This window comes from Mesocricetus auratus, unplaced genomic scaffold (assembly GCF_017639785.1).
Source record: "Mesocricetus auratus isolate SY011 unplaced genomic scaffold, BCM_Maur_2.0 Super-Scaffold_100011, whole genome shotgun sequence".
NCBI classification, from domain to species: Eukaryota; Metazoa; Chordata; class Mammalia; order Rodentia; family Cricetidae; genus Mesocricetus; species Mesocricetus auratus.
The window spans coordinates 52,259,258-52,331,346 of record NW_024429195.1 but is presented as its reverse complement, the minus strand read 5'-3'; the positions used below and the strand labels follow the sequence as shown (position 1 = coordinate 52,331,346).

At 43.2% G+C, this 72,089-nt stretch overlaps 1 long non-coding RNA gene across 1 annotated transcript; it reads right to left on the bottom strand.

Annotated features, from left to right (window-relative positions):
- Window positions 1-17,346: 17,346 nt before the first annotated feature.
- Window positions 17,347-67,689, bottom strand: LOC110342979. The gene is made up of 5 exons (XR_002385170.2): window positions 67,553-67,689; window positions 27,861-27,927; window positions 20,433-20,530; window positions 18,925-19,954; window positions 17,347-18,824 (listed from the first exon to the last, which is right to left on the bottom strand). It is a non-coding gene; the product is annotated as an uncharacterized LOC110342979 (long non-coding RNA).
- Window positions 67,690-72,089: the final 4,400 nt, after the last annotated feature.

Sequence of the window (72,089 nt, the reverse complement as noted above, 5' to 3'; positions counted from 1 at the left end):
TTTCACCCTGGGGGCTCCTCTGCTTCACTAAGGCAGACTCCTCAAACCTTTCTTACTTTTCAACTGGAAACTATGATGTTGAAAATAATTACATAACTTTTGGGAGTCTTCACTTAATATGCTCATTTTTGTTTCTATGGTGAATATAGGGGAGCTTCTGGGGGAGTAGCTACAGTTATGCATGAAAAGATGACCACAGCGTTAATTAGTAAATCAGTTAATTAGCAAACATACCACCAAATGCTTAATTTGGATGTTCTGTTGAATAAATAAGCAAAGAGAGTTTCCAAAGCTTTCATTTCTAAGAAGAATTATGCTTCAGAAAAATCCAAATAGTGTAATCAATTAAGGTCCAAAAAGTCAAGTATGTAAGAAAATACATCAGCATCATTAAGGCCTCACTGTATTTCTTATTGCCCATGAATTCATGTTTGGAAAAAGCAAAAGAAATGCCTTTAAGGAGCTAGGCAGAGCAGTGCAGACTTGCAACCCCAGTACTCTGGAGCTGTGGCAGGAGAATCAAGATTTCCTTGCTACATAGTGTGAGACACTCTGTACAAAAGCAAAACAAAAGGCCATCCACTTAAAAGTCATTGTGTGTGTATGTGTGTGTGTGTGTGTGTGTGTGTGTGTGTGAGTGTGTGTGTTCTCCTGTTGTTTTCTTGTTTAAGAAAGGCAGAAGTTTGCCTCGGTGATTCACTCAGCTTCAGGAAGACATAAAACATACACAAACAAAAAAGCACTGAAAAAAATTAACATTTTTTTGACAAATAGTTGATACATAAACTATCACCAGACAGTTTTAGCACCACTTAACTCCTGCTACAACCACAGAGATGGGGATGGAAAGTCTATAAATTCAGTTAGTGATTTGCATACTGGAGCCACATGCAAATACTGGAAGAGAGGCCCAGAGCTCAGGCTTTCGCATTTCCCACACTCGATTCTGAACTCTTTTCTCACTTGTAATCAATACCACATAGCTCACTGCATAGTCATGTGATACTGGTTTGAACACCAGGTAGACTGGAATATCATGTGCCATAGAGACAGATATTATATCCAGTATGTATCTCTCACAATTCCTTTTACTTCCTTGCATCCATCCGTCTATCCATTTGTCTAGCGAATATTAAAATCCAGGACCTATTCTATAACTATGTCAAGAGTATGACCTGAACAGGGTCTGTAGTTCTAGGAGGTTTGGGTGAACAAGAACAAGAGGGGGTGAACATGATGAAATAACTAAGGTAAGACAGAGAAAGGGACCCTGAATCTGAATTCCTCTCCAAGAAATAGATGCTTGCACAATGACCTGAACGAGCAAGAGCTTCCAAAACCAACTGAGTTGGACTGTGCAACTGACCTGCAGAAGCCCCGTGGAGACAGAAAACACCAAGAAAGGGGCATTTGAAACGAGCTGGAAAGGGGGCAAGAAAGTGCTCTCATTATTTCTGAAGGCCACCATTAGGCATGTAGATTGTATATGGAAGGCTGTTCAGGATTTTACCTGAGGAAAAAAATTAAATGTTCTGATTTAAACTTCTAAAAGATTTCACTGCCTAGTGTGTGCAGCTGGAAGTGACGAATGGAGAGAGAGATTGCGTTGTCTTAGTATCACAATATCAACATTATTACAAGAAGATCTGCTCACGGGACAGAAGCCCCAGATTACAAGTAAGCTAAAGGTAAGTACTGCTTTAGCAGAGGACCTGAATTCAGGTCCTAGCACCCACATTGGGCAGTTCACAACTGCTTCTAACTTCAGCTCCAGGGAACCAGTAACTTTTCTGGCTCACACAGGCAACTGCGCGCACGCACGCGCGCGCGCACACACACACACACACACACACACACACAGAGACAGAGAGAGAGAGAGAGAGAGAGACAGACAGACAGACAGACAGACAGACAGACAGAGACCAAAAATTGCCCATATGTTTGGCATAACAAATGGAACAAGTGAGGATGTCTTTCCCTGAGCTGGGAGGAGCTGGGAGGAGGGGTAGGAGTGCTGGAGGTGAGGTAGGGAAGGGGAAAAAAGTTCCTTTTAGGGATGTTGACATTAAGACTGAAAGTTCAACAGGCAGATAAATGCAGTATCCAAATGAGAAATCACCAGCCCACATATGCTACCTGAAACCATTGCACTGCAAAAAAACTACATTCAATGGTAACGTGGACAATTTAAAAGGGGAAGCTTCCTAAACAGCAAAGAATATTGGTTGCTAACAAATGAGCAAATGAAACAAAAAAGATGCAAAGTGAGTTTTCATTAGGTATCAGAAAGTGAGTATTCAATCCCTTTCTAACTTTTGATAGAAGAGGACATTTATTGGCATGTTGCTTTAATGCCTTCACAAAGTCATTGAAAATAAGAGCCCTTGATGAGAATCAGAGTAATGGGAGAATGGACACAGTCTACTCATTGGAATTCCATTTAAGTGAATATTTGTATACATTTCCCATAGTTCACACACTGGACTTATTCATAAGCAGAATATTGGAATGACATCTGCCTGGAATGATAGGCTCACTGGTAGTTTATTGTATCTACTTTGTGTAGGAAGAGATCTAGGCACCTGTGCCACTGACCATGCCTGTTTTGGTCATGGCTACAGGTACCTAGGTCTCTCCCTACATCTTTGAAAAACTTTTAGTTTAATAAGCATACATAAAACTGGGAGATGATGGAATGGAATAATGACATCTTTTCTTAGAGAAAAATGTATATTCTTCTTTCTTAAAAGCTTTTTATTGGAAGTATGTAAGTAATATGGCATTGTTTGAAAAATCAAATGTAAAACTCACACCAATTTTTGTCAGAACTTTCCAATCTTAGGCCTATGTCTAGATCAATAACATTGCCAGTTTTTTTAAATGAATATCTGGGGTCATTTGCTCTTTTGCATGTGAGCATGGGGGGACATGGGTATGTGTGCGTGTGTCATGTATGTGTGTGCATCTATGTGTGGAAGGGGTGTCACTGGGGACATGCAAAATAAATTGTTGCTGCTTCCTCCAGGTCCCCCTTTATGATGCAGCTAGAGGTGACAGATGATAGCAATCCTTTTCCCTGGGGAATTATTGGTCAAAGAGAGAAATGATTACCTCCTCTCCTGGGGATTGCATGCAAAGCATACTGGGTAGACAGTAAACAGACACAAAGATAGATACACAGAGGCCTCAGGGACTCCCTCTGATGCAATGTGAGCCTTAGAATATTGCTGAATGGTTAAGTGAGCAAGCCTCCATCTGGTCTACCTTCCTGAATCCTACACTGCTTCTCTCCTCCCACTTCTTGTGAAAGCATGTTCCAAGAACGGCTCAGACAGAATCACAATTTTAACTTCTCTGGAACACAGTTAAAATGACTTCTATATAACCAAGACATGAGCGTTGCACAGATACTACAAGTATGTGTGTGTGTGTGTGTGTGTGTGTGTGTGTGTGTGTGTGACATAGCCCCTTTAGTGTTGCTTATATGAACATACATTTTGGGCTGCCCCTTTAGGATTGTATAACCTATCAGACTGATTCTACCTCTGTTAGAAGTCACTGATAGTTCTTCATTGAGTTATAGAGTCTTCTATAATCACCTCTCCCCACCATACAAGGTGGTATGTAGACTGAGGTTGTCATTACACTGGTCTTGCTGAGGCTATTCTATTGCTGAGATTTCATGGACACAGTTTCCCTGTCATATCTAGAAGACACTTTATAGCAGCAAGTACCCTGGTCCTATGGATTTTACACTGTTCCCATCCCCTCCAGTAGTTGTAGCAACTGGAGCTTGGCCACTCACAGTTGCTTATTCTCTGCATTTTGACCAGATGCATATCTCTAAAGTGGCCTCCATCTGCTGCTAAAAGAAACTTCTTTGTTGAGAGGTTAGAGTCACACATATATATGGGAATAAGAATAAGTACTTAGGATACAGTTCCAAATTAGGTTAGGAAAATGGCAGTGGTAGGTTCTTATACAGTGCTCCTCCAAAGGGCCATAAGACTATCTAACAAAAACCCCAGCACTGGCCATGAGAAGCCTCCCTTGATCAGAATGCTTCAAAAGAATCCCAAACCAACATAGGCTATGCCATTGCCCTGAGCTTCTTCCTAGAACACGAAGAAAAGATCCTATTGCTGATTATATCACACACTTCTGACAAAGGATGTGGAGGAATTGAGCTGAGCTGACCTGGAGGCCTGGTCTCCAAGGACAAACTCTCAGAAGGTGCTATGCAAGCTGCCGAGGAAGAAGAGCGAAACTCTTAGCCATGTGCACAGCCTGTGAACTACACCAACGCTTGCTATCCCCAGAGGCACAATGATGGCACTATCACTTCGTAGGTTACCAACAGCAGTCTCATTGAACTTCAGGTCCTCTTAATAGGAGGGGATTACTGTCTGGATACTGTAAACCCAGCCAACTACCCATACCTGGAAGTCATTTCCATGATTAAAATTAGCTTGCAAAACTTTGCCAAAATCCTCCTTGGAGCTTTTGTTGATATTGTAATGAACTCTTAATATAATTTGGGAAAATTTCTATCACTAAAAGACCGACTCTTCCTAATCTTCAACAGTGGGTTTATTTCCTAACATAGCAGATGTGCTGGCTAGTTTTATGTCAACCTGACACCAGCTAAAGTCATTCGAGAGGGGAACCTCAATTGAGAAAAAGCCTCCATGAAATCCAGGTGTAGGATGTTTTCTTAATGAGTGATTGATAGGGGAGGGCCAAGCCCATTGTGGGTGGTACCATCCCCTGGCTGCTGGTCCTGAGTTCTATAAGTCTTCTCCAACTTACTAAGTGATATTACTATATTCCCATGATCTCAGGACAAAATATGATAATTTTCTTTAGACTTCTGAAACTCCCCCAGGTGCTCTACAGTCAAGATTCATTTTTTTAATGTAGTAATGGCTTGCCCCCACTACTCCCAGCTGCCCTGACTTTTGTTTGTTTCTATTATAGCAGCTTCCTTGTTGTGGTTGAAACATCATTTCCCTTCACAGCAGGTTCTCAATGCAGTAGTCTGCATGAGAGGACCTCCTGCTGGTCAGAGAGTGTCCTGCCTGAGAGCCTTTGGTGGCTTTTCCTTTGGCTCTTATCTTCCTGGCATTGATAATACTAGCTATTAAACTGACTCTCCTAAATCGGTTCTCCAAACCAGACTTCTCTTTCTCCAACTCCATATTGGCCTACCCAACTCTCCGCAGCACCTGTCTTCCTAAAGTACCGCGAACTTAGCACTGTGAAATGGGATCTTGTGATTTCCATGCTCACCCTAAGCTTACTAGTCCAGCAGTCCTCTCTGGCTCAGCAAAGGACATCATTATTTTTACATTACCTTGGGTAGAATGTGATCATTCCCTTTAGACCTCAGCTTTAGTTCTTCACACTCTCCATCAGCTGCTGTAGGGTCAAGATGCGGAATAACTGTTTACCCCAGTGGCCTAAGCACTGTGGTCCTTTTTTTGTCCCTATTGCAACAGCTTTCTTGTTACTCTCTATGCATCTCTGTAGTGACTGTAGGGAAAAGGGCCCAGCCAAAGAAGAAACACACCCTGAGCAAAGCCAAAGAAACACACTTTGGCCCTGCAACCAGAACCAAAGAAATGTACCCTCATCCTGAAACGAGTGCCAAAGGAACACACTTTGTTCCTGGAATCAGAGTCAGTGAAACAAACACACCCTGGCCCTAAAATTGGAGCCAAAAGGTTAAAAAGGACCAGAGAAAGAAACACTGGCAGAGGGCAGCCATTCTCCTGGATTCTTCCCTTCCAATAAACCCCTTCAATGAGCTTTGGGTGAAGATCTTCTTTTACAGAGCAGAGGCCACCCTGGGCAGAGCAGAGCCAGCAGGGCTGTAACACTTTTGCCAGGGAAACCTTCCCTTGGCAGAGCAGAGTTGTTACACTCTGCTCTCTGCTCTCTGCGCTCTCCTGGGAGCAGAGCTGAACTATAGCAACTTAGCCCAAGAAACCTCCTGCCGAGCAAAACTGCTACACTGGGCGAACATCCCCAGCTGGAAGACCCTGTCCTGCAGGAGCAGAGCCTATACACTGGGGAAGCCTTTCCTTGAGGCAGGGCTGTAAGCTGCTAAACTTACTACAACCTGTGGTAGTCCTTGGCTCCGGAGTTCCAGGATACCTTTCCATCTGAGCTGTATAACACTCAGTATTCTGACTCCCGAGTGCCAGAATACCTGTCCGACCGGCTCCGTCCAAAATGCCTACAGTAACCAGAATGAGACTGCTGTCTGTGAGTGAGATAAATAACATCATGTATCTGCTTACAAGTGTCCCTGTGTTTTCACTTGGGGCTAAGTTAAGCCTCAAGTACTTTCAGTATCTCCAAGGCTCTTTCCCGGGGCCCCTCTGCCCCTCTGATGTCTCTTATGACTAATCTTTGTCCTGCACTCTAGCCTCCGTACATGAAGGCTGGTGACCCCTCAGGTATTTGTATATGCACTTGTTGCCCATATAATCACCAGGTTCATGCCTGCACTCTTTCTGGGTCTGGGTATATACTCTGATGCCTGAGCAAACTTTCCATGTCAGCCACATGTACTACACCTACTTCCCCCTAGACTGAGGGATGCTGGGAGAACCTGGTGGCCAGGTCTGCTTTGACGTGTTAAATAGGTACCACAACCCTTTGTCCCAGATGTGAGACCTAACAGGGATCACTCCCTAAGAAAGGAAGCACTTCAGAAGCTGCAAAGGACAAAGAAATACAATCACTTTGTAGCCTGCAGAGAAAGACAATGCTGCTGAATTTATGTTACCTTCCTGGGTTTACTCTAGGGAGAGCTGGGTCAGACTCCTAACCCATAGAACTGTAGGCTTGTTAGTTTATAGGGATTTAAAAACATGTATTATTTTTTGAGATTTCATATTTGAGTACTGTATTTGCATCATTTCCACCCTATACTCTCCCTACTCCGACTACCCCCATGTCCTTCCCAACTCCCCAGCCTCTTCCTCTCTATTTCTGTTATACACAGGAATGTATGTATAATACAACTCAATGGATCCATTAGTGTTGTTCTTATGTATATGTGTTTAGGGATGACCACTTGGGGGGCTAATTCCTGGGGAAACTGATTCTCTGGCATCTCCTCCTTAAACTCCCCCTTAGTCTGTTTTCTATGGCTGTGATAAAACACTCCAAAAGCCGCTTGGGAAGGGAAGGACTTACTCCACTTCCATATCTCAGGTCCCAGTCCACTGAGGGAAGCCAGGGCAGGAGCCCAGAAGCAGAAGCCATGAAGAAGTGCTGCTCACTAGCTGGCTCCTTGTGGCTTGCACAGCCTGCTGTCTTGTACACCCCAGGACCATCTGTCCAGGGATGGCTCTGCCCACAGTGGGTGGGTTCCTTTCACATTAATCATCGATCAAGAATATGCCCCATACACTTACCTACAGTCAATGTGTTGGAGGCGTTTTCTCAGTGAGGATTCCCTCTTCCCAGCTACGGCTATGTTGGTGTCAGGTTGGTGAAAACCCAACCAGCAGAAGCCCCGTTTTCACCCATGGCCTTGCTTGCTAGTTCATGGAGAAAGCCCCAGCCCTGAAGCTTCCTCTTGCAGCATCTCACCCTTATGCTCCTCTGCTGTACAGCACGTTGTGTTTTGAATGCTTGTCCCTCTTGCCTACTGGACGGTGTACTCCAGCAGCGATTGCTTCTTTATACTCCACCAGCATCACTTTCTAAATCGTGATTGTTTTCATCAACTTTGGCCACTCTGAAAAAGTTTCACCTCCAGTTCTCTTCTATCGCAGGCTCAATTTATTGGTTCACCTTGAAAGTTAAACCTAGAATAGTGGTTTGGTTTTGTAGTATCTTCTTTCTTCCCGTTCTGTGGTGAGCCTACTTTAACCAGTCCCTTCTACTGTCCTGTAGACATTAACCTTCCCAAACCCACCAACAATTGCTCCATTCCTAAACAGTCCCACCAGCCATTTATCCATCCGTATCCTATTTATCAGCGATATTTGTACCTCCTTAACAAGATAGCATTCTGACTTTCCTGTGATCCAGTGGTTCTAAACTCCCTTGTTGGATGTGTATTTCCTTAATTGTGAAGTCTCATGTTATTCTAGCCTCCCCAAAGGCCTTTGTCACTTTTAACTCCCAGATAGAAGGAACTCCGCTAATAAACCCACAAATCCTCCTCCTGGAGACCTTGCTCCAATCACAAGTAATCTGTGCAAACTGCACACCCCTTGGGAGATAGCATTCTAGGTCTACCGACCCTCTGTGAGTTTAGATGACTGCAGCTGTTCTCATACAAGAGGAAAGAAGGGCCGTCTCTTCTCTCATAATTCTGCAAGAATTAAGTGGCGGGTGCAATGGGGACTTGTGATTTATCCTCTGCAAGGCAGATGAGTGCTTGTCCCCTTCCCCCAGAGGCCTCCTCAGCAGAACTGGAAGACATCAGAGCCTCAGCCATGGCGGAGGTGGTGGTAACAAGATAGCAGCTGAAGATCCAGAGTTGCAGCATCGGGCAGCGCAGGCGGCAGCGCCTGTGCAGGATTGGAGAGGTCCATAAAGGGTGAGAGAAAGAATAGTCAAGAAGGCAAGGTGGGAGGCTGTGGGGGCCGGTGGAGGAGGGTGGGAGAAGGGTGGGAGGCAGTGCAGTGATAATCCAGGGGAGGGACCCAGCGGAGAAGACAGGTGAGAAGAGTCTTCAGAGTCCCTGCTTGGTTTTTCCTGGGCTTCTGCTGCAACTTGACCCTGCCTCACTTATTCAGTTTGTCCTTGATGCAGCCACCCAAGAAGCCCCTTCATTTGCTAACACCTGTTTGTATCTCTGACACTTGAAACAAACGTGTGTGCAAAGGGTACAGGAAGGTATCAGAGGGTGATGCGGAGCAAGAGGCTCTGATGCCGGAGGACGCCAATGACTGATGACTGGGTAGAAGCAGGTGTAAATAAACGCAATCTCTTTGTGTAGAAAAGTCCGCACTGTTAGCACACGAATGCAGTTAGAAGAGAATGGGAGAATATCTCCAGGTGGGAAGGTTTCTGAAGACTCCTGTTTTTCCTGTTTGTTTTTCTATATGTTTTGAACTTGCTGTAGTGAAAATATAAAGATAAGCATATGTTAATTAGGATTTACGGCAGTGGGGGTGCTTCTCATCATAAACACACATATTGGCATTCTGGTGTTTTCCATTGGCTCGTGTGATTTTAGTTGAGTGTGAGCAGGCCTCTTGATAGTGAAAGACAGAATCGGAACAACCTTCCCTTCTAATAGAATTTGTGTCATTTCCAAAATGAATTGTTTCATTTCCTGATGACTGTCACTGCTCTTGCTCTACTGGTCAGACTTTATATATTTATATTTTGCAATATTTATCATATGCAAAAGAGCATAGTAACAGTCCCATGAATACCAGTGATCCGTGTTCCTAGCTTTAACTATAGCCCCTTGCAGTATCGCATGCTTCCTTGGTCCTTCCTTCTCTGATGAGGTAACCCATATCCTGTATCATGCCTTTGCATCTTTCCACTGATCATCTGCAGGTAAGCACATATAATACCACATGCTTGTTCCAAACTTTGTTAAAATTGTTTGTAGACTTTTGAAAATTGCTTTTTCCTTATATTATTTTCTAACACTTATCATGATGCCTGTGTGGCTGCAGTATAGGTCAATCACTGTACATCACAAGTTCTTTTGTGACTACCTGCCTTTTTTTGTTTGTTTTCTGCTTTTAGAGACAGGGTTTCTCTCTGGAACTAGCTCTTGCAGACCAGGCTGGTCTCAGACTCATAGAGATCTGCCTGCCTCTGCCTCCTGAGTGCTGGGACAAAGGTGTGCTCCACTACCTCCTGGCAACCATCTGATTTTTATTGTTGACTTTACTGGAGAACATTCAAATGAGCGGAGTTTGCACACTTAGAAATTTTTGATATAAGCCTTTTTGTACTTCCTTCCTCAAGACCAGTGCCGGTGGGTTGTATGTAGTAGAGTGGGATGGTCTAGTCTTAGGGTGGGCAGATATTTATCTTATGAGGAACAAAGTTGTCTAAAGTTAATGGCACATCTTCTTGTGTCCATCATGACATATAATGTGCCTTCCTTGATCCTCTTGGGTAGAGAAATAGTGTAGCACAGTTGTAGTTTTGGAAAAGAACTCTGGTACTTATAGTCAAGATAGACTTGAAAGAATAGAGACTTAATAAGGAAGTTATGTTGTAGTAATATAATTTCAGTAGGAATTAGGATCCCATTCTACAAAGTAAACAATGGATAAGGCTGATTGATTATTTTAATTATTTATTAAATTGTCAAGAAAGCTATAACATTAGTAAAACTCTAGCATCTTTAGCTGGAGTCAATTTCTTCAAATACTTTTTCCATATATTTAAGAATATCAATTAATTTAACCAAATGTTTATTCAAAAATGTCCTGAGGGGGAAAATGTGTCTGCATAAAATTGTCCTTGCCTTTTCCTAATTAGCTCAGATTAAGGCATTAAAAGTAACCTAGAGAAAACCTAAACTTGACAGGAGGATCATATAGACATTTGGAAACACTATACTATTTTATATACAGAACTTAAGCGGTCTTAGACAACTGTAATAAAAATATCTTGAGAGCCATATATGAATCAAATCAAAAGATATGATAAGCAATGGTCATATAGAAACGAATCAAAGAGACCCCCTCTTCAAGCACCTCAAAGTTAAGGGAGAAAGGGTCAAGAGATAGAAGTTGCAATCCAGTGACACCGAGAAGGATAAAGAAGAATTCTAATTCAGTCTTGTGGAGCTGAGGAAGCAGGGGTGGTGTGTGGTGGGGTGAGTTGACACCCGTGAACTCAATTTTGGAGGCAGTAGTTAGTTACTCACATGGACTTTTGGAACCAACAATACAAACTGTGGAGAGATGAGGTTAAATGAAGGTTATGCTCTGTTATATTCTTCCTGGCTATGCCCACTTATGAGGGAACAGTTTACTGTGTTATCAAAGGACTGCTGGGGAATGGGATTAAGTAAAAACATTGTGGAGTGACACACATGTTTGAAGATTCCATGATGGAGCACATCACATTGTAGGCCAACATAAGAAATGATTTTGTAAAGATGATTCTGACGTAGACAGTTACTGAATTTTGCCTTGCTGTGATCTGAATTTGAAGGCAGCAACTACCTTCTCCGTCATAGTTATATCCCACTCAGCCTCGTTAAGTGTCACACCACCTTTTACTGTTGAAATACGGCTATTTAGCTTACACAGGCAGGCTCCATCTCATTGTATTATCTAGTTTCTAGCACTAAGGGAAACCTAGAAAAGGTTTCCTGGCTGAGGCACTAATGGCTTTATTTCTAAGGTCTTTGGATCTATAGTATACTGTATCTCCTCCTTGCTAACTGCTCTGTCTGATTTTCAGCTCAGCCCTAACTAGACCATCGTCCGTGTGCTCTTTGAGCCTGCTTGTATTACATCTAGAAGACTATAGAATTGCTCCATCCTGGACCTCTATTGAAGGGTAGTAGGTGATGCTGTTATAGTTATTCTGGGCAACAAGGATGAACAGGATTGATTATTCAGCTGGGATATATGGTCACCCTTAATTTGTGGGTGGTGAGTGTTTCACCTCATGTGCATTGGCTGTTTGCTTCCTGTAAATAACTTGCCAGGCTCGGATGACATGACTGTGCATTTCTTTTGTCTGAGAAATTTCCTTGCTAAGATTTTTGTTCTTTTGAGTTTGCCTTTTGATCTTCTTACTCTCGTGTCTTTCAAGCCTCCAAGATCATTGCACACTTCAGTCCCCTGAATCAGAGGCAGAAAGAGCAACCTAATTAGGGTGTTGAGTATGATGCCTAGGAAGGAAAAGGCTCTTACAGCGTGGGTGGCATTTTATACGTCACAGATCTACTTGTCATTCAGATATCCCCCCCTCAAAACACTATGAGGTTGGTGTTATGTACATTTAGAGGCATACAGACGCTATCTTAAATTTCCAGTGCTGATGAAGATTCCAACCCAAGATTACGGAGGATGAGCTTGGGCAGTGCCCAGAAAGCCAGGCTGCAATTCACAGTGCTGGGGTTACAACGGAAACCGATGGATGCATTTATTAAGGCCTCGGGCAATTAAACATAGATACTGCTGACAAGACATGACCTAATAGAGCGGTTTGCCACCAATTTCCTCTGGCTTCACCGGATTATGTTAGGAAAAGGAACTAAAGAGTAGACTATTCCAGTTGCTGTGGTTAATTGGCCTCATCCAAAGGAGGCTGAGCCTCGATGGAATCTAGTCTCTGCTGTGCTCCAGGGGAAAGTGTGCAGGGCCAGTTATCCGCATTGAAGCAGGACTTCATTATCTAGGGTTCGAAGTACTACTGTTCAAATTCTGAGTGCCACAAAATTGCTCATGAAATCCCTGTCATTGGGCAAGCTCCTTTCTCTAAACTGTGAGACCCAATCTGTGGGTGGGGCTGGAATCCAACATCCTGCTGTCATCTATCAAAGTTCTCAGTAGCATCTGGCTGAGATATAGGACGGTGGGAAAGTCATTTATTATCTAAGATTTTTCAGGTTTCCAGGAGCCAGGCAGGAGGCTCCCCAGCTAGGTCCTATGCTGAGTCACACCTGAGAAATTCTGTGGTGGCAGTGGCTCTGGAGCCTGCCCTGGGCTCAGCCCTACTGCTGGTGCTGGGCTTCTGGGCACCCTTCCCTCTGGAAACTTGGTCTACCTGCTGGCATTGCTAACAGACAGACTCTAGGTGACACATGCTCAGGGGCATCACTCTTGGGGTTTGTGATACCACCCAGTGTCTCGGATGCAAAGCACATTGGGAATCCTCCAAATGTAGGAAGTGTGTTCATTTGCTTATGTGAGGGCTAGAACAGTGGCAATGTGTTCCCTTGGCTACTGATGCCTTCAGATTCCCTTCCCCTATCTTTGCCATTCAGTGCAACCAGTCTCCTTCCTTCTCACTCACTCACAACCAAAGCCTTCCTGAGAATTGAATTCTCTGTGGCCTGTTACCACTGACTCACCACACTTGTCCAGGCCTGACTTTATCCAACAATGGAAACCCCTAGATTCAAACATGAACTCTATAAAGTATTACCATGGAAACCCCCAACCCTCCCCAAACCAGAGCCCATAAAACTATCCTTGTCCAGGAAGGAGATGCTCAGATCTCACAGAGAGAACTCACGGTTGGTTAAGAGAAGATACACCCTAGTCTTCACAACCATCAGTCTAGAGGGCCACAGTACTTCTTTTACTTATACCCTTCATCTTAGTCCTTGTTCTATGTGAAGAGACACCATGGCCAAGCAACTCTTGTAAAAGAGTATTAAATGGGGCCTGGTTTACAGTTTTAGGGGTTAGTCCATGATCATCACAGCAGGAAGCAGACATGCATGGTGCTGGAGCAGTAGCTACAGAGCTTTATATTTTGATCTGCAGGCAGCAGGGAAGGAGGGTGAGAGAAAGGGAGGGAGAGGGAGATGGGGAGATACAGAGAGAGTGAGAGCAAGAAGGAGCCAGAGCCAGAGCCAGAGCTAGAGAGAGAGAGAGACAGAGAGAGAGACAGAGACAGAGACAGAGACAGAGAGACAGAGAGACAGAGAGACAGAGAGACAGAGAGACAGAGAGACAGAGAGAGCGAGCCAGGCATGAGCTTTTAAAACCACAAAGTCCACCCTCCAACAAGGTCACACCTCCTAATTTTTCCTAAAACAGTTCACCACTTGGGGATTAAGCATATGTGAGCCAATGGAGGCCATTCTCATTCAGACACCACACCCTTTATTAAAAATTCGTCTTAACTATTGGATGGATCTAAGCACTGTTGAGGAAGTAGTAAACAATACTACAGTCCTGCCTGTCAAATGCTTACAGTGTGAGAGAAACGGGCAATGGAGAAGTAATCACACAAGTTCTCCATGTGATCTACACACAGCGGTAACCGAGTTTGAAGAACATGGAGGAATTTGAAGGGATAGAAAGTGTCTGCTGTGTGTTCATTCTACCTGGTGGTCTAGGAAAGAGATGTTTGAACACAGATCCGAATAAAGGGACCGCATGGACATGAAGAGATTTGTGATCAGGGACAGGTCTGGGGCAAAAGCACATACAGATGTTGGAACAAGAGGCAAGGCAGTGTTTGTGAGGTATAGAAAACCCTGAAGATGAAATGAGACTTTAACCAGGACCTAAATGTGGAGGGCATTTGGTTTGCATTTCAGGGCTTGGCGTTTATCCTCAGAGCATCAGATGAGAAGTAATAGGACTAGGTTCATATTTCTCAAAATTTCTGTAATTAATGCTGGGATGTACATAGTAGGTAATGTGGGCTCACTGCGGAAGTGGGGGAGCATAATCCATGTGGAGAGGCACGCTGGGTTGAACTAAGATGGGAATGAGACAGACAGAAAGACAGGAAATTAAAGGGATCCTCACATCCTGACTCTTAGTCTTAATTTCTTACTGTCTGAGGGAAAAGGATTTCAATCCATCTAACAACAAAAAAAATCACTGTTTTTTTTTGGTTGCCTACAGAGAGACGATGATCTCTTTTATAAGAAACATTTCAAGCAGAAGAATTGACAGCCACTGAAACCTGTTTCAGGCCAAAAACAAATGCTTCAGCTCCGGCGACCTTGCTTTTAGGTTATCAGCATTATTCTCTCCGTGGAACAGAACAATACCCCTCAAAAGCCACCTCATAATTTTATTCACAGAAGGAAAGTCGTTAGGATGAGAGTTACAAGGGCAGGAGAGATGGCTCAGTGGTCAAGAGCACTTGTTCTTCTTGGAGAGGACACCCATCATTTCCGGCATCCACATGGCAGGTCACACCCATGTGACTCCATTTCCAGGGAGTCTACCACCTCTCCTGGCCAGGCACACATAGTACACACTCATACACGTGGGAAACACTCATGCAAATAAAATAGTTTTAAAAGTTAAGCAAACCAAATATCTGACTGAATTTTAAAATATTACTTAATTTAATTTTTTAATGTTAGCCTTGAAGCCTAGTTGTAAATAAGATCCTTTAGACATCCTAACTTTGCAGTGATAAGGTGATTGCAGCTGAATTGTGGCAGTTGTATCTCCTGAAGGTCAGAATGGTTCTCTGTGGTTAAGCATCCTTGAAGCTTCAGTTGAGTTTTTCTGCTGTATCAGAAACCCAGGCTGGTGCTTTCCCAGGGGACTCCTCCATTGCTACACACACGCTTGCTTGCATGTATATACACAAGAATGCATGCATACAAGCATGCACGCACAAGCATGGTCTACATTCCCAAAAGACCCTGACTTCATTGTAATTCATTTGCATTGTGGTTTTGACCCCTGCCTGTGGGCTTTTAGAATCATCCTGGGGTTCTGAAAAGGAGATCCTGTCCAGCATGATTTAGAAGGGTGAATTAGTCACTTTACTCACCACATAAATATCCACAAAATATTCTTTGAAGATCTCAAATATAGAACCTGATGGTGTGCTGGTGCCCCTCAGCTGGGCTCAGTCCAGTCTATTGTCAGAGCCCATGAGTTTTTGCCTTGTTTTGCTAAGTAAACCCATGTTTAAACTGAAAAACAGACACAAGCAAGTATTCTAACCCTGAAAACCACAGAATCACATAATGTTGTGAAGCATTTCAGCACGACTTCCACTTCTGAGAAGTCAACACTCATCCCTTGGGCATGTGTTCACCATCCTTTTCTTCTGTAGACCAGGCTGGCATAGAATTCACAGAGATCCACCTGCCTCTGCCTCCTGAGTGCTGGGATTAAAGGTGTGTGCCACCAACACCTGCCTTTACCATTCTTTTCTTTTTCTTTCCTTTTTTAAAATTTAAATTAGAAACAAGCTTGTTTTACATGCCAATCCCAGTTCCCTCTCTCTCCCCTCCTCCCCTGCCCCCCACTAACCACCTATCCTATCCCTTTTCTGCTCCCCGGGGAGGGTGAGGCCTTCCATGGGGGATCTTGAAAGTCTGTCATATCATTTGGAGCAGGGCCGAGACCCACCCCATGTGTCTAGGCTAAGAGAGTATCCCCCTATGTGGAGTGGGCTCCCAAAGACCATTCGTGTACTAGGGATAAATACTGATCCACACCGGAGGCCTCATAGATTAACCAGACCTCCAAACTGACATCCTCATTCAGTTTGGAGTTTGGAACAGTCCTATGCTGGTTTCCCAGCTATCAGTCTGGGATCCATGAGCTCCCTCTTGTTCAGGTCAGCTGTTTCTGTGAGTTTCTCCAGCCTGGTCTTGACCCCTTTGCTCATCACTCCTCCCTCTCTGCAACTGGATTCCAGAGTTCAGCTCAGTGTTTAGCTGTGGGTGTCTGCTTATGCTTCCATCAGCTACTGGATGAAGGCTCTAGGATGGCATACAAGGTAGTCATCAATCTCATTAACAGAGAAGGGCTTTTAAGATAGCCTCTCAGACTATTGCTTAGATTATTAGTTGGAGTCAACCTTGTAGATCTCTGGGCATTTCCCTAGTGCCAGATTTCTCTTTAAACCTATAATGGCTCCCTCTATTATGGTATCTCTTTTCTTGCTCTCCTCTATTTTTCCCCTGACTCGATCTTCCGGCTCTCTCCTGTCATCCTCTCCCCCTTATCATCTCCCCTTCTCTTTTTTCTAACTCCCCCTCCCCTCCTCTCATAGTCCCAGGAGATCTTGTCCCTTTCTCCTTCTGGGGGGGGCATGTATATCTCTCTTAGGATCCTCCTTGTTTCCTAGCTTCTCTGGCAGTGTGGATTGTAGGTTGCTACTCCTTTGCTCTAGGTCTAAAATCCATGTATGAGTGAGTACATACCATGTTTGTTTTTGTGACTGGATTACCTCACTCAAGATGGTTTCTTCTAGTTCCATCTATTTGCCTGCAAATGTCAAGATTCCATTCCCCCCCCGCGCTTAGTAGTACTCCATTGTGTAAATGTACCACATTTTCTCCATTCATTCTTCAGTTGAGGGGCATCTAGGCTGCTTCCAGGTTCTGCATATTACAAATAATGCTGCTGTGAACATGGTTGAACAGATGTCCTTGTTGTATGAATGTGCCTCTTTTGGGTATATGCCTACGAATGGAATTGCTGGGTCTTATGATAGACTGAATTCCATTTTCCTGAGGAACTGCCATACTGATTTCCAAAGTGACTGCACAAGTTTGTACTCCCACCAGCAATGGAGGAGTGTTCCCCTTTCTCCACATCCTCTCCAGCATAGACTGTCATTGGTGCTTTTGATTTTAGCCATTCTGACAGGAAGAAGATAGTATCTCAGAGTTTTGCATTTCCCTGATGACTAGGGATGTTGAGCACTTTCTTATGTGTCTTTCAGCCATTTTATATTCCTCTATTGAGAATTCTCTATTTAGTTCTGTACCCCACTTTTTAATTGGATTATTTGGTGTTGCTTCACACTGACCATCCTGCAATCTCTCCTGCAGAGTTGGCCATGATCCCAGCTACAACTGAGGGGAGGTCCCTGAATGGTACCCAGGCTGCACCAGGCTGGCTGCGTCCCCAGTGGGTGCTATTGGGAACAATGGAGGCAGTGAGATTGGATGCATTATGTGAGAAAATCAAAGACAGGAGCTAGCAAGCATTTCTTGGAAATTACTCGATGCTTGATTGTCTTAAAAATAATGGGTAAAATATTTCTCATGCCATGTTTCCCACCCCCAGAATCCTTCCCCTAAACTCTCACATCAACAGGTCAGGAATGGGTCGCTAGTACATCTTTAATCCCAGCACTTGGGAAACAGAGGCAGGTGGATCTCTGTTAGTACTAGAGTGAGTTCCAGGACAGCTAGGACTACACCCAGAGGAACCCTGTCTCAAACCCCCCCCAAAAAAGTCAGAGATGGGTAACATATGTCTATATCCTGACACTTTGGAGGCCGAGGCAGAGAGCTGAAAAATTCAGGGCCAGCCTGGGCTGCATAGTGACACTCTGACTCAAAACAAAAAATAAGACCAAACCAAACAGAGAAAAGAAAAAAAAAACCACCAAGATGAAAACTGTAATAAAATGAACAAAACACAAAATAAGCGAGGCCTATATCCTGTGCCCCTCAAAATGGGCAGGCTTATGACAAATACGATGTCAGAGGCTGGGCCACAAAATGTGATGCGGTTTCTATCTGTCCTTATCTTGATATCCACTCTTGTAACCCAGCTGGCATGCTTCAAGAAAGCCCAGGTCACAAACAGATAAATCAGAGTCCCCAACCCTCAGGCTCAATAGCCAAGGTCAACTGGCTAGCCCTCTGCGTATGCCTTCTTAGAAGTGTGTCCGAACAGCTGTGCCTGACTCCCTCATGTCGGCTCATTTGCCCACGTCCTTGACTTTGCTTACACTGACTATATGGGCAACATTATGCAGACTCCCCAGAACAAGATATGCAATAGTTCCTGGCTCAGCTTCCGCTTTGCATGCCAGGTAGCAGCTCTCTCCTCACCGTTTTCTCCTCAGAGAGCACATCTTTGATGGCTAGCATGCACCTGTCACTTCTGTAATCATTCCTCTGTTGTCCTCTAGGGGCCACGAGCCACACTGTCCCCTTTACATCCTTTCTGTGGCTGGCAAAAAAGTAGGCAATGCTTACTTCCAGGAAGGAAATGTTCTGGACACTGCAGTGCGTGTCCTCTGTTATTCAGGACAATTCAACGAGGCAGGTGCTGGTATTTGCTCCAGTTTATAGATCAGAAGCAAGGGTCAAGAACCAAGTACTTTACCCAAGCAACGCCCGGCCATGTGTTAGAATCGAAGGAAGGCAAAGCAGCCTTGTTTAGAGTTTGTGCTGAACGACTTCCCTTTATGGAGTGGGAAAGGGAGATAAGGTTAGCATCAGTGCAACCCATGTTTACTACCACAGCTTGCATAAAAGAGCTTACTTCTCAAGTCTGGTTTTACCTCGTATCTGGCTTTACGCAGCTGCCTCACGGGCTCTCCCCCACTGATGGTCTTTTCCTTCCCAATCTGTTCACTACACAGTAGCTGGAGAGACCTTTAAAGAAATTAGAAACGTATTAATGTGCTATTATCATTTTGCCTCTCCTCTAAATGGAGAAAACTCTAGCCAGCATTATCAAACAGGTAGATTAGTCAACCAAGCAAATGGGATTCAAATAGCCTGAACCCTAAAACCACAATCTCAGACGGAGTCCTCTGCTGTGTGGTTATACTTGATAGGCGGTATTTATCTCTGAGTAGAATTGCTCTTTCTTCTATTCACCACCACATGAGGAAGATAGCCACATTTATTTTATGAGCGAAGAAATACTGCTGAATAAAAAAGTGTTTAGGTCTAAAGTCAGACAGTAAAGATGATGAGGGGTTAGGGCTGTCACTTCTAGAACTGTTACTCCTGAAACGAAAAGAATTTGCACAGCCCACATGAGCTGTACACTCTTTCACTGCAGTCACACGGAGAAGCTCACAATGAAAACCAGGCAAAGGCTGCTCAATATAAATGGGGGATAATAAAAAGTGCCCTCGGATTTGGCTCCCATATTTCTGAGAAATGTCTATGGCTCGGTTTCAAAAACAGTGTGGTAAACTTGCAGGAATCTGAAGTGAGAGCAATAAGAACACTGAAGACAAAGAAGCCTAGAGAAGTTTCCACCCCATAACCCATCAGGCTCCAAAGCTACATCCTTTATCCCTCAGTGCCCTTTATCTGTGGAATTTCTCAAAATATCATTATTTTTATGGCACATGAAGTAAAAATAAAAATAGCTGACGGTCACACGAAATCATTCTGGACAGGTGGAGAACGCCTGGGCTTCCAGCTTTGCTCCTCCCTTGCTCTAGGCATTGCTTCAGGCTGCTTGCCCTGAGGACAGGAGTGGAGACAGTAGAAGCAGCAACATCCTTTTCTGGTACGTGCTCTGGAAGGATGTCCTTCCTGGTTGTCTCAGTTGTATCCCTGTTGTCTTTTCTGCTGTTTTGAAAAAAAAATAGAAGGTCAAAAAAGAGGGGAGAAATTCATCAAGGTTTTTCTTAGATTAGAATACCATTTCCCAAGTTCACAGCTCTCCAGTCTGTGGACCTAGGTGACAAGTCATTGTTCTCAATATCAGCATGCATCTAGATCACTGAGGGACATTATCACTGATGAAGATTCCCTTATGACTAAGTTGGTTTCATCCTTTCAAGAAACATTTAGGGTGGTTCTGATACAGGGGGCACTGATGCCAGGAATGCTGATGTCTTCTAATATTGATTACCTGAAACCCTTGAAAGTGCTTTTTGAAAACAAATTAGATTGGAGACCTGCGGGAAAAACAAATTATGATGGTGATATTGGCCCCGAGGACTGGGCTATTTCCAGATTCCTCTGCAGCTGTAAATCCGTACAGCTGTGAGTGATTTATTGACGCACAGTGCTTGCATCTCCCCCCTGCCCCCCATGCCTTTACCTGCCACACTGTCTCCCTCTTCGTTTTCAGCTTGAGAAACCTGTCATTGTAAATCTCATGTCTCTTAGACGGACGTCCCAGCTCATCCCTGTCTAGCCCTGCAAGAAAAAGTGATATATTCGTGTGACACTGTGATTACTGCCTCTTGCGATCTCCCTTCTCCATTGTGACACCTGCAGGAACTTAGTTGGAAGGAGAAAAATATGTATGTTCTAGGATTAAAGGTGCAACAGGCAGATTTCAAAAGGACATGACACTTTGAGACATCCTTGGAACTAAAGATGATGTCACTTAACCTGGTGGATGTAGTACTGTGAGGAATGTTTATCCTGGGGTCATTGTTTCAGTATTCTGCTACAGCTGTGAGCCTTCAGCAAGCCAGTGGGAAGTCAGTCTTGAAAAGTCGCTGTGAGGGTGGGCTGGGAGGCAATGGGAGATTAACTCTGAAGATCCCTATCTGTTCCACGGATCTCAAGTCTTCCAGTTACTGCACTTTGTTTTGCTTCAGACCGCAGTGTTCCAAGACACCCGGTGAGATTCACAGGCGGTTATCTATTTAGAGGTATTGAGGCTTTGGAGTTAACTGTAGAACCCAATTAGATAGTAGCTTTGCAGAGTGACGCTGGGCCGGTCAGCTCTCTGCCACTGTGAGGGATGGTTCTTTGCATCGTCTTTTGGCTCCATCGCTGTGGTCCTGTGATAAGGTGAAACATCATAGCACGGAGTATATCACAGAGCAAAGTATATTCTTTTTATGGAGGCCAGAGAAGGAAGAAGAGAGGAAGGGAGGAAGAGTGGGAGGGAGGGAGGAAGGGAGGAAATGAGAGAGAGAGAGAGAGAGAGAGAGAGAGAGAGAGAGAGAGAGAGAGAGAGAGAGAGAGAGAGAGAGACAAAGAGACAAAGAGACTCTGTGGTGGTGGTGTGGTGTCCAGGGACCAGGGTCCCAATACACTCACTTACACTCACTCAAAGGCACGGCCTGCAGTGGATGCTTACTCCAACTAGATTCTACTTCCTAAGATTCTGCCTCTTGTTAGTTGTCATCAGCTGGGAACCAAGTCATCAACACATTTAAGATCAAGTCATAGACAAAGCTCAGATTTAGTGATCACTTTAGGTAGATCATTTCACTGGTGTCAGCCAGCCAGTTGAATATAACATACTACGTTCTAAATGCTAGAAATTCCCATCTGTTTAATTAGATTTTCCTTCATTTCATCAATTCCAACACAGTGTTAAGGTTTGAGTACATAATGGTGAAGACTTGTGTCCCAACTGTTTTGGAATGTTGTGGAACACTGGGTGGCAGTGTCTAATATGAGGAAGTGGATCTCTGTATGTAGGCATGAAGTCTGCAGGTGTGTGGTAAGTTAGAACAGATGATCCTGGAGTTCAACCTCTGGGAAGAGAAGCCCCGGATAGCTACTTCTGAGGAACTAGATGCTTTTTTTTTTTTTTTGAATTTTCCTCCTTGCTGAATCTCACTCACTGCATTGGTCTTAATTTGTCAGTTGATCAAATGGAAGCTGTGACAGTTGTTTGAAGAGTGTATTTGAAACTTTTATATTACTTGTGAGGCAACTACTAAACTTTCCCTTTCATGTGGATCTACAATTATGCCACTTATCAGCTCATCTAAATTTTCCCCATGATAGATCAAAAGGATTAATTTTTTTATGTACCATGCTGTCTTAGGGAACTGAATATTTTCCAGGTGCTGCCGCTTTCCCTGTCCTTCAGTTGGATCCTGCTAATCTAGAAGCAGTTAAGCAGTTCCTCTGTAGGTACATAACTGTCCTACCACATGCTCCACACCCCGTCCATTCAATCTTAGTCTTTATAAGCCTTTTGAGGCATTATCCCCCATTTATTTTCACATTAATTCTTTCACAACTTTTATATGGTTTACAAACAAGACAATAGAACAAGAATAAAACTTTTCATTGAATATGTCTTCATTTGTGGAGGGCTGACAATATATATATACATATATATATATGTATATTTTATTTAAGTTAGAAACAAGCTTGTTTCACATGTCAACCCCAGCTCCCTCTCCCTCCCCTCCTTCCCCACCCTCCCCACCAGGTCTCCTGGTCCCCCACACAATCTCCACTCCAATCCCCAGGGAGGGTGAGGCCCTCCATGGTGGATCTCCAGAGTCTGTCATTTCATCTAGAGCAGGGCCTAGGCCCTCCCACAAGAGTCCAGGCTGAGAGAGCATCCCTCATTGTGGGATGGGCACTCAAAGTCTGTCTGTATGCCAGGGATTAATACTATCCAAGGCCCCATAGATTACCTAGGCCTCCTCACTGACACCCACATGCAGGGGGTCTGGGTCAGTCCCATGCTTTCCATACAGCCATCAGTCTGGGGGAGGGCTGACAGTTTTATGAAGGATATTTCTATTTGAAGGTCTTGTAGGTTTTTACCACTCTTGTCATCGTTTCAGTGGGATGGGTCCTCTTAGTTTGCTTTCTGTTGCTGTGATACGTACCAACCAAAACAAACGTGGGGAGGAAAAGGCTTATATCGGGTGATGGTCCGGCACTGATCCTGGAGTAGAAACTGTAGAGGAACGCTGCTGGATGGCTTGCTTCCAGGCTCACAATCTGCTAGCTACCTTTCTTATACATCCCTGACCCACCTGCGTAGGGATGGTACTGCCCGCAGTGGGATGGGCCTGTCAGCATCAGTTAGCAGGCACAGAAATGCCTTACAGACATGCCAAGAGGAGGATCTGATGGAGACGATCCCCCAGCTGAGCTTCCTTCTTGCCAGATGTACCAAGATGACAATCAAGGTTAGCCAGCACAAGGCTATTCTTCATTTTGCATTTTCCCTTATTGTTAGTATATAAATGAAAACCATAAACTCTTCTTTGTTCTGGTGTGTGTGTGTGTGTGTATGGAGAGAGAGAGAGGTTTCTATATCAGGGTTGTTGGGAAAAATTGTTCTTAGTGCTGATTTAGATTCAGAAAGGTTATAGAAAATGATCAGCCCTCTCACAACTAAGTTCAAATTAGTTTTCATCTTACTATTTTTAACAGAGTCTCCTATAACCCAGTCTAGTCTTGAATTCTTAGATAGCTGAGGATGACCTTGAACTTTGTGTCTTTCTGCCCCCCCCCAAGTGATGGGATTAAAAGTGTGCACCACCATGACTGGCTTATATGAAGTTCATATGATGCTGGTAATGACCACAAGACTTGGTGCATGCCGGCAAATGCCAGCCCCACTTGTATTCTACACCTCCATCATCCCTACAGTGTGTTTCCAGCCTCCCCGGGGATAAAGGAAGGCGAGACACAAACACTGGCACTTCATGTAAGGCAGCGTGCCATCTAGAACCCGGAACATGAAATCCCTCCCCAAGCAAGTGGCAGCAAAGACCCCGGCCTCCTTTATATACGATCGTTGGGTAGGACAGGAACAGCAAGCCATGTTCAATTGACAGGGCTGCCAATAAGTACCCCAGAGGCCGGCTAGTCAGGGCAGGGGTGTCATACATTCTCCAGAATGTCTCCATAAGGCGGTGGCACTAAGCAATCTCGAAATAGATCTTTCAAAGGCACAGGTGAGGGTTTCTGCATGTGATTGGCTCGGTGATCTTATGAACTAATTACAAAAGAAAACCCTTAATTTTGTGTCTTCTTTGTTTTAGATAACGTAAAACAATGGAGAAGCCAGCAATGGCTTTCAGAATAAGGAATGAGACGGCAGGTGGAGCCTGCGGGGCCGCCTCTTCCCAAACCTTTTGTCCAATCTGCTTACTGTGCATCACACTTGTGCCCACTCAGATTTCAATGAGCAGCTGAACCACCCCATGCCACACCTCCACACCTGCTGCTGCTTCCGCAGACAAATCGTGGACAGGCAGGGTTACTGTACCCGCTTTGCAACTGTAGCTAAACAAATCCCAATGCCTCCATTGTTTTCTCAAAAAACAAACAAACAAACAAACAAACAAACAGGAACTAGATGATAAAATGTTCTGCAATCCTTTTTAGACACACAATGTTGCTCTAGGAAAATTCTTAGGAACTGAACAGCTGCTGTTTCAGTGGTTCTGCCTGGGAAACCCAGTAGCAGTCTCTTTGCTGCATATGCATGCTCTAGATGTTCTTTTCTGAGTCAAGTGTGTGTGTGTGTGTTCACAATGCTCTCAAGTGCACACCAGAGGTGTTGGCTGGCTGTCTTTCTCAGGCTTCACCTTATTTTTGAGTCTGGGTCTCACTTACTCAGGTGGGCTAGCTCCCGAATGAGCGCCAAGGATACTCCTATCCCCTACCACTCTGCAGCGTGGGGGTTATAAACGTACGCTTTGTGCTGGCTCTTTATTTGAGTCTGCACTCAATACTTACAGCAGCAAATACTTTACAGACGGAACTGCCTTCCAGTCCTCAAAACCTATTTTTTGCTTACAATTTTAAATTGACAGAAAGGTAGTCTTTCTCCATGCCAGAGTCTCAGCAGATGGTGCAAGAAGGAAGGCATCTTCCTCGGTGAGACACGCTGCAGTCTCTGTGCACATCTCCAACAGGCACCGGTGAAGTGCCTATGTCCACTCAGTGTGTCTTTTAAAACTTCCAATTCTTAGAAAAAAATCAAGAAAATAACAAGACAACGATACTAGCAACTTGATCACACAAACAATCCTATGCCACCTTTACTCTTACAATTAATATTATCAATTAGAAAAATGCAATTTATGATAAGAACCCATTGTAATGGATACAGGATTTTTGTGTGTATTGATTAATTATAAGATCTCTAACTATTTTGTTTTCTTCTGTGTTAACACTGTATTTTCCTTATAGAGTTGTTGGCAGCTTATATAAGTTCATGATACAATAGAATGAACATTTTTGTGTTTCTCTGGGCATGTTCACAATCTGATGCTTTTTAAAGTTATATAATAAAGTTTTAAAACTGTGTCTGGTTTAATCTTTCATTGCCTTCCTTAGACCCTTTATTATCTTGTAATTTAGTAAACCATTTTACTTCTAAACTTTTGGTAAATATTGATTTCACTTTTTCTTTTACTAATTTCTCTCTGATTCTTTCACATATATTTCCCTAATTATCTAAAATGTATTTTAGAATAAAATGTAAAATGGGGCTCTGAGCTGATTTTTCTCAGTTTACTCACTGTCTCCTCAGACAACACGAACGAACTTCAGGTTCTCATTGACTAATTAATATATCCTTTATTAGCATTGCATGCTATATTTAGTGTGTTCTACTTTCTTGGCTTTTTTAGTTCACTTGTAGCTTACTATGAAATTAATTTTTTCAGAAGCAACAGAACACTTTCACAAGCTATTATGTCTTATAGCATTAGTCACACTTTCATCTTTGCAATAGTTTTGTTTTCTTTTCTCTATTACTTTTTCTTATTTTTCTTTTAGTTTTTTTCTCTGTGTGTTTCCTATTATTTTTATGATTTATATTAGGAGAGCTTTGGTGTGTGTGCCTGTCAGGGGAATGTCACTGGAATTTTGACTAGAGTCATTTTGAATATGTAAATTCATTTTGGAAGAAGCTATACTCATAATGGTCAAAGAAGAAAGGTTAGTCTTCTGGGCTGGTCGTTATTGATACACGATGATGCATTTTAACAACACACTGAGGGTTGAGAAACGATTAGCACAGTAAATAAATGGTTAGTGTATCTGCTTGAACACTTCCAACATGCTTCATTCTTCTCCCAAATACTTTTTTGTAAGCTGTGTGCCTGAACTCAGGAAGGTGAGGCAGGAGGATTGGGAGTATGAAGCCAGCCTGAGCAACACAGTGAGAGCCTAGTAAAAACAGCAAAGAAAGAGACACCTATGTTGACATTATCACCATCACCACCATATTTTAATGAGCATAAAATGACAGCAGTATTTCCAACAAGGAAAAAGCTGTGGTTAATCACTGGCTAGATGCCAGCTACTGGGTGTACCACAGACAGAAGACATCATCAGTGTAGTAAACACATTTTAATTGACTTTCAATCCTGAAAGCCTCATTCCTTATACTGGAAATGTAACTTAAGATGTCTTTCCAGTGGTTCTCCCAGGTGATCTTTGATCTTAATTCTGTAATTTAAATTTTCAAGATGGGATTTCATATCATGTAAGGTGGCGTTCAACTCACTACGAGGTGAAGGATGACCAGGAACATCCTCCTGCCTCCATGTCTCAAGTGCTGGGATTGTATGTGTGTGCTAGCTTACTCCTTTTTATATGGTACAGGGCATCCAACCCAGTGCTTCAAGCATGCTAGGAAAATACTCTATCAACCGAGGTATACCCCCAGCCTAGTGTTTCAAATCCTTGTCAGTCACTTCCTCATCTTTGACTCCATGTTTCCTGTTTTTACTCTGATCAGCTGCTTATCCCTGCATTGTAGCTCCTTGTGTATGCTCTCATTCTCTATATTGATGTTCCTGAGTTCAGGGATCAAGTTTCACACAGTTGCAAAGGCATGGGTGGTATAAAGTTGTTATACATGTCAAGGTAGACCTCAATGGATGTCTACTACAGAAATGCACATGTGAATAAAAGAAACCAAATATACATTATAAATATGTCTATAGGGAAAATGTTGACAGAAATATTTCCAGAAACTTGTATTTATTACAAACATTCCAAGTATACCAAATTCCAAAGACTCTGGTAACCTTCAACAGCACTAGAAACCGATTGTGCATTTGTTGTATGTGTTTCGTAGGCAGCAGTTTCCTCTGCTGATTTCAAGATGACATGTGTGGATTACTTGGTTCAGCACCTTTGTTTCAATACCAATAAACACACACAGTTTCCAAAATGATGATCATCTTTGGAAAACTTTAAAGCATGCAGCAGCCAATAGGTGACTTTGTGACCAGACCGGAAATGTCACCAACACATTGGGCTTTCCCAAGTGGAAGGGTCGGGTACTAAACAGAAACTGCAGAGTATACCTGTGAAAAACATTTCTATGTCAGCAGAACTGACTCTAAGTGTGCATGACGTTAACTGTTCTTTACATGGTCTTCACTTCCGCCAAAAACTCTTCCCTGGGTGCCTACTAAGGGACCTCAGTATTGTGTTGTCCTGCTAAAGTGTGGTAAAGGGAATTAGGGCTGGGGTTTAAGATCAGGGGTAGAGCACTTGCCTAACTTGTCAAAGGCACCAGTTTCTACCCCCAACACTAATACAAAGAAGGACAGAAAGGAGACAGAAGAGAAGGAAGAGGACAAAAAAGAGGGGGAGGGGAAGGAGTTATCATCATTAGGACTCCAAGTATCACCTGCGTGTGTGTTGGATTACAGACACTTTTTCACAGCACCCAGTATAAATGACCACCCCATGCAGACCATACTAAAAGCCTTTCCTGTACATGTTGCATCAGTAACCTTGTCTGTGGACATAGCCGCAGGTGCCGGGGTCTACTTACCTTGTCTTGTATCGGCTCTGTTTTTCTCAGCTTTTCTGGTTCTCTGTTTCTACAAGGTTCCAGTTGCCTGTAAATGTGAACAAACATCCATTTTCCAATAGTTTTGGCTTTGTGGAGGCAGAGCTTTTCCTGGATCCCCCTTCATGAGTTGGGCAAGGCAGCTCCTTAGCATCAGTGAGGAGGGCATTGCAGGTGACTGGCCCAGAGGAGATATTACTTTGAAATGAGACAGGATAGGGTGTATTTTGTGGCCCCACATTCAACACATTTACATTAAAGTTCTACCCTTTTTGAAATAAAACTAAGAAGCAGATTAAAACAGGGAGGGGTACAACTCCATTGTGCTTTAAGTGGGCTTCCCTGTACTTAGAGAGATCTATTACAACACTGATTATTATGGGAATTGTTCATCATTTATAGGATACCTATGTTTCCTCTACTGTTTGTCCTACCTCATTTCTAACCTAATGTACTAACATATGTTCTTAACAAAGTAGATTATTAAAACATAAAGGATGCTATCTCCCTCTGCTCAAAATGCTACCATGGTTTCACACTATCCACCTCAGATTAAAAATCCAGCTTTTCAAAGCGAGGTTGACATCTTTCTATAGCATTTATGGTGCCAATTCCCTTCTCCCTTTCTTGTTTTTTTTTTCCTTTTTAACATGAATACTGCCGTTCTATAGTATTTTGTATGTATCTTTAGTTTCAACACACTCAATATACTTCCTAATTTCCCTTTTGATTTCTTCTCTTATTCATTCATGGCTTATTTAGAAGTATGTTATCTCATTTCCAAATGATTGAAAGTTATCTACAGGCACTTTCTATTATTCATTTTTATTATTAAATTGATACCAATTTAGACTACTGGGATTAGGAGTACAGAGTGCATGGCATGAGCCTTTGTACATTTTAAAAATAAAAATGACATTTTAAATATTTGCCTTTAGGTATGTGTATGTATGTGTGTGTGTCCATGTAAATGTATGACATGTGTGTGCAGGTGACTGGGGAGGTCAGGAGAGGGCATCAGATGCCTTGGAGCTGAAGTTACAGGTGATTGCAAACCACCTGACATGGGTGTTTGAACCTAATTTGGGCCATTTAGAAATGCAGCAAGCTCTTTAAACTGTTTAGCCATTTCTCCAGTCCCTATCTGGATTTTCTGTGATCATTGTATGAATGTCGTGGATACTTTCTCACTTCAGAGACTTTTCATTTATTGTCCCTTCTGATTGAAATGTTCTATCCTTAGATCTCCTCAACACTTATGAGTCTCCATTCCATGTCATCATCCCTGGGATGGTATTTCTAACCTCCATACATATATCATATGTATGTATGACACCAGATACACCCTACTCTCCTCCTGGCTCCATTTTCTCAACTGCACTTGTTACTCCTGGGTGATCTTTCTACTGGAGCATGCATTCCATGAAGCATGCATCCTTGTTAACTTCACTCACTTCACCTAAGGGAGAGAAAACAAGATAGGTGCCATGTGAGTATTTGTTAAATTAATTTGATTTACAAAACAACTTGCAAATAGTTAAATACTGCTCATTGTATTGCCATCATTTAACCAACATGCTAGTCAGATTAATTGTAAAATCAATACTCTATACACACTCTGCTTTATGTAATTGCTTCACTTGGTAATGGCTGCTTAGTTACTGTGTACAGAGTCCAAGATGGATGAACACTGCACCATCTGTAAAATGATCAATGTGGGATGGACCTTATGCTGTGTGATAGAAGAATTCAGGGGAGAGGTTGAGAAATGAGAGGGTCTTGTGTCATGCTAAATGCTCAGATTTTACCCAGAGAGCAACAGGAAGGCATTGCATAGCTTAGAAAAATAAGCTTGTAAACCAGGATGCTACAAATGACACAATTACTTTTGTTCAGCTAGTATTTGTTGACTCTGAATATAACAGAACAAAATGTCTTCATAAAGTGTAAAGCATAGTACAGAAGACTAATGATAAATAATCAAATACAAATGCAATATAATTCCAGGCAGTCATAAATATATTGGGGGGAAAATAAAGAAGGGCACAGGAATGGGGTTGGGAAGAAGGCTCAGGTAAAACACTACGATGGAAGTTACATTTGAGCAGTAATGGCAATGAAAACACAAACAAGAAACACATGAAGTCAGTTCTCAGAAGCTCCCAGAAGACAGGAAGAGACCATTATACCCAGACATGTAGGGAGAGACCTACACACCTGTAGCCATACCCAAAACAGGCATGGTCAGTGGCACAGGTGCCTAGGTCTACACAGACATAAGCTTTGCTACAGGAAAATGAAGTGGCCAGACCCTTGCATTAGGAAAGTGATGGGTTCTCGTTTACTTTGTGGGACAATTCTAGTGGATTTCTGGAAAAACTTAACTGTGGTAGAACAAGAAAGGAAACAGCAAAACCAGTTAAGAGAGCATTATCATAGAGCATGAAGAAGAGGGTGATGGAGGCTGTGTATCCACACAAGCGGTGGTGAGACAAGGCTCAGTAGCAATGACCCTTGAGGAGTGCATGACCTGGCCATTGTCCTGTTGAACTGTCAACACTTGTGACTATCCACAAGGGAACTGTGTAAGGTTAGGCACCTAATCTCCCATCACAGAGAAGGGAGGGGTTTGTGAGACCCCAACTTAACCAAGGATTTCTAGGTAGTTAAGAGAGAGATTTTATTTTCTTCAGTGGTATAGCTACCCTTGAACTGCACATATTTTTGTAAACAACTTTAATTAAATTTGTTGGTTTTCTAGCTTAAATTTAGATGAAGTCATTTCTTTCCTTCCATTTTTGGAGTGAATAGATGTGAACTCACATCTCTAAGTTCATATAAAAAGCACTGACATAGTGTTGGTGAGCTTGGTGGAGGATGGGGGAGGGAGGGAATCTTGAAAAGTTTCCAAGTTGGGCCTGGCCTGTTAGTCAGCGGTGGTACAGTTCTCTGAAATAGAACAAATGTGAGAGGCGTTTCGATGGGTCATGGTCCCTCCCAATTCCTGCATTGGAGCCCTGCTCTACAAAATGACTATTGCTCAGTGACAGCCTTTATGAAGCTAACTGAGCTTAGTGATCATTGTAGGACAGGGCTCTAAACCATTATGGCAGATTAGAGATGGCAGGGATGAGCTTACAAACGAGAAATGGCTAACTCAAGAGAAAGGCTCCAGGAGAAATCAATCCTACTGGCATTATGATGCTTGCCTTTCAATCGCCAGGACTGTGAAAGAATAAACAAACAAATAAACAAACCAATGTAAGCATCTCAGCTTTGATTTGTTATGATAGCCTAGGCAAACTAAGAAATGAGTGATGGGATAGGAAAAAAATAAAGAATTCCCTCTTTGAGTTCACAATACCTGCTACTCTCTGAAACAGAGACTGGCTGGGCAGGAAGGCACGCAGTCCTCAAGCGCTGAGAGATATGGATGCTGGAGTTACAATGGACACTTACTGGACCAAAAATGATATTTGGCGTAGCAGGAACATGTTTCCTGGCTTTCTATTCCAGTGAGAATTCTACCAGTGTTAAATTTCATTGCTTCCTTTGTCACTTTTCCTCGAATACATAATTCATTTGGTCAGAATTCATGGCTTAATTGATTTCTTGTGTATTTGGGGGATATCTACCTTTAGAAAATATAAATATTCCCATTTTTCTCTGATGTTATTCTTGGTCCAGTTTGCATTTGCATGATACAATTTGCGTGGAAGAGGCCTGTGTTTGTTTAAGTGTTCCCGTGCTTGGTGGACTTGTCAGTGACATGGTCATATTCCTTATAGTAAATGTTTGAAAAATAATAAGAATAGCCTTTTATTTCCTGGCCTTGAGTTCTAGCTCTGTTTGTAATTGATTCTGAATTTGGTCAGCTAGATAATGAAGTCATTCGTTTAGTGGCTATTGATTGAGAAAACAAGAGAAACTTGGAATATTCCAGCATTAGGAGTGATAGAAGACACATTAAAAGAGATAAGAAATTAAAATTACAGGAAAACTGGGGTCAGATGGTGACTGGAAGCCAAGGAAAGATAATATTTTAAAGAGAAAAGGACTGCCATTTTTTTAAACTGTAGGCAGACTGACTTCATTGACAATATGTGAAATAGTTGGACTGGATCTCTTTCCAGTTAATCTGAGCCCATTAGTTACTTGTCAATCAAGGGGAAAAGGCATAACTCCAGCTGGCTTTAGTGAAACACCCCAGCTCAGCCTCCCTGAGACAGTCAACAGCATTTAGACACTGCTCTCTAGATAGGCGAGTGGTCACATGGATTTTATTGGGAGTCAGCATGCACAGTTCTTAGTTCTAAAACAGAGGAGGCCTGGATCATACAGGGAGTTGGTTACTTTATCCCTAAGCAAGAATTATCCCTTACAAACACATACTTAAATACACTGATGTGCACAATCACAGGTTACAATCATGCTACTGTGACCGATTGTCTTGCATCTCTCATTAAGCTGTCCAGTTGAGAGCGTTTCTCCCTTTGGTGGTGATATGGGAATGGATTGAGGAGAAGCAAAGGACAGTAAAGAGAAAAAGCTAATGACTCATGCGCTCTTAAGTAAGAGGACTCATAGAAGTCTGTTTACAGTTGCTGATGATAAATATAATGGCACCTCTGGGTAAAGAGGATGGAGTGGACAGAAGATGGATAGTAACATGGGTTCTATAGGATGCTTGCACACACTACACATAGTGGAGAAGGAGAGGGGGAGTTTCTGGCTTGCACATATAAGTAAACAGGTAATTTATTAAAAGTAGGAGTACGGGGTTTGAGAGAAAATTATGAGTCAGTTTGTTTTTATTCATTCATTTATAGGCAGTGTCTCACCATGTAGCTCTGCCAGGGTTGGAACTTGCTATGTATACTATCATCTGATATTGTAAGTCAAATAAACCCTTTCTTCCTTAAGTTCAGGGGGTTTTATCACAGGAACCTCAATGAAACTAGAATAGTCACTTTACAGAGATTAGAAAATGGTGGCTTAGCTGATGAGGTGTCAGTGGAGAACTGTTCCCAGTATACAGTAAGTGACCATTACTCTTCCTGGGCTGAAAGAGTAATAGGGTAGGAGGCTGGGAGTGGGGAAAAAGAGATAATTACACCCATGAAACTGGAAATATAGCTATTGCTGCATTGGACATGAGCAGAGTCTTCCCAAACCATAAGAACAGTTAAGTGAGAGGTGTGCATGGGTCCTGTGTGTTGTGCACGTGTACGTATGTGTGTGTATGTATGTGTGTTGCACATGTGTATGTATGTGTGTTGTGTGTGTATGCGTGTATGTATGTGTTTGTGCATGTTGTGTATGTATGTATGTGTGTACATGTGTGCGTGTTTGTATGTGTTGTATGTGTATGTGTCTCTGTGTGTACATACACAAATTTTGTATCCTAGGATCAGCAGCAGCAGTCATAGAGGTAGGAGTGTCAGTAATGAAATGAGCCTAGCCTTTAACGGCTGAGCTATCCCTCCAGCCTTCTGATTATGATTGTTAAGAAAGTGTGTCTGCTTGCTTTCTAGCTCTTCCCACAAACGATGTGACAGACTTTGATGATTTCCCCATGGAGGGTCTCACTATTCCTGGGGAGTGGGTGGTGGGTGGGTTGGGGGCTCAGTGGGAACCATGGGAAGATGGGAGGGAGAGGGAATGGGGGGATGGATATGTAAATAAGAGTGTTTCTAAAAAGAAAAAGAAAATAAAAAGGCAAGTGTGTCTGTGTCAGGGAAATATGATACAATAACTTCCTTACCTTGCTATATTTTCCAGACTTTAAATAACCCCCAAAGGCCATATGTCACCAGCTTTCACCCCAGCTTGGTGCTATTGAGAGGTAGCAAAATCTTAGAGGTAGAGCCTTGTTTGGAGGTCTTAAGGTTGTTGACATCATGTCTATGAAGGGACTAGTGGGCTTTATCCACTTTCTAATCAGAAGATGAGTGATTTTAACCCTATACACACCGTGATATGATGAGTTGCCTCACCACAAGCCCAAGCCAATAGGGCCAAATGACCATGGACCAGAACTTTCAAAAGTGTCAGCCAAAAATAACTTTCCACTTTTTACATCACCTCAGGTGTTTGTCATCACAACAGAGAGCTGACTAGCATATATCTCAACAAAATGGAGTTTGTGATGAGCTATTTCCTTGTAACAAATCTTGCTAGAGATTGCTTTAAAAAGGCGTAAGTTGTTTGTTCATGTAGTTAGGCTTTGGCACCTTGGGTTGGTTGTCTGTGACCTATTATCAGCTGGAGTTATAACAGTCCATTGAGGCCAGAGGGAGGGCCTCAATTGCATATCTAGAAGTTGGCTTTTCCTGCTGGCTGAGTGTGGCCTTTCATCTTCATACAGCTTAGCCTAGGCTTCCTCAGGTGGTGTTTTCAGGGCAGCAGGTCCTTAGAGCAGAAGCCAAAAGGCTGTGTGTGTCTGAGACTCTGAAGTCTTAAGAGATTCCTCTGTTTCATTCTGTTCTTTAGGGAAAGTCACAAAGCTAGTTTGTATTCAGGAGTGGGAGAAACAAACTATATTGACAGTAGAGGGGCGAAGTGACAGTGCAAAGAGGCACACGCAGTAATACCAAAAGAATTAGGTCCATCTGTGAAGGTTTGGTCACAAGGTGTATCTTCTTGGAAGAGGGAAGATGAATGAGAAAAATGCCTCTATAGTATTGACTTGTAGGCAAGTCTGGGGGCCATTTTCTTAACTACTGATTGATGTGGGAGGGCTCAGCCCATTGTGGGTGACGCCACCCTGGGGGCAAATGGGCCTAAGATGTGTAAGAAATCAAACTGGACAAGTCATAGAGAGTAAGTCAGTAAGTAGCACTCCTTTGTGGCTCCAGCTTAACCTTCTATGTCCATGTTACTGCCTTGGGTCCCCCCATCTTGATTTCCTTTCATGATGCAAGCCAATTGTGACATGTAAACTGAAATAAACCCTTTCTTCCCCAGGCTGCTTTTGGTCATGGTGTTGGGAGTCAACCCTCTTTTCATTTTGAAATTTGAGTTCAATTTAAAGCACAGATCAATGAATATATTGAAGTATACTTCAGAATTAAGGCTAGCTGAGGTCATGAGATTACTGAGGACATGACTGTGCTAAAGATAATTATCCTTTTAATGCCTCAGTTTCCACTAGCATTAACCTAGACAAACTATTATGGCCTCCTGCAGTTATAATGACAACATCTGATAATACATGTAGCACTCTCAAACCAATGTTGAACACATGGTTAGCATAGACAAAGACCATTATGTATTAGTACAGTCACTTATCTGATTTTGATTTTATATTCCACAAAAGACACGTTGGGCAAATTACAGAGATAGTTTTAAATATTCTCATTAAAAATATGTGCAGTCAGATCAGAGTAAGGAACAATGTCAATGATAATATTCAAGGAGTGATTTTTAAAAATATGTCTTAGAAGACTATCAACCTTCATCATTGTCAAGGGTGGCCAATCTGAGCAGAGATGAACAGTTAAGGGGACATGTCACTCATTAGGAAGAACTTGGGGGCACTTTGAAGAAATGGTCTTGGGATGAAGAGCAAATGATCGGTGCCATAATTGTATTAGTTTCATACTCTTCCAGTCCCTGTAATGACATTGCGCTGTGGGATACACTCAACTATTTTCTATTATTCTCTTGAAACATCCTCTCACTTCATATTGCAGGGGATGTGAGCCGAAAGTGCAGTTACTTGACACTTTGATAAAGTACCTACCAGTTTACTCATATTGGGTGGCGTTTTTTGCTGTCACTTCAATTGAGAGTTTTCACTATCGACTTCTTTTAAGGAAATACAGAGAAACCAACCCTCGCTCTTCTTGAAGACATTGCATTTCTTAAGATGTGTATACTGCTTATGCTTCATCTACCCAGATTCCATTTTCCGGTGGAAATATTTATAAAATTTGATAATGATACACCTTTACATGTCTGTAAGTATACATAGCAGTTTTGCCCCAAATTCTTATCTTTCCTTAAAAATTGTAAAGACCTCACTTTTCATTCAAATAGCTCTGAGCCCTTATCTCTGAGGTCTTCAGTACATTGAGGTGGCTTTGGTACATCTCAGTCTAGAGGCAGTTTTGGTTTGTGAAGTGCGCTATCTCAATACTTCTAAATAAATGGTAGCTTTTGTTACAGAAGTTAGCGGGCAACCAATGGATGGATGAGCTCTCCACATTCACACCCGTTCTCCTGATACCTGTACCCTCGCTTCCATCACACCAACGGCTGCAGCAATTACTTACCAAGGCTCAGATCTTGGTACTGGTACTTTTATTCCTTTCAAAAATTCTCCACCACTCTCCACTGCACACAGTCCCACATTCTATAGTGACAGTCAGCACCCTACCCAGCCTCTCTCCAGTTCGGCCATCTAGTCACTGTTCATCTCCACTATCACTTGGGGAACCTGTGCTTTTAGTACTGGCTAGGTTCTCATGACTCCCGGTGGCTTTGCAAATTCCTCAGTTGACTGAGCATCCCTCTTTCTTACTGAATCTACTTTAGTGATCCCTCAAGGACTTTTCTAAGTTGCTCATTCTAAGTGGTCTCCTCTGGGTCACTATAACTGTTGACTCACTCTTCCAGTTGGTTGTTGGACTCTGGCAACAAAAAACAATCTACTTGGCAATGCTGAGATAGAAGTCTTCACTGACTACACCCATTTTTAGATCAGTGAAAAGCTCAAACAAGTAAACATCAATGCCTTTAGTTTATTTAGAATGCCTATACATTAGCTGTTCTTGGGAATTCTAGATACTTCAGGATTTTATTATATTTTCTTAGCAATTTGATGAATGTGCAAGTAGAAAACTAAAGGTACCTATTCCAATCTATGATGGCTCTCTGGTATCCAGGCTTCTACTTACACAATCTCCTTTAGATTTCACTGAGGTTGACCTTATTTGGCTCCTGCTACAGACAAGGAAATATAGACTATAAGTCTGATTATGGGCTCCTGAGCCCTGAGAGAAACTCTGAAGTACAGGATGACTGTCTGGACCCAGACTATCTGGGTTTGATTTCTGGCTGTACTTTTTCCTGGCTGGGATAACTTCTAAACCTTTCTGTGCCTCACATTCTTTCATTGAAAAATTATGGTCGATTCTTTCACTTTGAGTTTGTTTTTCTTAAGAATAAGACAGATTAATTTACAGAAAGTGCTTAGAATAGAGAATGGTACACAGCAGTAGGCACGCATGAGTGTCGGCAATCTTCATCACCATCATCATCTTCATCCTCATCTGTCATGAAGGTAAATGAAGTTAGAAGAGATTGGATTAGATCTGGATTGGGATGTGGTTGGGTTAAAAAGCTCCCCATGTGTACATGTCAAATGGCTCCTTTGCTTTGTCTTTTTGTCTTGAGTATGGAGTGAAAAGACCTCTTGGACTTTTCCTTTGGGGATTCTAACACTTCATCAAGTTACTTTCATTTAAAATGCATGAGTGGTCTGTTACACACACCTCTCAGAGATGGAAGGCTCTAGAAACAGTTAGGTGAGCAAGACCAGATGCTATCTTTTGAGCGTATCTTAAGAACCATGAACTGCATGACAAAAGTTGTACAGGGGAATTTTTCCCCTTGTTTGCTCCGATCAGCTCTGCACGGTCGTGTGGTGAGGAACTGGCCTAAGCCTGTGCTCATGCAGTGCCTGTAACATTAGGGTTGAGGGGGAGTTTTCTAAAGTTGTAGGAGTATATCTTCCTCCCCAGCCCCCTTCCTCTGTTCCTCGGAAAAGCATGGGCCCCACATTGCTCAGGAAGAGCAAAGCAGAGGTGAGAGGCAGATAAGAAAGGTGTTATGCTTGGCATGACTAGTTTAAGGTTAAGTTTGGGCCTAAATAGCCATTTAGGGTGATTAATTTTTTAATATATTCTTTGGGTATGTTGTGCTGTATCTGCATCTACATACTCTTCTAATTGGGCAAGAGACTGAGATGGTAAGATGAGTTCCCTAGGTGTATTACTCTTTTAATTTAGTTAAATTTAATTAAATTCAACATTTTTCCACTGACCTTGAACTATGACATCACTCTGGGATCTGTGAATAAAACTTCTACTACAAGGCCAGGTTTCTCAGAGAGTTGTAAGTCTGTCTAGAAGACAATTTCATGCTAACACTATTCTGGGATCTATGGATAATACTTCTAATACAAGGTCAGATTTCCTGGGGAGTTGTAAGTTCTGCCTAGAGGACAGTCCAATGCTAACACCATTACATTCCACAGTGGAAACAGCCATAGAGAACCATGAGCACACACAAGTAGGAGACATGGATCATGTGACTGGCTGGAGCCAGTGGTGTCTGGTGGAGTCATTGGTGGGAAAGAATCTCTGAAGAGAAAGTTGGGAATCCTCAAATGGGAAGGGAAGACTAAACACACACACACACACACACACACACACACACACACACACACACACACACACTCACACAAGTTTAGAGAGGAATCAAATAGAGTTTTTCCGACGGGCTGCTTTAAAAATAGCAACTTGAAGGGGTCCCAAACTCAGTAGATGAGGAAAGTCAATTGGGCAGTGTGCTGGAAAGTTTTGTGTCAACTTGACACAAACTAGAGTCATTTTTGAAGAGATATTCAATTGAGAAAATGCTTCCTCTCCTACACATTGGCCTATGCACAGGCCTGTGTACATGTTCTTGTTGGATAACTGGCTGATGTGAGGGGGCCCAGGTCACTGTGGGTGGTGCCATCCCTGGTCTGCTGGTCCTGGGTGCTGTAAGAAAGCAGGCTGGGCAAGCCATGAGGAGGAAGCCAATGAGCATCACTCTTCCATGACTTCTGCATGAGCTCCTGCCTCCAGGTTCCCGTCCTGACTAGCGTAAGCCCTTTTCTCCTCACATCACTTTTGGTCCTGATGTTTTATTACAGCACTGAAACCCTAAGACAGGTCGTGATATAGGCAGTAAGTGACCAGATTTGAATAAAGCAAGCTAACTGAAAAGTTTCTCTACCCCAATAAACCTCACTGTCTATGCAGCAATCCAAATCAGACCAAATCAAACTGAATTAGAATAAGTCCACGCTTAATGGATACAACACTTCTGGATGATTTTCCAGTCCCCCCAGAGAGGAAAGGGAAAAGAGATACTGAAAACACCACATATTTGTTTTCTGGGAGACAGTTTAAACACCCTTTGGGTGTGGTCTTGAACAGCTCTGGGGGAGGAGGGGTTTATCATTTGGCAGGCTTTCTGAAACACAGCCAGGTTTGGAGAGAGGTAGGGGAGGGGGCTTGGGATGGAACTTCCACCAGAACATTCCAGACTCTTTGGGTTTGTGGATGCCAGGGCCTGGGGGGAAGCTTGCCCCAGAACACTATCTCCACAGAAAGATAGACTCATTAGCTATTGAATGTACTCTTCATTATATAACCCACCTCTCTGGATGGTCTTTTCGTGCCAGGATTCACTAAGAGAACCTTGTGGAACTTTCTAAAACTGTGAGGACCCTGATCCTACAAGTGATTCAGTGTAGATGGCTCCACTATAGCTGCTTGAGGGTAACTAGTGCCACTTCTTTCTTTATCTTCCACGTGCGTTTCCTTGTGAGGCTCTCCCAAGTCTCCACCGAAAATCCTTTCCCTTCCTTCTATCTCAAGTGTCAGTACTTAAAATCAGCGACCCTAAGCCCAGCACTCTTCTCACTTCCTTTCTAGCTTCCTTCAAATCAGTCCTCCACATTCCACCACAGTGATCATATCACCCTTTCCTCCAGGCTCTCTGGTGACCTCAGGGGTGCCCCTGGAACTCATTCTAAACCCTGCCCATGGTCCACAGGGCTCTGCATGCCTGGGTCCATGGGGCAGGCCTTCTCATCACAACTGAAAGAATAAAGATAGTTCCCCACAGACACACACACAGGCCAACTTGGTCTAGGCAGTCTTTGACTGAGACTCCTTCCCCAAGTCTCTAGATTATGTCAAGTTGACAATTAAAACCAACCAGCACAGCCACTCCTGCTTCTCACCTGACCCTTGCGGTCCACACACTATTTCATTTCCACGACCCTATCAAAAGTATGTTCACACAACTTAGTGAATAAATTAATAAATGTATAAAGTATGAATATGTTGTAGCTACACATCTAATGCTGGTTTCCCCTCTGCTCATGCGCTTTTCCTGCATTAGGAATGAGTCAGTCATATAGGCAGTGATGAGAATTTACACCAGTTTCTGAGAAGACCTCTTATCTTTTTTTTCTTATCTTCATTTTTGCAGACAGGGAAATAGAGGTACCTAACAGATAACAAAGTGAGCCAGAGACTAGGGGATGGCTCCGTGGTTGGGGGACTTTTCTAACATGCTCAAGGCTTGGGATTTGACTCCTAGCAACACAAAACAACAATGAAAGCAACCATGGCTAGTAATAGGCAGCTCTGTAGTCCTTAGGTTGCTATGGAGGAGATATTAGCTGAGGAATGGATTCTGCATATAAAGATGGTTGAGCCGAATCTCAACCTTACTTCTTAAAATAGCATATTAATATAATTTTTTGTAGATGAAAGTTTCTGTCCCGCATGGTTCTGCAGTTATTTAATCCCAAATAAACACACAGAGGCTTATATTAATTATAGACTATTTGGCCAATGGCTCAAGCTTCTTATTGGCTACCTCTCTCTTAATTATTAATCCATTTTTATTAATCTATGTATTTCCACATGGTCTTGGCTTACTGGAGAATCAACAGGTGTTCTATCTTCCTGGTAGCTACATGATGTCTTCCCAAGACTCACTCTCTCTGTTCCTCTTTCCAGAATTCTCCTAGTTTGGTAGCCCTGCCTATATTTCCTGCCTGGCTACATCCTGCCTGTCCATTGGCCAAAATAGCTTTACTCGTCAACCAATAAGAGAAACATATAGTCACAGCATACTGAAGGACATCCCTCATTAAATTTTTTTTTTGGTTTTACTAGACAGGGTTTCTCTGTATTGTTTTGGAGGCTGTCGGTCCAGCCCAGCCTCGAACTCACAGAGATCCGCCTGCCTCTGCCTCCCGAGTGCTGGGATTAAAGGTGTGTGCCACCACTGCCCGGCTCAAATTTTTTTCTAACTTGTTTAGTGATTTGGTGACTTGACCCTGCTTTAATATACATTGTTGTATTTTTAGAGTAAACACCAGGCTCTTCTGGGGGAACTTGGATTACAGTTTATATATATAGTAGTCAGTAAGCCACAAGAACATCAAGGAGAAATGGCTATGCTTTGACTACTGGGAAATGGGTTGTACAAGCTGTAATAACTCTCAAACTTTGAAGTTTGAAGGAAATGTAAAACTTGGCCCAGGAGGCAGGTGTCACTTGATCACAATGTCTTGTCTTATCCCAGTAGGAAGAGTAGCAAGGGCCTTGAGACCTGGTCACAGGGCTTTCATTTGTAAAAATCCACATAGATTCTACCTTTCAGGGATGGGGCTCTTTCCTTCTCTCTGAGTGCCTCTATCCTACAGAAGCGTTTGATCTTTTATCCCTCTTTCTTGGCTGTGGCTTTATTTTAAGAATGCCAACAGCGGTGGTGCAAGTGTTTATTTAATCCCAGAACTTGGGAGGCAGAGGCAAGTGAATCTCTGTTGAGTTTGTGGCCAGCCTGGTTTACAGAATGAGTTCCCAGACAGCCAGGGCTGGAGCTACCTTGTCTCAAAAACAACAAAACAAAACAAAACAAAAAACCTCCCCAAAAATGTTACCAACACATAAGCCAACAATTTGAGGAAGCTTCTGACTGCACTGTCAGCAGAAACCATGCTGTCTCTGTCTAGCCTCAGACAGGGCCTTAAGAGCTGGAGGCTTCTGACGCTTTGGCTTTGCTTAAGAGTCAGTGTGTATTTCTTTGTTTAACAGCCCCAGCTGGCCTGGAACTCGCTTTGTAGACCAGGGTGGCCTTGAACTCACAGAGATCCACTTGCCTCTGCCTCCTGAGTTCTGGGATTAAAGGTGTGCGCCACCACGTCCTGGCTGCATAAAACTCCCACATAGAGAGAGGGGGAGATGGGCACACAATCCTACCTCTAGCTTTGGAGCAATTGATAGTTGTTAGCTCTGGGAGAGGGAGAGAAGGCTTTCTCTAAGAATGTAGCCTCTAGTAAATCGGTAACTCTCCACTGGAGGATCATACAACCAAGAATGTTTGGTAGCACAAACAGTTCTCAAAGGGTTAAAACAGAAAAGAAGAGAAAGAAAGGCACAAAACTGAGTGGGTGAAAAGGAAAGGAGGACCTGCTAAGTTGGATGAGGGGGCTGAACATGATCAAAGGACATCGACACTCTCAAAGAAATAATACAAAACTGAAAAACACATCGGGAGGGAGATTTTTGGTGTTGAGACACAGCTGTTGGTAAAAGGAGGTGGCCTCTATTGTGGTCACTTTACGAAACAGCCTAACCTCTACCCATTTGCTGGGAGGAAATGTTGCTACTAATGAGTCGTATAACATTGGGCACAAATCTCATGCTCAGCTGTCCACAATCAGGCGCCAAGGAGGGAAACATCTACACCCGCCCTGAGGAGGCTCGGCCATTCCACTTCATTCTGGGTTTTTTTTTCTGATTTCATCTAGTTTGCCTGCTTTGCCACACCTTTCTTTCCCCAAGAGAGCTCTGAACAAAATCAAAACGAGGGACACCACAGAAAGAGACAAGCTTTCATTGTTTATGTGTAACACAGGCTGCTTTTCTCTGTGCTCTAGGCCCCCTCAACCTTCATGCATCCTAATTGTCTTTCTTCAGTGGCCAAGCCTGCATGCCAGGGCTACTATATGCGTGTGGTGTGATAAGAGCAGGTATGGCCAGTGGCATGCAAGTAAATGCATGCTAGTTGAGTTTGAGTTCATGGAATGACAGCAACTGGAGGAGTCCAAAGTCTCCATCCCAGTAAAGCATGTAGGATCAGTCGTTTTGGCACGATTCCCCATGACACGTCCTTAGGAGAAGCAAGACTACAAGAGCTCCCATTGGACTTCGTTTGTTACTGGGAGAACCGCAGGTAACGTTTCCTTGGTCCTCTCTCCTCTACAATGGCAACTTCTCTGCTGTGGCTCACCCACTCATGCAGCCCTCTTTATACACAATAAGTCTCATGTACTGAACATAGAGTAACTGGAGGATGCTGGTGGGTCAGGGAGAGTCTATACCACATGGGACAAAGTATGAAGGTGGATCATTTGCAAATTCACCTACCCAGTCTTGTAAGGAGACTGAAACCTGCTCCCCTTATTAGTCAAAATAGTAGGTCCTTGTCATGAAGATGGTAATGAGACTGTATCTGAGAATGGACAGAAGCAGTGTGCAGGGGTAGTAGATATGGTCAAGGTACAAAGAAGACTTGTACCAAATGTCTTTATGAAACCCATCACTATTTTTAGGTCCTTAGTTAAAGTGACTTATACACTTGACATGTAGAGTAAGAGAGAGAAAAACAAGAAATAAAACAACCTAAACTTTCAGTCTAGCAACTAAAGAGACAGGAGTTCTGTCAAGGTGGATGGGCTAAACTCCCACGTTGCTACTTCAGGAACAGCAAGTGTGCTTTATGGCTTGCGATAATGAACTTAACACCCTCACATGAAGGAGCATCAAATCTTGCTGAACACTAGGCAGATTTCTTGTTCTAATATTCTTTAGTGGTGGAGACAGGCATCTGGAAGGCAACAGCTCACTCTTGCTGGGAAATCTGTTACATCATCCCCTTTACTCTCTCTAGCACTCTCTAGGAGATAGCACTCTTCTTGCTTTGTAAGGCAAACAAAGTATAGCAGGCTAAGCTGTGGTGGGCCTTAGCACTCACAAAGTAGTGGGCTGCCTCTGTGAGGCACCAGCCAGGCCAGTTAAGATTCTCCTTGAACATTTCACTTGAGTTCTATGGTACCATCAGGGAAGGGACCGCTGAATGAGTCTGGTCTCAGTGTGATGTGGTCCACCTGTTCTCTCCATCCTTGCCCAACTGTTTGCTTCTCCATATGAGTTTGGCCATTAAATGGGAAGAAAACAATTCAGATTATAAGTGAGCAAAATCAAGGCTCCCATGCTTCTGTGGTTTACTGCATAAGCCTAAGAGTGGCATTTGGAGCTTGAGTTAGCTAGAACATCAACTCAGTATGCACCCCAGGATCCTCTTCTATATCCATGTTGCCCTTTGGTGTATGCTATATGCTTGACGTAGCTCCTTCTGTGTTTCTGGGTCATTTGGAAGAACCAGAGGGCAGTCATAGGAATGTGAAGCAGCAAGGCTGGATTCTGAGAGAGACCACAGAAGAGAGACTGCATTTATAGTGGTTGTCAACATGTGTCTAAGTTCTTAGTAATCAATTGCTGATAATTGAACCGCAACCCACAGTCAGATTAAACTAGGTCAAATGTGAGTTTACGGTATTGACTTTGTGTAAAACAGGCTGGGGCGGCAGAATTAGCACCAAGGCAATGCTGAACTGGATGGGCAGTGTGGGAATTGGGGGTTTATTCTCCGTGTGCCTCTGTTTATGACAGGTCCATCCCCTCCACGCTCTAGGAAGCGAGAAAAACATCTGTGGCATTATTGCCCGCACAGCTCTAAAGAGTCAAAGCCTAGCCCCCAGCTGTTTGAGCTCCCTAATAACTCTTCACTGATTTTATCATCTGGAAACATCTCATGGGGATGCCATGAAGATTTAAATATGGCCCAACACTTGGCAGAGACCCAGAAAATAGCAAAGAATTAAACAAACAGTGGTCTATGTAGGCGGTTGAAGCAGACAACCATTGACGATTAATTATAGGAAAGCATCATTTGAATAGGAGGAACAGGGAACTGGAATCTTGAAGTGACTTTCCAAGGTACTAGAGTAAGTAAAGCCACTCCACGAGTCTTATGGAGGGTACCCAAATAACCCTTCCCTTTTTTTTCTCACTTTTCTAATAAGTAGTAGCAAAGCAAGCCCTTGGAAGACAATCAACAGGGAAAGTAGAGATTATCACACTGAGGAGCTGGGTTCTGGTCAGGATATCGTGTCGGACAGGGTTTGTCATAAGAGAGCCTTAGGAGTAAACTTGGGTGAAACCCTGGAAGCCAGATGGAAAAGAACGTGTTATAAGATACTTACTGGGCAGGATAGCTCAAAATGCATGTGATGGTGACACAGGGAGTGTATATGTGTGTATGACAAGGGAAAGTGGAACTTGTCATTGAGAGAATTGGAGAATGACATAGAAATCAAAATGAGGCACACCCCTCATCTCAAATTCCGAAGAGACATGGGCTATGGATGCAGGCTTGTGGCTTAGTGAGCATTATCTATTTATAGAAGAAGTCTGTGCATTACAGGGCTTTGAGACATGCTGGTGTTTATGCTGGGTAGGTGCATGGGTTAGACTGTGTGGAGTGTACACTCATTCTGAGAATGTTGGAGCCTTTAACTTCTCAGCAGTGGTGCTGTTTACAGCCAATGATCAACAGCACGTAGCGACTCAGATCCCATTGTGGGGTGCTCATGTGTGTAGTGGCACACATTTGGCTAGACTCAAACCTAAAATGTTCTTAAATAACCCAAATGGACATATATACTCGTCATTATTGTCAGTTCTTTCAAATATCAGCTTGAGGTCTATAATAGTAACCATTTCAATTGTTTGACATTTGGAGTTTTAGTTTGAAGTTACAGTAGTTTTTCTTCCTGTGAGCTTCAGATATCCTTCTACTAAGGGATTAAAGTCTTAGCTGAGATACAGGCATGCATTGTCTTCTTAGAGTATCTCTACACACTAAATAAGGATATGCTAAAACCTAGGGCCCAGAGGAGCCAGCTGTCATAAAAGACAAAATCTCTCATGCCCTCAAAGTGACAGCAGCCCAGGCCAAGGAAGTTTCATGACAGCAGAATATCAGCCATTTCATTAAGATTCTGCCTTCCCCATCTAGCCATTATCAATGGAAACAAAACGTTCATTCTAACACTCATACAGTTGAGTGCTTAGCAGAAATGAATGACTACTTTGCTTCCCAGACCAACAACATAGTTAAAATGTTTTCTATATGGATTGAACCACAGTTATGCTCCTAGTGATTTCAAACATATCATCTAGTTTTAGTGTCACATGATTTTCAAGACATATGCCTTTTTAAAACCCTCACTGAAAAGAAGAGAGACTGAAGAAATCAAGGCATAGACAGAAAGAAACAAGTCTGAACCAAGATTATCTGGATTTAGAAGTCACGTTTGCAAATGGCAGCTCTCAGTCACACACAACTGTATGGGAGAATCTCTTGGTGTGCCCCTGGTAGAGATAGCTATTTGACCCTTGCCGGGAGCTGTGACCACGTGACTGGTTTGTCTTTAGTCGGATGAAAGGGAAAACTCAGGCTGCTTCCAGTCTTGTCAATTACTTAGTCCCTCAGTATTCTTTGGTGCTATTTCTCTCTTATCCTACAGATACAATGGGAACACCCTAGAGACTGGGGAAGCCATGGGTAGAAAGTCTGGGATATTGAACTACATGCTGTATGAAGAAGGGCTTCCTCTCCAACCTTACCAAGAGCTGTTTTATGAACAGACATCAATTTGCATTGTCCGTTGTTGTTTCCTGACACTTAGTAATCTGTTAGTTCTGCTTATTATTACAGAGTACTTTCACTAACCCTTAGCAGAGTTTTTTGTTGTTGTTTATTTGTTGTGTGTGTGTGTGTATGCATATTGTGCAGGTCAACACATGTAAGCCAGAAGTCTACACATCTTCCCAGTCTCTCTTTGTTTTACTTTCTGAGATGAGGTATCTCACTGAGCCTGAATGATGATTGGATAGGCTGGCCGGCCAGGGATCTTCTGTGTCTGACTTTCCAACAGTAGAATTATAGATGTGTATTGCCAGTGATTACTGTTTTTCCAGGGTCCTAGGGACCCAAACTCAGGCTTCCATGAAAAGCACTTTACCAAATAAGCTGTCTTCCAAGCTGCCCAATATAGAGGTTTTTGAAAAATCAATTTTTCTTTTGATTCCTCAAATTTAAATGCATTTTCCATTTATCATTGAATTACAAGGCGCATCTATCTCTATCATCTATCTATCTATCTATCTATCTATCTATCTATCTTCTGTCTATATACCATCTGTCATCTTTCTGTCCATCTATTTGTCTGCAATATATCATTAAATATTTTTATTCTTGTTGTGGGAACTAAGTACCTCAAAGACTATTGGCTGAATGAGTTCCCATAGCATATTCTATTTCATTTTGGGAGTGACACACAGCAATTACAATATTAGATTTCTGAAGCTGTTCATGATTACTTTAGGGATGACCATGATTGACTCTTAACTCTTGGGGCAGAAGAAATGTTGGTTCGGTTCACTTTATGTTGCTATAAAATTATTCTAGGTGAACGTTGATGCTTTATGCAGCATCTCCAGTGCTGCCAGAGATTGAAACCAGGGCCTCATGAATGTTAATGAAGCATCCCCTGTGCTGTGGGGCTACATCACAATCCCGAGCACTTTATACAGGAAGGAGTCCTACTTAGCTCATAGTTGTAGAGGCTCAAGATGATGGCATTATTGGGATCTGTTTGTCTCTGGTGAGAACTCCGTGGTAGATGGTACCACAATGTCCTGACCATGTACCAAAGAGATGACAGGGAGAGACAGGGAGTCAGAGAGATCTGAGGGGATGGCACCATTGAGACCTCCCCTGAGAGAAAAACACTAACCCCCATGTAACCCCATGACCCAGTTATCATTCTCCAGGTCTCACTTGATAAGGTCTCCCACCTCAGCATCACCACAATGCAGCCCAAACTTCCCCTGCATGAATGTTGAGAGATGCACTCAAACCATATCTAAACCATATCAGGGAGCAGTAAGATCTTCAGATATGGTCATGCTTCTGCTTGCCCTCTTTGCAGTTTAAAATCGAAACAGTGATTATTACATGACTTTATCCATGTTTTCTTACTGAACTTGAGCTTTGAAAGGCAAAGCTTTAATAAGGTGATCTTTCTGTCAACTGCTTTGAGTGTTTGTGATATGATGACTCATGTTTCTTCCTGGGTACATCAAGAGAGCCTTTAATATGTCTAGAGCCACTGGTGCTGAGTAGAGCAGGTTCACGCATGAGGATGCTTAATGACTCATAGAATGCTTATCATGTGTCAATTGTTCTTCTAGTGACCCTGCAGAAATTCATCAATCCTTGAAATAATTCATTGAGTACCCTGGGTTCAGTTCATTTCATTATGTGGAAATAGAAGCATAGAAACATGTAGGAATATCCCAAGATAATACAACAAGTATGCTGGGGGCTCTGCCATGAACCCACCCGGCATGGCTTCGGGGCCTGTGCTTTTACTCATTGATTCCACTGTTGCTATAGGAATAGTGACGCTCTGTGGTTTGGCTCTCATTCTAATGGCATTCTTCTTTTCTACTATCTTACGTGAAACCAGCACAAATTTAGGGGATTAGAACAACCTACTCTTATGGTCTCAGATCTCATGGTTTGGTATCCAGGGGGTAGCTTCACTGGTCTCTTTCTAGGGTTTTGAAACCTCCTATAAAGGAATCATCCTGGGCTAAGGTCTCCTTCTAGTTTTGTGTCCTCCTCTAAAATCACACAAGGGAGAGAAAAAGTCACTTCCTTATGGCCACAAAACCATTGGAGCTTGCTTCTTCAATGTCATCAGGGGAGACTCCTCCTGGCCTCAACAAAGCATAGAGGAATCTCTTTCAAAAATGTTTCCAACTACTTAACTCAGGCCCACAAATTTATGACTTGCTTGTAAGACAAGTACAAAAAACAGTTTTTCAGGAGGAAGAGGTAAGCAGATCTCTGTGGGTTCAAGGCTAGCCTGATCTACAGAGTGATTTCCAGAACGGCCAGGGCTACCCAGAGAAACCCTGCTTGAAAAACCAAACCAAACCAAACTAAACCAAAATAGCAACAAAAACAAATAACAGAGTTCAGTCTTTGGAACCCGAATATAAAAGCTGGGCAAGGTAATATATACTGGTAGAGTCCTGGAGCCCCTTAACCACCCAGCCTAGTGCACTTGAAAGTTCCAGGCCATAGAAGGACCCCATCACAAAAAAGCAGGGAGGGGTGAGTGGTTCCTGAGGGATGACACTCAAAGTTGTCCCCTGGCCTGCACCCGCATGCACACACATGTGCACTGTCACACGCATACACAGTGAAACATCTGAGACCAGACATACAACAGCAAATGTGAGAAATGGTTTATCGCCCATTTCCTGAGAAATGGATGAAACCCCTCAGCTCCTTCTGAGACAGTGGGTCACCTAAAAGGGACAGGAAAGGACATCAGTCAAATAGGCTTTCAGGGTTCGGATCCTGTTCAGACAAGTGCAAATAAGATCCCAGTTTGGTCCCATCACCCTATGAAACTCCAGGAGGCAAGGGGTGTACTGGAAAATTTTTGTTTTGTTTTGTCATCGTGTGAGGCAATGGTGGAAGGTGGCTTGACAGCTAACCAGATATTTGAAGCAGGAGTTGATTTCCAGACTCCCTGAGAAAATCCCTTCAAAGCTGCATTGGACAGTTGTATTGGTCATAAAAGTACCAGGCAACTGGTAGCCATCTGAAGCTTCACACACACACAAAAGTAGCAGTGTGGGAAGACACAGATAGAGGCAAATGTTCAGCACCAGAGTGCTTGCCAAAATGTTCCAAAGACATGGCAGACTTGGGGCTACATCAGGGGAGGAGGCAGACCACCCACTGAGCATCTGGAGGATGCTGATGTGATGCTTTCTCCTTGCTGTTTAGCCTTGCTATTTTTGGGAAGCCATAGGGAGAGGGGATGTATGAAAGACTGAGGGGTTTAATCCCAGAGCATGTACATCTTAGAAAAGTCCAGTTAAGAGACAAGCAACTTTGTTTAATACCCAATACTGGCAAGTGTCAGTGTTTCTTCCGTGCCTGGCAAGATGTCTGAAAAGAAGCCATTTGATGATAAAAAAGCACAGAAACTGCATTTCTTCCCAAGTTTGATATAGTATTTAAGTTTGCATTCATGCAACTTGAAAGGCACAGGCAAGCCCCAATCATACTCCACATCTCCAGCACCCTGATCTTCCCAGGGTACCTCAGCTTCACCATGGATGTCAGGAATTCAGGATGCTGTGGACACGTACATATAACCTCACATATTCTAAATAATATGATTATGTGACTACTGGAGCCAGAGAGACGCTCAAGTTTGGAAAAGAACAAATTTGTTCCGATTTCAATCTGTTAAGGGGACACTTGTAGGTTAGTTGTCTTCTTACAGCAAAATAAGAGGACCAGTCACTGAGGGCCTGCTCTCAGCAGGTCCTGGGTGACTCAAGACACAATATAATCATGTTTTTCCTTTCAACCAGCTCAGTTTCTATTAAGGGAGAATTTGGCTCTCAAAGGTATCACAATAATAAGAATAATCAAGATTGCCAGATTCAAAAGATGGTTTGTTTGAACACATCACACAAATATGACAGCCTCAGTATCACCCATTTCTAAAGAAAGAAATGGCATCTTATAGTGGAGGGGAGATTAAAAAGTCTGGGAGTGAGGAAATAAAAAGAAACAATGAGATGCTTTAGATAAAAATGGACTCTTGTAATCTTAAGATAGCAAAGAACACAGATAAGGTGCAACTATATCTGGGTTTACGATAAAAAAGTAAAACCATCACTCCCATTTTCTAAAGTGTATTAGAACAGCATAAGGTAACATGCCAAATGGTATATGTGTTCATTCCCATGCATAGCATGCATGTCAACAATACTCTCAGTGGTTCATATGATTGTTTCAGACCCTAACTTTTTTTCCTGCTTGGAGATGTTTGAAGGAGCACGTGAAAGCACGTGACCAGTGGGATTTCTAGCTCAATTGTGTATTATTAGTCATGACCATCCTCGAGCTCGTGGGAAATTATTGTATATTTGGAATATACTACTATATACCAATTCTATATAAGATGTATAACTCTTCCATGATGTAAGTGTAAAGAATTCTAAAGGAAGGGGAGAGAATATTTTATTATGTGTGGTAATGTCACTTCACATAGGGAACCAGAAGAGACCAGTTGAGTCCACTTTCAAGATCCTTATCATCTTCCTATTCAAGTGCTTTCTACAGTAGCAAGCTTATCAGCACAACTGAATGGAGTTTTTGAATCATTAAAACCAACCACTCAGGCCGGGCGTTGGTGGCGCACGCCTTTAATCCCAGCACTCGGGAGGCAGAGGCAGGCGGATCTCTGTGAGTTCAAGGCTGGGCTGGACTGATAGCCTCCAAAACAATACAGAGAAACCCTGTCTGGTAAAAACCAAAAAACAAAACAAAACCAAACCAAAACAAAACCAACCACTCACCCCTCCCCCTTTCTATCCTATGAAAGAAGAAAACATGGGCCAGGGCTTGGCAAGGGAAGAGAATAGAAGTGAAGAAAATAGAAATAGAAGTGATAGCTGATGGTGGTGCATGCCTTGAGTGAGGCCAGCCTGGTCTACAGAGCAAGTTCCAGGACAGCCAGGGCTTCACAGAGAAACCCTGCCTCAGAAAAACAAAAAGAAAGAGAGAAAGGAGTGATGATAAAGGGAGCAGGAGATGTTTGTACTATTTAATTTCAAGTAGCTTCTAACCCTAAGAGCAAATACTGCTCATCTCTGAGCACACACACACACACACCCCACATCACACACCAGTAGAACATGCTCTTGACCTCAGTGTTCCAGGGCACTGACTCTTCCGTCACAATCCTTGGGATAGACCATGATCATTTGCCAATTAGGGAGAAAACTTTGGCCCTGCTTTGAGAGATACTCTCTGACCCATATGAGAATCAAACTCAAGATCCACTATGATTCAGGAATGGCTCATTTAGCCCACTCTTCCTTTTCCAGGTAAGGATGCCTTAGGCAGAGACAAGATTGTCCTCATATATACTTTGAGGGAATTGTTACAATTTTACATGCTCAATGTATTTAAATGGTTAAATCAATATTATAATTAAACGTAGAAAAGTGAGTTGTGAGAGTGTGGTAGAGGAAAAAACAAAACAAAACAAAAACAAAAATCCCCAAAAAATCACACAGGAGGTTCCCACCCTAATCCCTTGCTATCCTCATTCACATGGAGCTTATTTGGTTTCTGAATGAGTTCATTCCTTGAACCGTGGACCTGAAATTGTACACCACGATTGATTGAGAGGCTCTCCCACAAGTGGGTTCTGTTTGCCCCATTTCTTAATGTTTTCTGCCCTCTGGTGGTGAAGTCAGGAGATCTGCTGTATTTTTCTTGGGAGTCTGAAGTAAAAGCTTTCACTAAAAAGTAAATAAAGTTATCCCTCTGCTTTTCTCTGCAATGATGGGCATGTGTGCTGACTCTATTCCTGTGTTTTCTTGGACAATTCTTTCAGGATCAAGTGATTCCTGGGCTAGAAACAAAACCAAAACCATCCCATTCCCAATGGTTTCCACTGAAAATGCAACAAGGCAGGTATAATTCCAAGAGGAGACGTTGGAGATGAACCCAGCTGGGTCTAGAAGGATGTGGACATGGCTATTCTGAATCAGAGTTACATTATCTTGACATACCAGGCTAAAGATATCCACACTCTAGCCAGTAGGGTATACTGTACTGGGTTGGGGGGGGGGTGCTTTTCTCTAGATTTCTATTCTCTGCAGTAGGTTGGCTCCATAATAAACACAAATGACCCGGTGATTATAAATATAAGGGCAGCGTTCATAATAATTAGCATCTGATCTAAAGGTTGTATGGGTATTAGAGATCCAACATAGCTTTCGCATCCTGAGAACTTGAGGTAAGGAATGGTAGTGAAGTGAAGAGTTTGTGGTCTGCAGAACTGACCCAGACTCTTTAGAAAGGAGATGGCATTTATCCTATTCTCACTTCTTCACTTGCCCTTTTAAAACAGAGAGGGGAGTCTCACGATCCCATGGGTGCTTGCTACCTGTGGGTCAAGTCTTTTTTAACATATGGTGACTTGGGCAAAAATGGAGATTTCTGAAATAAGTCATCAAGAAAAACGAACAATATAAAAGATTAAATTAAGATGCTCAAAATTCCCTGGGATAGTAAGTGGTCCTTCAGTTGATTTGCCAACCACTGTATCATTCTGTAGGTCGCATCCCCCGACAATATGAGCAATAATTTGAAAATTAATTCAATGAGTCCCTAAGGAAACCTACTGATCTGGGACGTCATAGATATGTCATTCTGTATATTTTTAACGATCTTCATAAACAGGACATACTTAACCTTTTGTTTGGAGAACTATCCTTCTCCACAGACAGATGTTAAACTGCCCTTTTACAATAAAATTTTGTGAAAGTGCTCAGAAGATTTCTTTAAAATTCCTTTTCCTTTTTCCTTTTCAATCTTTTTTTATTAGCTTTTTATCTTGAAATAGTTTCAGACTAATCAAAATTTGCAAAATAGTGCAAGAGGGCATTTCCTTCTTTGAGGTTCTCCCTTCCACTCTTGGGAATCCTAATTTTTCCTTAGCAAAGTTATGATTGCTACAAGTAAAAGCAGTGCAAAGAATATCTATGAATCTTTCATTCCAACTCTTCATGGTAATGCCTTAATTCCAGTGTGCTTTTCAACAGTGAGAAGGCTACCATTAAAACCATACTATTAACTACATAGGCACCTCATGAAATCACCACTGTATCGCAATTGCCACAGCACTGCCCATTGTATAGTCCAGGATGTAAATAATGAATAAATTAGAAGCGATTTAAATGTAGCCTACATACACTCCACAGAAGCCATACTGTGGGCTTCCCAGTACATCCTATCAAGGGGTCCATTTTCTTGACATTTTTTAAACTGTTGATGATGTTAATGTTGAACACTTGGGATTTTCCTCATGGTAAAAATAGGTATGTTTTTAGCATTTCACTTGGTCAGTATCCTGTGGATAGACTTGTTAGGACTATGCAAATATCAAATACCATCTTTCTCCATATTGGCTTATCATTGTTTCCAACTGGTGGGTTTTCTGCTCTATAACTTCTCTGACATTCCTCATGAACTGGAGTTCTTGCAAGAAGAGCCCCCTTCACTCTTATTAATTAATTAATTCATTCATTAATTTTCTGTGTACTTTGAGTATGAGGCCCTCATCTTTTGGGAGTCTTTGGGGGGGGTGTTTGCTTGCTTGTTTTTGTTTGTACCATCAGATATCCCAGAATAATCTTATTCTTTTCTTTCTCTTTTCCAGCACAGAAATTAGTAATTTTTCCAAGGATCCTTTATTTCTTTTATTAGAGAGTAATATTTCATATTTAGAAGCTAACATTGGGATTTTTGGTATGCTAATTGGTACTGGAGTTATTACTTCTCAGTTTCTTATAAAACATAGGTTTCAAAAAGTTTACAAAGCCTAAAAAACTGGGCAGTGGTGGCACATAACTCTAATCCTAGCACTGAGAGTCACAGGCAGGCAGATCTCTGTGAGTTCAAGGCCAGCCTGCCTGATCTACAAAGCAAGTTCCGGGACAGCCAGGACTGTTACACAGAGAAACCCTGTCTCCAAAACAAACAAACAAACAAAACATACAAAAGTTTATAAAAATCTGCACATGTGTGCAATCTAAATCTCTATCTGTCTATCTATATCTATCTATATCTACCATGTATCTAATCTATCATCTGTCTCTCTATCATCTATCATACATCTATCATTTATATATCATCTGTCTATCATTTATCTATCATCTGTCAATCTACCATCTTCTATCACCTGTGTATATCTCTCTTATTGATATATAGCTATCTACCATTTATATATATATATATATATAGCTATCAATCATCTGTCTATTACCTATCTGTTATTCATTTATTGATCAGATATCACCATCACTTCATGTCAGTAATTTGATTCCAATCCAACACCATGGGGCTCTTGCTGGTTGACTCTGAAGCCAAGAAAGCTGCCTCTAATTATCTAGTTTATTTATTTACTTTCCTTACCATGAGATCTACATGAATTAACTTAAGAATTACTACCTTGCACCTCTCCAGAGTTGGGAAACTTACTAATTTTGGTATGGTGTTTTAGAGCAGATTGAGTAAAGACTGACACTTCTGAAATTTTAAGAATTCTTTTATGTAGTACTAATATTTGTGTTTTATGTATGGGTGGATTTAGTTTGCAATTTTGATTTTGCTTATGATCTTTTCTGCCATCCAGGAAAATTCTATTTCTGTTTAGTCAGATCAATGTTTCTATAAAGTGTTTCTGAATTATGAGTCATTGCTAAGAATGTTCTCCTTACAACCAGGCTCAAGAGGAATTTATTCATGTTTTCTCCCAGTAATTTTAATTTTTACATTCATTTCTCAGTTTCATTTGGAGTCATGCTTATATATGGCATGAAGTATGCTCTAAGTTTATTTTGCACTTATGATTACTGAATTACCCCCAAACTCTATTTAATTTGTTTTCCCCCATAAATCTGTGTTGCCTCTTTTATCATACACTGTTCTAAAATTCCAAGGGTACTGGAATCTATTTTGTGGCTTTTTGATACATTCTCTGGATCTGGGTATCCAGACTTCTGCCTTTGTAGTATGTTTAATGTCTGGTGGAGCTGACCTGTCTTCTTTTCTTCTATTTAGTATTTAGTGGCTAATTTCCAGATTTTTGCTTGTTTGTTTGTTTCTTCACATGGTTTGAATACAAATTGTGCTTAATTCTACATAAAGGCTTGAACTTACTTTATTGGGAAGGTGTTAAATTTATGTAATGATTTAGGGAGAATCAACATTCATGAAACATAGTCTAGTCATGCTTCCCACAGCCCATGAATGCCTTTGCTGCAGGTTAAGTTCACTTTTCTATCTCTCAGGAATGTTTTTCCTCACATAGTCCCCCAAGTTTCCTTTTAAGTATGTTCCTAAGTATTTAATCTCCCTCATTGTTATTGTAAATAAGGGGTTTCCTATTATTGTGCTCCCTAATGAAATATATATAAACATATATACACGCCAGATACTAATTCTGTGATATTTTAGTTCTCACATCTTTACCAGCTTATTTTATTGTTTGACCTAATGCGTTTTCTTGAGCTGCACTAAAACAAATGATTGTGTGAGGGCTTTTAAATCCTGATTTATTTCTTGTGGTTAGGCAATTCTGACTAAGACGAGTGAATGATTTTTCCAGGGTCACAAGGTAAGAAATGGACGAACAAGCTTTTAAATCAAGGTCTTTCGGGACTAACTATTCTGAATGGTCAAGGTTTGAGTTCCCTGAACTCGAGCAAAAGAGGAGAAGCAAGATGTTCCCAGCTCCTTCGCTTGGCTGGCTAGCTGCCCTGTCTTAGGGCTTCTGTTGCTATGAAGAGACACCATAGCCATGGGGGCACACAGGCAGACATGGTGCTGGAGAGGTAGCTGAGGGTTCTACATCTGAATCCACAGACAGCGAGAAGAGAAAGTAACACAGGGCCTGACTTGAGAATTTGAAACCTCAAAGCCCACCCCCGTGACCCACTTCCTCTGACAAAGCCACACCCCCTAATAGTGCCCCTCCCTATGAGCCTATGGGGTCCATTTCTATCCAAACCATCACAAGCCATGCATTAATTGTGGGAACTGAATGGGAACATAAGCAGGAGAGCTGGATTAGGCCTCTCCCAGAAGGGGACCAGCAAACAATGTAGATAGAACAAGAACTTCATGTAACATACACTTCACTGCTGGGAAATGATGTAAAATTTTACTTTCTGGCTGTAAAAGCAATAAAAGCTCAGCTCTGGCTCACCAAACAGTTTATGTCAGTGTTCAGTCCTCTCGAGCTTTAAGAATAAAAATGTCTCTGGCCGCCCCGCAGCCCCCAGCTTAGCTGAGCTGTTCAAGGGATCCATGCTTGACTCTGGGTAGAGGCAGAGTTCCTCCCCATGGCCCCATGTTGCTCTCCTGTCTCAGCTCCAGGCCTTGCACGAACTGAAAGACCCCGGCCCAGTCTACACAGGCAGCTGAGGCTTATGAAAAATTCCGTTTCCCCCACAGCTGAATAGTCCTTGCTATCAGAAGGGAGCTCTGCCCAAGGACACGGGCTTTGGGTGTCTGCTGTGACCAGATGGCCAGCCCAGCAAGATTGGGCAAGCACAGAGACCTATTGTTCCTCAGATAGGGCCAAGGCCGAGACTTGAGTTCCGAGAGAAACCTTAATTGCCCTCGTTCTGAGCCCCAGCCTCATTTAAACTGCCCAATCAGGGTCCTGTAACTAGGCTTCTCGCTTCTGTACTGCGCTTTTTGCTATAAAAGAACCCCTGAGTCCCCAGCTCGGGGCTCTCAGTTCCCGAGACTGAGATGCCCGGGTACCCGTGTATTATCAATAAAGCCTCTTGCTGTTGCATCCAAGCTCGTGGTCTCGTTGTTCCTTGGGTTCGGGTCTCCCTCCTGTGAAAGTCCCCCGCCTGGGGTCTTTCATTTGGTGCATGGGCCGGGAATGTGAGACCCCCGCCCAGGGACCACCGACCCACTTCTGGGAGGTAAAAATTGTCCGGACTAAATTTCTGTTGTTTCTGTTGTCTGCTGTCTGTCTATGCCTGTTATTTTCTCGCGCCTGCGTTTGTAGTATACAGCTGTATGCATTTGTATTTGGCGGCACCGAGACCGCAGCTCCAGGAGACGTCCTGGTAGCGTTTGGAGTTCTTAGGGACTCGTTTGTTTGGGGCAGATGTCAATCTGCCCCGTTTGTATTTGGAGTCCTTAAGGACTCATTTGTTTGGGGTAGATGTCTAGGAATCTGCCCCGTTTGTATCTGGGAGTCCTTAAGGACTCATTTGTTTGGGGTAGATGCCTAGGAATCTGCCCCGTCTGTTTGGGGAAGTCCCACTGGCCGAGGGATTTTCCATCCTGGTAGGGGACGAGGACGGGAGCACAAGGCCCCCGTCCCCGATCTGAATTTGCTTTTGACTTTCGTCAAAGCCGCGCAGCGAAAATCTGTTTGTTTTTGTTTCTTATCTGTTCGTCCGTCTTAGTGTTGTTTGTCATCGCTCTCGAGAAAATGGGCCAGACAGTTACCACTCTGCTTAGCCTGACCCTTTCACATTGGCAACAGGTCCAGGAGTACGCTCACAACTGGTCTGTCGATGCGCGCAAGAAGCAATGGATCACCTTTTGCTCTTCTGAATGGCCAACTTTTGATGTTGGCTGGCCGCGAGATGGCACCTTTATTTTCCAGGTGAAGGAGAAAGTCATGGATCCTGGACCCCAGGGCCACCCGGACCAAGTACCCTATATAGTTACCTGGGAAGTGCTGGTCTATGACCCTCCTTGGAGGCCCCTCCCCCTCCTCTTCCCTAACCCCCGCCACCGCTGCAGCTGCAGGCACTGCTGGGACTGCAGCTCATTCCCGGTTTGCGTTCAGCGTCCCGGCCACTGCGCGAAGGGCGCCCTGAATGTGACGGCGCGACCGGCGGCAGTGCGAGGGGAGCTTTGTCTGCCTCCCTGCGGCCCGCGGTGGACCGGGTCAGAGAGCGGCCGCCACGCCCCTCGCCCCACTCCCCGGCAGACGCTCCGGCCCTTCCGGGCGGCGCCGCAGCCTCAGCCGCTCTGGATTCAACCGCCTGCCTCCCCGTACGGGCCCCGATGGCCAGTTGCAGTACTGGCCGTTCTCTGCCTCAGATCTTTATAACTGGAAAAATAATAACCCCTCCTTTTCAGCAGACCCCGTGAGACTGACTGATCTATTAGAATCGGTTCTCACTACAGCGGATCCTTCTTGAAGCCCGGAAAAATTGTTCCTGGGGCAAATGGACAACCTATGCAGCTTCCAAATGAAATTGATGCTGCTTTCCCCCTTGACCGCCCAGACTGGGACTTCACCACTGAGGCAGGTAGGACCCATCTATGTCTTTATTGCCAGTTGCTTGTAGCGGGTCTCCGAGGGTGCCCTACAAATTTGGCCCAGGTAAGACAGATAGTTCAGAGGGCAGAGGAATCGCCAGCTGCATTTTTAGAAAGACTTAAGGAAGCTTACAGAATGTATACCCCATATGACAGGGGTATACACTACCAGATGTATTGAGGGAGACAGAACGCATTTTTTTAATGAAAAGAGAAGCTCAGACAGAGAGAGAAAAGATGGAGACAGAATGTCAGAGACAGGAAATTAGAGAGAGGTAGAGAGAGGGACAAGAAGCGTAACAGAGAAATGACTAAACTGTTGGCCACAGTAGTCGCAGAGCAGAGACAGGATAGGCAGAGAGAGGGACGAAGGGGGCCTCGCCTAGAAAGAGACCAATGTGCATACTGCAAGGAAAAAGGCATCTGCTCTCCCGGCCTCAATTAAACAATATCCCATGTCCCGGGAGGCCCGCGATGGGATCAAACCTCATATTAGGAGGCTACTGGAGCAGGGCATTCTAACCCCCTGCCAGTCCCCCTGGAACACTCCCCTGTTGCCAGTCAAGAAGCCAGGAACCAATGACTATAGGCCGGTCCAGGACCTCCGGGAAGTCAATGAGCGGGTTGAGGACATACACCCCACGGTCCCCAATCCCTATAACCTCCTGAGTGGACTGCCACCTGACTATGTTTGGTACTCAGTCCTGGATTTAAAGGATACCTTCTTCTGCCTGCGATTACACAAAGACAGTCAGCCACTGTTTGCCTTTGAATGGCAGGATGCAGACCTGGGAATCTCGGGACAACTTTGACTGGGGGGAGAGCCAGGAAAAAGCCTTCATGGACATCAAGAAGGCTCTGCTCTGCTCCCCAGCTCTGGGGTTACCTGATCTGACTAAACCCTTTGACAAATTGACTTAGGGGCAGCCTTTGACTATCTATGCCCCCCTCCTGCTATGGAGGCGGTCATCAGGCAGCCACCGGGCCGCTGGCTCACCAATGCCAGGATGACCCATTATCAGACTCTGTTGCTGGACAAGGACCGAATTCACTCCGGGGCTCCGGTGACCCTAAACCCCGCCTCGCTACTTCCCCATCGGGGGAAGCAGAGACTCATGATTGCTTGCAGGTCCTGGCCGAGGTCCATGGGACAAGAGCTGACCTCACGGATAAACCCCTTCCCAACCCCGACCACGTCTGGTTCACGGACGGAAGCAGCTTTATACATCAAGGGAGGGAGAGAGCCAAGGCTGCGGGAACAGCTGCGTGGCGGCTCGGGAATGCTCCGCGGGCGCGTGCTATGGGGGGGGATGGAGCGGGGTTGCGGATGGCTTCTCCCGGGCAGGGCGGAAGCGCGCCGACGCTGAGGAAGGAGCGGCGGAAGCCACGCAGCCCGAGGCCGGGAGCCGAGCGGAAAGCAGGAGCGGCTGCGAGTGCCAGCAGCCTCTGGTATCTTCCGTGACTGGGTCCCACCTCTGTTAACACAGGCTCTGAAGCTGGCGGAAGGTAAGAAACTTACTGTCTACATAGACAGCCGTTATGCCTTTGTCACGACATCATACATTGCCCAGGGCATCAGAGAGGCGACAACCCAGTCGCCCGGGGAAACCGGAGGGCAGACAGGGCCGCCCGGGAGGCTGCCCTGGCCATGGGAAACAGCAGTCACCTCCTTCAAGCAGCTGTAGTCTGATTAGCAGCCTACACAAACTCACTCATTTGAGCTCCAGGAAAATGCAAAGAACTATTAGCCCGGGGAAGAAAATACCCGCCACCTGTTGGGAAAATACTAAAGCAAGTGACTGAGCGATGTGACGCCTGCGCCCGCGTAAATGCGACCAGGCTAAAGCTACCCATGGGGACCCGAGCTCGGGGGCACCGGCCTGGGGTGCACTGGGAAATAGATTTCACAGACCTCCTGGTTTTTGTTGACACCTTCTCGGGATGGACTGAAGCCTACCCCACCAAGCACGAGACGACAAAGGTGGTCACCAAGAAACTTCTTGAAGAAATCTTCCCCCGTTACGGAATGCCACAGGTATTGGGGACAGACAACGGGCCTGCCTTTGTTTCTCAGGTAAGTCAGTCTGTGGCCACCTTGTTGGGGATTGATTGGAAATTACACTGTGCTTACTGACCCCAAAGCTCAGGACAGGTAGAGCAAATGAATAGAACCATTGAGGAGACTCTAACTAAATTATCGCTTGCAGCTGGCACTAAAGACTGGGTCCTCTTGCTCCCCCTTGCCCTCTATTGTGCCCGGAATACACCGGGCCCCCATGGCCTCACCCCTTTTGAGATTTTACATGGAACCACCATTCCCTTTGTTCAGTTCTTTGACCAAGATATTTCTGACTATGCCAATTCCCCCTCTCTTCAAGCTCACCTGCAGGCACTCCAGCTGGTCCAGCAGGAAGTCTGGAAGCCCCTGGCCCAAGCCGACCGAGACCAGAGGAGACACCCTATCGTCCCCCACTCCTATTACGTAGGAGACAGCGTTTGGGTCCGACGCCACCAGGCTAAGAACCTTGAACCCCACTGGAAGGGACCATACACGGTCCTGTTGACCACCCCTACTGCTCTCAAGGTGGACGGGATTGCTGCTTGGATACACGCCTCGCATGTGAAAGCTGCCTCCCCTGTGGATCCGGACCCAGGATGGAAGGCCCAGCGCACTCAAAATCCTCTAAAGATAAGACTCTCCCGAGTTGTTTGATTGCCTTCTTATGCTTCATGCTTACCTTTCCCCTTATTGAGGAAAGTCCTCACCGAGTATTCAATATTACTTGGGTGATAACCAATCTGGGGACGGGACAGACTGCAAACCTGAGTTCCCAACTTGGGGCTCTGACAGACACCTTCCCCACCCTATATTTTGATCTATGTGATCTGGTGGGGGAAGATTGGGACCCCTGATCATTATACTTTTGGTTCTGATGTTTGGGCCATGCATCTTAAACAGACTGACCCAGTTCATAAAAGAAAGGCTATCGGTTGTACAATCACTGGTCTTGACTCAACAGTACCAGCAGCTAAAGCAAAGGGATCTTGAGATAGCAGAAACCCTTGAATGAAAGATTCCATTCAGTTACAAGAGCAATGGGGGAATGAAAGACCCCGGCCCAGTCTACACAGGCAGCTGAGGCTTATGAAAAATTCCGTTTCCCCCACAGCTGAATAGTCCTTGCTATCAGAAGGGAGCTCTGCCCAAGGACACGGGCTTTGGGTGTCTGCTGTGACCAGATGGCCAGCCCAGCAAGATTGGGTAAGCACAGAGACCTATTGTTCCTCAGATAGGGCCAAGGCCGAGACTTGAGTTCCGAGAGAAACCTTAATTGCCCTCGTTCTGAGCCCCAGCCTCATTTAAACTGCCCAATCAGGGTCCTGTAACTAGGCTTCTCGCTTCTGTACTGCGCTTTTTGCTATAAAAGAACCCCTGAGTCCCCAGCTCGGGGCTCTCAGTTCCCGAGACTGAGATGCCCCGGGTACCCGTGTATTATCAATAAAGCCTCTTGCTGTTGCATCCAAGCTCGTGGTCTCGTTGTTCCTTGGGTTCGGGTCTCCCTCCCGTGAAAGTCCCCCGCCTGGGGTCTTTCAGAACCTTATCATGTTGTATAAATTTCTTATTCATGCCACATAAAATCTTGATAGAAGAGCATAATGGGCAATTTTAGATTAATGATCTTGTATCAAATCCAGCACACAGTGAACATTTCCCGTATGTTTGTTCAGTGAGTGATGAATGCATATTATTTTCTAACTCCTGGAATACATAGTGTTAATTGTGTTATACACATGTTTTTTTTTTTTTACTTCCAAAATGAGATTCTAAGATCATGTGTTAGAGTACCTTGCTTTTTTTTTCAGATTCATGAACAAATTGATAGATGCATTGTGTGGTTATTTCATAACCATGTGCTCAAGGGCTTTGAGAGTTTATACAGTTTTCTCCTGGTCTTGAGGAGTTGTATGTGTGGGGTTTTTAACAAGTTGGAATAAAGCAAGACATACATATAAACATACACACATATATACTCATATATACATACACGCACACATGCATATTCATATATATATACATATATACAGATATACATACCTACACATACACTCTAGATTTGCTGATTCAGTCAATAAATTTCTGGTTCTCATTAAGCAGATGTAAATAGAAATTTAAGAAGGTGAAATCACCTGCCTATTGCTGGTCTCACTGAGCTTCCGAGAGAAATGTAATGATGACTGATAGATGCTAATGAGCCTGGTTTTGTGACCAATATACTCTATACTCACCCCAGATAACAAAGTATTCGTTTAACTCAGTATCTTTTAAGGACTCCTCTCCTGGGGGCCATGACTCTTTTCTGAAGGAGGGGTAAGGAGATTGTTGTCATTGTATGAAGGTGTAACTGAATTCATCTTTAACTCTAGAACTGCCTAGTTCAGCTTATGTGCTATATCTCTCCTGTAATGGGGGAATGTCTTCTCTATGGAATGCCTTTCAATGCTTGGGATGTTAAAATATTCTGCATGTCATGTGGATGGTGTGTTTGGTAGGGATCTGTGGCACCAATCGTCAACTCCAAGAAAAAAAAACTTTGCATTGCAAAGACCCTCTGCCTGTAAAAAGATAAGGCTGTCTTTCACACAGCACTGGGGAAGCACAGTAGTTTGTGTAATTTAAAGTGTATCTATTCTGCAATGGGCCCAAAGGAAATTTGACAACCCCCAAAGCATTATTACAACATTGTTTGTGCTGGCCAGTTTTATGTCAGCTTGATAAAAGCTAGAGTCAATGGGGAGAAGGGAACCTCTCTCAAGAAAATGCTGCCACCAGACTGGCCTGTGGGAAAGGCCGTGGGGGCATTTTCTTAAAGAGTGACTAGTGTGGGATGATCCAGTCTATTGTGGGTGATGCTATCCTGGGTGGGTGCTCCTGGTGTATATAAGAAATCAGGCTGCATAATTCATGGAGAGCAAGTCAGTAAGCAGCCTCTGTTTTAATTCCTGCCTCGAGTTCCCCCCCCTGACGTGACAGACGTGATCAGGGTTTGTAAGCTGAACCCTTTCCTCCCCAAGTTGCTTTTGATTATGTGTTTATCACAACAGCCCTAGGACACTGTTGAACATAGAGGAATATCAGGAACCACCTAAGGTGGATACATTTTAAAATAACCATTCCATGGTCTACTGCACTATATAGAAGTGAGACTAAGTAAATGAAATTATGTGCATCTGCATGGACAATGGACAAAGAGTCAATGTTCAGTGATCAAAGTGAAATTCGTAGATATGTGCAAGATATGAGGCTACTCTGAAAGGGTTTAGAAATGAAAGGTATTACAGTTATTTGTAGATATCCAAGGAACATAAATAAATAAATGTGTGAGTGATGAGTATCAAATTCTCTCTCCCTGGAGGAGAAAAATGGAGGAAGAGAATTGAATCAATATGTGGTGTATAAGAAGCTTAAACCTTGTCGTTTTATTATGAAAATGTACAGCAGCCATGAGAAAATGTGAGTAATGATGGTAGATGGTGCTTTGTCTAACCCTGTGGTCATCTTTGGATACTGTACATATGAGCAATGCTAGCTGGGCTAAGGTGTGTGTGTGTGTGTGTGTGTGCGCGCGCACGCGCCCCTGTGCACAACAATAATGATTAAAGGAGAAGTTATTGAATTGGGAAGTAGAGTGGAGTCATGGGAGAAGTTGGGGGAAGGAGAGGTGGGAGTAAAGAAGATGCAATGCTCATCTATGAAGCTCTCCAAAAGAATTAAATAAAAATAATGCGAGAATACAGTACATTGATGCAGAAATATTAAACTACACAAATTTAGGGATGTCCTATGATATCTATTGAAGGAGAAATCACTTACATGAAAAGCCAAGACAGTTGAGAACCAAAGGTCCACCCATTGCTCTCCAGTTCGAAACCGAAGCCCAAAGATCAAGAGTCTCCTCCCCCTAGCTCTATTTACCCATACGTTCTATGTACCGTGAACACACCCACACGGGAGTGGTCAGTGCTTACAGATACGTAAAATCACTCCCTATACAATGTACATGATAAAATATTTATTTTATTATAAATACCTTTTTTCTGTGTTTGTAGTATATATGTAGAAGAACAAAAAATCAACAATAACAAGAAAAGCAAACATTCCACGGTCCTAGAGCTCAGAGGAGGCAGGATTAGAATTGGAGTCTCTGTTGGTCTGGGTCGGGGGTCTATACTAATTTGTCCTATTTCCCACACCGGAGACATGTCTGTCCTCTTCCTCGTTTGTCCCATCAGTGAACTCTGCAGGAGTCTTCCTCTTGCAGTATTTACAAACTGTATCACCTTCTTTATGTGTCTATTATTCCAAAGGCTCATTGGCTCCCATCTGGAATAACGCTCAGTGCATCATTGACTTTTAAGCAAATGTTTAGTGAATGAAGTAGTAAGAATGGCATGACTAGGAAACTTTGTAATAAGGCAATAAAGAGTAGATGAAAGGAATAATAAAGGAAGCTGGCATTAGAGTGTTTAAAAAAGTAGATTGGAGATGATTTCACAGCTTCTAGGATAGGACACAGAAGAAGAAGATTAGGAGAAGTTCTATGACATGAGCATGACTGGACTGTGAGGGTTTACTGTCCATTCCCAAGCACTGCAGGTGCTACTTCATGATCCTCCTGAAGCCCTGGGAAGTATGTGCTGTTATTACCACACTTGTCCAAGGATGAGGATCAAAGGAAACAGGCTAAGTAGCCTAGCTGGGATCTAAAGCCTGAAAAAATATGCTGTCCCTCATGATAGCAGGGACTTAAAAACACAGATAATGAATAAGGGTGCTGTAATCTCTTTTTAACACAGGGAGTGTTAAACATGTAGACGGTGGTGAAACTTAAGGCAAGCCTGTCCTACCTCTTTGCTAACGCTCAGGGAACTCTGAGGATCAAGAACCAGGGGGAGTGTCCACACCAGACATTGGGAGTCAGGATCATTTCTGACTACTGCAGCAGAGTCAGAAATAAATACAACAGATGAGAAATTAGTCTGCTCCATGATGGTTCTAGGACATCTCTAAATAGTGATCGTTGTGGTTGTCCATATTATACATGGTTGATAATGGTTACTGTACACTTGGAATACTATTGCTCTTGCTTTAATTATCATTTTCTATGGAAAAGGTTGGGGTTTTGTTGTTGCTCTTGAGAATTTTCCTATGCAGTCAGTTGAAGCCTAGTTGGGGTTCAAAAGACTTAGGGGACAGACATGGTGTAGCTGCAGGATAGACACCTGGAAAGATGCCACTGGAGCCAGGGGTGGCCGGGAGGCAGAACAAACCCTAGAAAACTGAGTGACCCAGAAGAGAGAATGGGATAAGAGGCAGAGAGCAGGAAGTAGGAGGCTGCAACTTTGCTGGTTGGGGACTAGTGTCGATCTATCTATCAGTAACCAAGACCCTTCCACAAACACCCATCATCACCCCCTTTCCTTAATGCAAAAAAAGAGGGCTTTGTCACATACTCAAAAGTTGTGTGCAGTCCCCAATATCCCACTGTCCCCTGTGAACCGTTACTCTCTGTCTTCTCAGATTCTACCCATTTCCCAGCCCCAGCGTACCTCTTTCCAGTCCATGGAAGCATACCCAGGGTCTCCCTTTTAGGAACCGGCTTAGAGAGTCAGTTATTACCTTGTGAGTAGTAGCTTTCATCCTGGGTCTTCCACAAACGCAAGTACCAATACATCAACAGATACTCACACAAGATCATGTGAGATAATCACATACTGTCATGTGACAAACTGACCATAACACACAAGAGAGGTTAAAGAGGGTGAAACACTGTGTATGCAGTTTGCAGCTTCAAAAAAAAACATAAATACTTTTCAAACCCTAATATATAAAATGTTTCCTGAAATGAGGATGAGAAGGTTTCCATTTGTCTTGGAAGATGGTCCAGTGTTTCTAGGTTTATGACTCTAAACAAAATGAAATTAACCGTTCTTAAGATTAACCATTGATCCACTGCTATGGGTGGTCTTATTGGGGTATACAGGGGCCATTTCAGACACAGAGATGTGTTTGAAACCAGAAGAAATGACTTCTGGCATGTAGCCCTTTCACCAGCCAATAGGGAATCTTACTTTAAGGATACTGGTTTTAGTTCACTTTCAATTTTCTAAACAAAAGTTCATGTATTTTCCTTCATTGGGCAATATGGATTGGAAAAATAGAACACAGCAAAAGCAAACAAGAGGCAACTTACTGGAACTAATCCTATAGCGTTATCAGAAAATACCAATTTCCCCATCATTATTCTATTATTAAAAAGATCAGTTGGTTATCCAAGAAGTATAGTGTGAGACTTAGTTAGCCTTAAAGGACATCTTCAACTAAATCCTTTTGCAAACTGACTGCAAAGCCCCTGCCAGGCGCATCCCAGCAAGTCTCCCTGGGACCACGTTGCTAGAGTTGTTCAACCAAAGCTTCCTGTAAGATCTGGGTGGAAGCTCTCTGTACTTACTTCCAGATGGTTCTGAGATGTCAGGGAGGGTGTGAGCTTCCCTGGAACTGAATTGTCCCATCTATCCCCTTTAGCCCCTTCCCATTAGACCTCAGCCTTCCTTTCCCCTCTTCCTTCCACCTTCTATCAGAAGCACGACAAACATCACCCACTGGCAGTAAGTCCTCCCAATTCCACCCACAGTAACACTAAAGAACACACATTTATTTGTTTTAAAAAACGTACTTTGCAAAAGGCTCTCTCAAGGGAAAGCATTCTCACCTTCTTATTGCTAGTCCCAGGTGTATTTTTCTTTCAGACCAGCTTCTTCACAGAGGACTACACATTTTGTTGGTGTTTCTCAAGAATGTTCAAGACCTCTTCACGAGTCTGAAGAGCTACCTGAGTTTGCAGGCAGCTTCCTGTGGGGGTCACGGCTTGCAGATTGAACTATTGCTTGTTGTGCAGAAAATGGGTAAGGTGTTTGAGAAAACAGGAAGCACCTGCCAATGTGTGACTTTATTCTTGGAAGCAGAGAGCTCCCTCAGAGGGGAGCTAGATGCTTCTTGCTGCTTCCCCTATGAACACTCTCTGATGCTGTGATGCGCTCTAGAGACCAAGGAGAGACAAGTGGGCAGCAGGATTATTCAGAGACTAGGATGGTGGACATCCATCGTTTTCCTAAGTCTACCTTTTTTGCTGGAGAAATGGGTATGCATAGACATGAAGCTATGTGTTATTTGCAATGGGGAAATTCCAAGAAAATGAGAATTGGAGGCAACATATTTGCTAGTGTTGCAGATTTCTGTAATAGCAACGTGTGTTCATTAATTAATTAGTTTATTCAGTGAACTTGCTCTGTGTAAAGCAGTAAGAAAGGCCTTAGAAATATACCGGGGACAGCACAAATACGATGCATCCCTGTATCTCATTTTAGTCCTAAAATTGCTTATAAGGTGCCATATTTCAATATTCATTTAAAGTGTTTAAAATATTTTATTGAATGTCATTTTATTTAACATGCATGTGGGAGGGGGATTGTGCTTACTTATTCAGAGGTCAGAGGGCAACTTGCAGGATTCAGTTTTCTCCTTCTATCATGTGGATCCAGGGAACCCAATTCAAAATATCAGTCTTGAGAGTAAGCACCTTCATTCACTGGGTCAGCTCAGCCTTTTAAATTTTCATTTTCCTACTCTTGCATGAATCTGTATGATGTTTGAGTTTAAAAGTTCTAAGCTGTTGGCAGTAGCTAGCAACATCTACACCAAGCAATTAGTGCCCCTGTTAGCTAATCAGATTAACCAGATTTCTTGATTGAAGGTACCACACCTAATTTCTACCTTGCAAAAACATGTGTGGCCATAGAGAAATGGATCACATATACTCCAAGAGCTATTACCTACCTTGCTGGTTTGCATAGGTTTGGTAACTGTTTTCACACCTGGGGGTAGAGGCCTCGTGATAGACACAGGTAAATAATGCAGTTCTCTTCCTCATTTAGGTAGGTCATGAAAAACAACATACATGGATGTGTCTTGACCAAGTCATTTTTGTCTCCAAGGACTTCAATGAAGTGTCCTGTGTATCCTCTCAACATATATTTGACATTTTAGGCAAATCTATTTCCCACTTCATATGCAAAAATCAGAAAATCACCCCACAAAGGAGGTTACAGAACTGACTCTTTGGTGGAAATCCTGGACACGCCTGATTTCCTTGGGTGTCTGAAGAAAGCCCTGCGGGTGGAGGGATGACGATGCAGGCTCAGGAGAGGAAACCTTTCGACACTTTCTCTTGCTAGGTACAGAGTGCTTCGAGTGAACTCAGAGCAGGCAGGCAGTGCCCTGACTTCCAGGGCCAATCCTTGAGAGCTGATGTTACTACAGCTGGATAAGATTTCAAAGCTAGTTTGACTAGCTTTTATTCACACTTGTAGTATATATTAAGCAATGCCTGCAGGCGAGCCCTCTAATCTTGCCAGTCTCCTCAATTTGAGTAACTGTTTCCTGGATGTCTGTGGCAAAGCTTTCTGGATTATAGACGGCCTGATTGATTGCTGCCCCTACCTCATCCACACTCTGCCTTTCACAGCTAAGCAGAGGGGGAACCCCAGGATACCAGAGGATAAGGAACTCCAATCTGTCAGGGGGTTGGAGGTCTTGGAGGGCGCTCAGTACACAGCATGCTCTTCCAAGTGAGTGAGAAACATAAGAAGAAACACTTGTGAGTTACAGTGTACTTGCCAAGATGAAAAAGTCTCATTTTCATAACATCTTAAAGAAAATATTACCCTGACTAAAGAAAAAAATCCAAGGTCTAAAGCACCAGCCATTAAGCAACAAACTAGTTTTTTATTCATGCTTTTGAGATAGGGTTTCTCTACATAGTCCTGTAACTCACTATGTAGACCTGGCTGGTCTTGATCTCACAGAGATCTATCTGCCTCTGCCACTCGAGTGCTGGGATTAAAGTAGTTTGCCACCATAGCTTTCAAGGAGCAACCTAAGTTTTGAATTGGTAATGACTCCCTGAAATGGGGAGCCTGGAAAACTGAAGGAAATGACAAGAAAACTCTTTTTCAGTGACCCTGCAGGCACAGGTGTAGCTGTATAAATGTTGTAATCACAGCCCTTTGATGGTTTGGATTTGAAATTCTCAAGATAAACATTACCCATTTGTTGATAGGATACACAGAAAGAAAGGAGACTGAGGAGGAAGAAGTGGGCTTAAACTCCAACTCTGCCACTTACTAATTGCATGAACTCAGGTGGGTTGTTCAGCATTTTTGCAAGATCAAGTTTCCTTTCTTGTAAATGGAAATAATTTCCACACTTACCTCAAACTGAGTTATGTAAAGCACACAGACAGGGCATTTATCTCCCCAGGTCCTGATGTTGGTTTGGGACTTGAGCCAAGAGACCTAAGATTGACGCTGGAAAGGTCACCTTAGTCCCTGGTACTTTGACACCAACAATGAGAAGGTTATACACACCCTGCCTTTGAATGTCCCCCAGATGGCCCCTTCTGAGTGACAGACCATCAACCTACAGGAGGTGCCTCCTGCACGTGAGTTTCCTCAAGTTTGCTTTAGTTATCAGTAAGCAGAAGAAAATATTTCTTCTAAGGTTAGAGTGAAATTCAAAAGTGACCAATTAGCTGCTAAGTCTTAATTTGTTTTGAAGGGCATTTTCCACATTGTGTAGTAGTTACTAAAGGCACTGTCGGGTTGGTAGCATGAGTTCCAGGATTGACTCTATAACCATTTACAAAATGGATGATCTGGGACAAGATACTTCATTTTACTGTTTGTTATCTTTTCATAAAGTGTCAACAATAGTAAGATCTTTCTCACAGGCTTCTTGAGAAGAACTTGAATCCATAGAAGAAAAAAAAGAAACAGAGGGAGAGCGGGGAGGGAGACAGAGAGAGAGGATAAAGAAGCAGAGACAGGGGAGGGAGGGAGGAGGAGAGAAGGAAAGGGAGAAGAAGTTTTTCTCTAAGTATCCTGTTTGCCCATGGTGGAGATATGGTCACTTATGTTTTGAACAAACTCTAATGTAGCACCTACTATGTGTCAAGTGCTATGCTAAGTTTTAGAGATAAAACAATATTCCAGATTGCTGGCTAACTGGAAAGCACAAACAAGCAGACTGATTATCACTGATTGACACAAAGATGTGCTGGAAGAGGACTGAGGAATCAGGAGAAGAAATCGGAATGTAGCACTTGGAAGAGATAAAGTGGTAGGAATGGGTGATTAAGGGCCTTCAAAATGAGTCAAGCTAGCTCAATTCTTATCCCATAAGAAATGCTGTGGCCAGATGGGAGGGATTTTTTTTGGATGTCATTTCCCAGCCCATAGCTTTCAGGCTCCTCTGCAGGAGCTGTTATCATTCCAGCAGCAGACCACATTTTCTCAACTGCAATAATCCTGCCTGGAGTCGGCAGACTTGATGTCTTATAAATTGAGAGAGATGATGTTCATGCTTCCTTCTAACCCTCATCATGAGAATTGAGTTATGTAAAGCATACATAACAGAGCAATTATATACCCAGGATGGATTGAGACTTGAGGTTGATGTTGGACAGGTCACCTACCTTGAACAACTGAAACACAAGACATCTTTATTTGATCTATTGATTTGAACAGTAGTCTTCTCCAGAAATATCATGAGGAGCATGCTCTGCCCAGGCATCCTTTAGCCTAGTTAACACCAAAAATTAGCAACTTCAAGCTCCTAATCCCTAAGGCATAAGAATGTTACTTTAGTAAGAAATAGGATCGTTATGAAAAGAGATAATTTGGATAATGTGAAGGGGGCAACAAAGATAGAAAGAACATTTTTCTGAAGACAGCTTAAGACATTTCTGTAAGGAGCCCAATCAACCCAGGACTTTCTTAGAGGCCTTGGGGGAAGGACAAAGGGGAGCTAGTTCTGTGTCCTTGTTCAGGAGTAGACTTGGCAAGGCCTGTTTGATACTGGAGCAAGTGTCTCATAGGAGTCAGAGTTGCAGTTCCTGGGAACCAAACTTTTCCCCCCTGTGCTGTGGTTAGCAGTCCTAAGGCAGCTGTGTCTGAGCTATGCCAGTATCCCATGTTCTCTTTGCCAGCACTGACTGAGGTCTCTGCTGATATTCCCCACCACGCAAATAGTACATAAGATGCTGTACTTTTTAATAAACTTCCTTGGCTTAAGTCATCAGCTTATGCAAGACCTCCTGGCCACAGCTATTGCTTTTGTCTTCTTTATTTCTCATCCCCAGCCCTCCCATTCAACACCTTGCCATTCATTCAAGGCTCCTCTTCCTGTTGATT